The sequence below is a fragment of the Coregonus lavaretus genome (genome assembly GCF_964263955.1).
Source record: "Coregonus lavaretus genome assembly, chromosome: 9".
NCBI lineage: Eukaryota > Metazoa > Chordata > Actinopteri > Salmoniformes > Salmonidae > Coregonus > Coregonus lavaretus.
Genome location: NC_139996.1, coordinates 1,401,213 through 1,473,301, shown reverse-complemented (window position 1 = coordinate 1,473,301; position 72,089 = coordinate 1,401,213).

Genomic DNA, 72,089 nt, shown 5'->3' with positions numbered 1-72,089 from the left:
GTCCATTAGGTCTGATTTATTACGGTCTAGAACCCCCTGTCCATTAGGTCTGATTTATTACGGTCTAGAACCCCCTGTCCATTAGGTCTGATTTATTATGGTCTAGAACCCCCTGTCCATTAGGTCTGATTTATTACGGTCTAGAACCCCCTGTCCATTAGGTCTGATTTATTACGGTCTAGAACCCCCTGTCCATTAGGTCTGATTTATTATGGTCTAGAACCCCCTGTCCATTAGGTCTGATTTATTACGGTCTAGAACCCCCTGTCCATTAGGTCTGATTTATTACGGTCTAGAACCCCCTGTCCATTAGGTCTGATTTATTATGGTCTAGAACCCCCTGTCCATTAGGTCTGATTTATTATGGTCTAGAACCGCCTGTCCATTAGGTCTGATTTATTACGTTCTAGAACCCCCTGTCCATTAGGTCTGATTTATTATGGTCTAGAACCCCCTGTCCATTAGGTCTGATTTATTAAGGTCTAGAACCCCCTGTCCATTAGGTCTGATTTATTATGGTCTAGAACCCCCTGTCCATTTAGTCTGATTTATTATGGTCTAGAACCCCCTGTCCATTAGGTCTGATTTATTACGGTCTAGAACCCCCTGTCCATTTAGTCTGATTTATTATGGTCTAGAACCCCCTGTCCATTAGGTCTGATTTATTTCGGTCTAGAACCCCCTGTCCATTAGGTGTGATTTATTATGGTCTAGAACCCCCTGTCCATTAGGTCTGATTTATTATGGTCTAGAACCCCCTGTCCATTTAGTCTGATTTATTATGGTCTAGAACCCCCTGTCCATTAGGTCTGATTTATTATGGTCTAGAACCCCCTGTCCATTTAGTCTGATTTATTATGGTCTAGAACCCCCTGTCCATTTAGTCTGATTTATTATGGTCTAGAACCCCCTGTCCATTAGGTCTGATTTATTATGGTCTAGAACCCCCTGTCCATTTAGTCTGATTTATTATGGTCTAGAACCCCCTGTCCATTAGGTCTGATTTATTACGGTCTAGAACCCCCTGTCCATTAGGTCTGATTTATTACGGTCTAGAACCCCCTGTCCATTAGGTCTGATTTATTACGGTCTAGAACCCCCTGTCCATTAGGTCTGATTTATTACGGTCTAGAACCCCCTGTCCATTAGGTCTGATTTATTACGGTCTAGAACCCCCTGTCCATTAGGTCTGATTTATTATGGTCTAGAACCCCCTGTCCATTAGGTCTGATTTATTACGGTCTAGAACCCCCTGTCCATTAGGTCTGATTTATTACGGTCTAGAACCCCCTGTCCATTAGGTCTGATTTATTACGGTCTAGAACCCCCTGTCCATTAGGTCTGATTTATTATGGTCTAGAACCCCCTGTCCATTAGGTCTGATTTATTACGGTCTAGAACCCCCTGTCCATTAGGTCTGATTTATTATGGTCTAGAACCCCCTGTCCATTAGGTCTGATTTATTATGGTCTAGAACCCCCTGTCCATTAGGTCTGATTTATTATGGTCTAGAACCCCCTGTCCATTTAGTCTGATTTATTATGGTCTAGAACCCCCTGTCCATTAGGTCTGATTTATTACGGTCTAGAACCCCCTGTCCATTAGGTCTGATTTATTATGGTCTAGAACCCCCTGTCCATTAGGTCTGATTTATTATGGTCTAGAACCCCCTGTCCATTTAGTCTGATTTATTATGGTCTAGAACCCCCTGTCCATTAGGTCTGATTTATTACGGTCTAGAACCCCCTGTCCATTAGGTGTGATTTATTATGGTCTAGAACCCCCTGTCCATTAGGTCTGATTTATTATGGTCTAGAACCCCCTGTCCATTAGGTCTGATTTATTATGGTCTAGAACCCCCTGTCCATTAGGTCTGATTTATTACGGTCTAGAACCCCCTGTCCATTAGGTCTGATTTATTATGGTCTAGAACCCCCTGTCCATTAGGTCTGATTTATTACGGTCTAGAACCCCCTGTCCATTTAGTCTGATTTATTATGGTCTAGAACCCCCTGTCCATTAGGTCTGATTTATTTCGGTCTAGAACCCCCTGTCCATTAGGTCTGATTTATTACGGTCTAGAACCCCCTGTCCATTAGGTCTGATTTATTACGGTCTAGAACCCCCTGTCCATTAGGTCTGATTTATTATGGTCTAGAACCCCCTGTCCATTAGGTCTGATTTATTACGGTCTAGAACCCCCTGTCCATTAGGTCTGATTTATTATGGTCTAGAACCCCCTGTCCATTAGGTCTGATTTATTACGGTCTAGAACCCCCTGTCCATTAGGTCTGATTTATTATGGTCTAGAACCCCCTGTCCATTAGGTCTGATTTATTATGGTCTAGAACCCCCTGTCCATTAGGTCTGATTTATTATGGTCTAGAACCCCCTGTCCATTTAGTCTGATTTATTATGGTCTAGAACCCCCTGTCCATTAGGTCTGATTTATTACGGTCTAGAACCCCCTGTCCATTAGGTCTGATTTATTATGGTCTAGAACCCCCTGTCCATTAGGTCTGATTTATTATGGTCTAGAACCCCCTGTCCATTTAGTCTGATTTATTATGGTCTAGAACCCCCTGTCCATTAGGTCTGATTTATTACGGTCTAGAACCCCCTGTCCATTAGGTGTGATTTATTATGGTCTAGAACCCCCTGTCCATTAGGTCTGATTTATTATGGTCTAGAACCCCCTGTCCATTAGGTCTGATTTATTATGGTCTAGAACCCCCTGTCCATTAGGTCTGATTTATTACGGTCTAGAACCCCCTGTCCATTAGGTCTGATTTATTATGGTCTAGAACCCCCTGTCCATTAGGTCTGATTTATTACGGTCTAGAACCCCCTGTCCATTTAGTCTGATTTATTATGGTCTAGAACCCCCTGTCCATTAGGTCTGATTTATTTCGGTCTAGAACCCCCTGTCCATTAGGTCTGATTTATTACGGTCTAGAACCCCCTGTCCATTAGGTCTGATTTATTACGGTCTAGAACCCCCTGTCCATTAGGTCTGATTTATTATGGTCTAGAACCCCCTGTCCATTAGGTCTGATTTATTACGGTCTAGAACCCCCTGTCCATTAGGTCTGATTTATTATGGTCTAGAACCCCCTGTCCATTAGGTCTGATTTATTATGGTCTAGAACCCCCTGTCCATTAGGTCTGATTTATTATGGTCTAGAACCCCCTGTCCATTTAGTCTGATTTATTATGGTCTAGAACCCCCTGTCCATTAGGTCTGATTTATTACGGTCTAGAACCCCCTGTCCATTAGGTCTGATTTATTATGGTCTAGAACCCCCTGTCCATTAGGTCTGATTTATTATGGTCTAGAACCCCCTGTCCATTTAGTCTGATTTATTATGGTCTAGAACCCCCTGTCCATTAGGTCTGATTTATTACGGTCTAGAACCCCCTGTCCATTAGGTGTGATTTATTATGGTCTAGAACCCCCTTTCCATTAGGTCTGATTTATTATGGTCTAGAACCCCCTGTCCATTAGGTCTGATTTATTATGGTCTAGAACCCCCTGTCCATTAGGTCTGATTTATTACGGTCTAGAACCCCCTGTCCATTAGGTCTGATTTATTACGGTCTAGAACCCCCTGTCCATTAGGTCTGATTTATTATGGTCTAGAACCCCCTGTCCATTAGGTCTGATTTATTATGGTCTAGAACCCCCTGTCCATTTAGTCTGATTTATTATGGTCTAGAACCCCCTGTCCATTTAGTCTGATTTATTATGGTCTAGAACCCCCTGTCCATTTAGTCTGATTTATTATGGTCTAGAACCCCCTGTCCATTTAGTCTGATTTATTACGGTCTAGAACCCCCTGTCCATTAGGTCTGATTTATTATGGTCTAGAACCCCCTGTCCATTAGGTCTGATTTATTATGGTCTAGAACCCCCTGTCCATTTAGTCTGATTTATTATGGTCTAGAACCCCCTGTCCATTAGGTCTGATTTATTACGGTCTAGAACCCCCTGTCCATTAGGTCTGATTTATTACGGTCTAGAACCCCCTGTCCATTAGGTCTGATTTATTATGGTCTAGAACCCCCTGTCCATTAGGTCTGATTTATTATGGTCTAGAACCCCCTGTCCATTTAGTCTGATTTATTATGGTCTAGAACCCCCTGTCCATTTAGTCTGATTTATTATGGTCTAGAACCCCCTGTCCATTTAGTCTGATTTATTACGGTCTAGAACCCCCTGTCCATTAGGTCTGATTTATTATGGTCTAGAACCCCCTGTCCATTAGGTCTGATTTATTATGGTCTAGAACCCCCTGTCCATTTAGTCTGATTTATTATGGTCTAGAACCCCCTGTCCATTAGGTCTGATTTATTACGGTCTAGAACCCCCTGTCCATTAGGTCTGATTTATTATGGTCTAGAACCCCCTGTCCATTAGGTCTGATTTATTATGGTCTAGAACCCCCTGTCCATTAGGTCTGATTTATTATGGTCTAGAACCCCCTGTCCATTAGGTGTGATTTATTATGGTCTAGAACCCCCTGTCCATTAGGTCTGATTTATTATGGTCTAGAACCCCCTGTCCATTAGGTCTGATTTATTACGGTCTAGAACCCCCTGTCCATTAGGTCTGATTTATTATGGTCTAGAACCCCCTGTCCATTAGGTCTGATTTATTACGGTCTAGAACCCCCTGTCCATTAGGTCTGATTTATTATGGTCTAGAACCCCCTGTCCATTAGGTCTGATTTATTATGGTCTAGAACCCCCTGTCCATTAGATCTGATTTATTATGGTCTAGAACCCCCTGTCCATTAGGTCTGATTTATTATGGTATAGAACCCCCTGTCCATTAGGTCTGATTTATTATGGTCTAGAACCCCCTGTCCATTAGATCTGATTTATTATGGTCTAGAACCCCCTGTCCATTAGGTCTGATTTATTATGGTATAGAACCCCCTGTCCATTAGGTCTGATTTATTATGGTCTAGAACCCCCTGTCCATTAGATCTGATTTATTATGGTCTAGAACCCCCTGTCCATTAGGTCTGATTTATTATGGTCTAGAACCCCCTGTCCATTAGGTGTGATTTATTACGGTCTAGAACCCCCTGTCCATTAGGTCTGATTTATTATGGTCTAGAACCCCCTGTCCATTAGGTGTGATTTATTATGGTCTAGAACCCCCTGTCCATTAGGTCTGATTTATTACGGTCTAGAACCCCCTGTCCATTAGGTCTGATTTATTACGGTCTAGAACCCCCTGTCCATTAGGTGTGATTTATTACGGTCTAGAACCCCCTGTCCATTAGGTCTGATTTATTACGGTCTAGAACCCCCTGTCCATTAGGTCTGATTTATTACGGTCTAGAACCCCCTGTCCACTAGGTCTGATTTATTACGGTCTAGAACCCCCTGTCCATTAGGTCTGATTTATTACGGTCTAGAACCCCCTGTCCATTAGGTCTGATTTATTATGGTCTAGAACCCCCTGTCCATTAGGTCTGATTTATTATGGTCTAGAACCCCCTGTCCATTAGGTTTGATTTATTACGGTCTAGAACCCCCTGTCCATTAGGTCTGATTTATTACGGTCTAGAACCCCCTGTCCATTAGGTCTGATTTATTACGGTCTAGAACCCCCTGTCCATTAGGTCTGATTTATTATGGTCTACATGGCTAAACTGATCCTAGATCAGTACTCCAACTTCTCTAAGATGCTTTATGAATATGGGCCCAGACATGACAGGTTAAGCAACAGGTGACAACAGATGAACAGTCTTTTGAATAATCCATCCTCCAACTCCTTGAGTCAGTGTCTGGGGAGAAGGAGTACTATGACTCACTATTGCTCCCTGTTGCATTAAATAAATAGGTGGCTATAGTGATATATAGAAAGAGACTGAAATGCAAAGACCAATCTAAACATTAAGATACAGTAAAACAATATCTTCACATATTATGTACAGTATTCGGTATCATTAACTAAAATCATAAATTTTGCTATCATGCATAATATTTCAAATCCATTATCAAAATGTTAACATAGAAATGACAACTTTATGCACAAGTGTCCTAAAAATGAAGTACACTGCGCTCCTACCTGATGAAAGGTTGTTTGGTACCAGACGAGGGAGTGTAATTTCTCCACAGCTGGGGTGCACCGGCACAGACGGTGGAGAGTCTCACCCCCGGCGCTGTAGGTTACAGACGGTGGAGAGTTTCACCCGGCGCTGTAGAGTACAGACGGTGGAGAGTTTCACCCCCGGCGCTGTAGGGTACAGACGGTGGAGAGTTTCACCCGGTGCTGTAGGGTACAGACGGTGGAGAGTTTCACCCGGCGCTGTAGAGTACAGACGGTGGAGAGGTTCACCCGGCGCTGTAGAGTACAGACACGGCAGGGTTACATAGGACGCACTGCAGGACAGGTACAGGTCTTCACCGTGGATCAGCATTATAACTAATACCCCTCTGGACCTGAAGACTTCTAATAGGATTATCCCTGTTGTCCCTCTCATTAAACCTATATCTATATCAACCATTTCATTTCAATTGTTTTGATAGCCTAATGTACATTTTATTTAATTGGTGTATTTAATTTATTCTATCTAGATCAATTGTCAGTTTCACATATATATATGTGGTTTAATATAATATAATTGGTTTCATAATAATTTAAAGAGATTATATTGAGAGGAGGCGATTGGGTGAGGTTGTGTTTCTCTAAGCAGGGAGGTAAGCTTGGCTTCTTCTTTATATGTGTTGAGTAAAGCTTAAACCATGTACTTAGATTGTAGGTAGGTATTGTAGTTAGGTATTGTAGGTAGTTTATCTAGGTAGTTATTGTAGGTAGTTATTGTAGGTAAGTATTGTAGTGTATTCGGCTGAGCCCGGTGAAGCACGAGGCTAGCTAGCTAACCCACTACCTGGACCAATAAAGCTAGCTAGCTAGCGGGTAGCTACTGGTAATTTGGTAACTGTTAGCAACTGTGGATAGTTGTTTCCAATGTTATTTCACGCTGAAGAGTACCTGTAATTATTGAAGGTAGGTATTGTAGGTATTGTAGATAGTTTATCTAGGTAGTTATTGTAGGTAGTTATAGCCAACTTTACCAGCTAGCAGTCAACACCGCAGCCACTGCTAGCTAGCCAACCTTACCAGCTAGCAGTACTGTAGCAACCAAATACATTACAACGGAACTATTTGATTAGTGTAATGTTAGCCAGCTACATTCGTTCGCAGCGACGCCGTTTTCCATACTAACTCAACACCGCAGCCACTGCTAGCTGGCCAACTATATCAGCTAGCAGTACTGTAGCAACTAAATACATTTCAACTGAACGATTTGATTAGTGTAATGTTAGCTAGCTACATAGTTGTCTTGGTATCAAAGACAAAGGTGTAGTATAGAGAAACTATCGAGGTTAGCTAGCCAGCTACATTTTCAAACAGTCAACACCGCAGCCACTGCTAGCTAGCCAACATTACCAGCTAGCAGTACTGTATCATTTTAGTCAATGAGAATTTTGCAACGTGAGCTTCACTTTCTGAACATTCGAGATGTGTAGTCCACTTGTGTAGCTAGCATGACTGACTTTGTGCTAGCTAGCCAACGTTTAATTACTTCTGCGTTATGAAAGGAACTAAACACGGACATGAATGATCCATTGGTAGTTTGTTGTAACCAAGTATTGGTGCTAAACCGTGTGTTATTGGATGCTAACATGCTAGTTAACTATGGCGTCATAGGATACAGTGCCCTGGGCGGTTTTCACAGAAGAATACTGTACCAAGTTAGCAGGCTGAATAAACTAAGTTAGTCTATTCCTGGAAACATTTAACTACTGTAGATTACAGCAATTATAATTTCTAAAGTGGAAGTTGGAAGAGTTGTATTTGAGTGTTTCAGTGAAAGGTTAGTGAGGGAGGCCTCGTTTCCCCAGATGTTTAGTTAATTTCATTCCGATCTCCTTTGCATTAGTGTAGCCTTTTCTGTAGCCTGTCAACTATGTGTCTGTCTATCCCTGTTCTCTCCTCTCCGCACAGGCTATACAAACGCCTCACACCGCGTGGCTGCTGCCTCTCTAACCTGGTGGTCCCTGCACGCACGACCCACGTGGAGTTCTAGTTCTCCGGCAGCCTCTGGAACTGTCGTTCTGCGGCCAACAAGGCAGAGTTCATCTCAGCCTATGCTACCCTCCAGTCCCTCGACTTCTTGGCGCTGATGGAAACATGGATTACCACAGAAAACACTGCTACTCCTACTGCTCTCTCCTCGTCTGACCATGTGTTCTCGCATACCCCGAGAGCATCTGGTCAGCGGGGCGGTGGCACAGGAATCCTCATCTCTCCCAAGTGGACATTCTCTCTTTGTCCCCTGACCCATCTGTCTATCTCCTCATTTGAATTCCATGCTGTCACAGTCACTAGCCCATTCAAGCTTAACATCCTTGTCATTTATCGCCCTCCAGGTTCCCTTGGACAGTTCATCAATGAGCTTGACACCTTGATAAGTTCCTTTCCTGAGGATGGCTCACCCCTCACAGTTCTGGGTGACTTTAACCTCCCTACGTCTACCTTTGACTCATTTATCTCTGCCTCCTTCTTTCCACTTCTCTCCTCTTTTGACCTCACCCTCTCACCGTCTCCCCCTACTCACAAGGCAGGCAATACGCTTGACCTCATCTTTACTAGATGCTGTTGTTCTACTAATCTCACTGCAACTCCCCTCCAAGTCTCCGACCACTACTTTGTATCCTTTTCTCTCTCGCTCTCCTCCAACACTACTCACTCTGCCCCTACTCAGATGGTAATGCACCGTCGCGACCTTCGCTCTCTCTCTCCCACTACTCTCTCCTCTTCCATCCTTTCATCTCTTCCCTCTGCTCAATCCTTCTCCCTCCAATCTCCTGATTCTGCCTCCTCAACCCTCCTCTCCTCCTTTTCTGCATCTTTTGACTCTCTATGTCCCCTATCCTCCAGGTCGGCTCGGTCCTCCACTCCTGCTCCGTGGCTTGACGACTCATTGCGAGCTCACAGAACAGGGCTCCGGGCAGCCAAGCGGAAATGGAGGAAAACTAGACTCCCTGCGGACCTGTCATCTTTTCACTCCCTCCTCTCTACATTTTCTTCCTCTGTTTCTGCTGCTAAAGCCACTTTCTACCACTCTACATTTGAAGCCTCCGCCTCTAAGCCCTTCTCCTCCCTGCTGAATCCTCCTCCTCCTCCCCCTCCCTCCTCCCTCTCTGTGGATGACTTCATCAACCATTTTGAAAAGAAGGTTGACGACATCCGATCCTCATTTATTAAGTCAAATGACACCGCTGGTCCTGCTCACACTGCCCTACCCAATGCTTTGACTTCTTTCTCCCCTCTCTCTCCAGATGAAATCTTGCGACTTGTGATGGCCGGCCGCCCAACAACCTGCCCGCTTGACCCTATCCCCTCCTCTCTTCTCCAGACCATTTACGGAGACCTTCTCCCTTACCTCACCTCGCTCATCAACTCATCCTTGACCACTGGCTATGTCCCTTCTGTCTTCAAGAGAGCGAGAGTTGCACCCCTTCTCAAAAAACCTACACTCGATCCCTCCGATGTCAACAACTACAGACCAGTATCCCTTCTTTATTTTCTCTCCAAAACTCTTGAGTGTGCCGTCTTTAGCCAACTCTCTTGCTATCTCTCTCAGAATGACCTTCTTGATCCAAACCAGTCAGGTTTCAAGACTGGTCATTCAACTGAGACTGCTCTTCTCTGTGTCACAGAGGCTCTCCGCACTGCTAAAGCTAACTCTCTCTCCTCTGCTCTCATCCTTCTAGACCTATCTGCTGCCTTTGATACTGTGAACCATCAGATCCTCCTCTCCACCCTCTCCGAGTTGGGCATCTCCGGTGCGGCTCACTCTTGGATTGCGTCCTACCTCACAGGTCGCTCCTACCAGGTGGCGTGGCGAGAATCTGTCTCCGCACCACGTGCTCTCACCACTGGTGTCCCCCAGGGCTCAGTTCTAGGCCCTCTCCTATTCTCTCTATACACCAAGTCACTTGGCTCTGTCATATACTCACATGGTCTCTCCTATCATTGCTACGCAGACGACACACAATTAATCTTCTCCTTTCCCCCTTCTGATAACCAGGTGGCGAATCGCATCTCTGCATGTCTGGCAGACATATCAGTGTGGATGACGGATCACCACCTCAAGCTGAACCTCGGCAAGATGGAGCTGCTCTTCCTCCCGGGGAAGGACTGCCCGCTCCATGATCTCGCCATCACGGTTGACAACTCCGTTGTGTCCTCCTCCCAGAGTGCAAAGAACCTTGGCGTGACCCTGGACAACACCCTGTCGTTCTCCGCTAACATCAAAGTGGTGACCTGATCCTGTAAGTTCATGCTCTACAACATTCGCAGAGTACGACCCTACCTTACACAGAAGCGGCACAGGTCCTAATCCAGGCACTTGTCATCTCCCGTCTGGATTACTGAAACTCGCTGTTGGCTGGGCTCCCTGCCTGTGCCATTAAACCCCTACAGCTCATCCAGAACGCTGCAGCCCGTCTGGTGTTCAACCTTCCCACGTTCTCTCACGTCACCCCGCTCCTCCGCAAACTCCACTGGCTTCCAGTTGAAGCTCGCATCTGCTACAAGACCATGGTGCTTGCCTACGGAGCTGTGAGGGGAACGGCACCTCCGTACCTTCAGGCTCTGATCAGTCCCTACACCCAAACGAGGGCATTGCGTTCATCCACCTCTGGCCTGCTGGCCCCCCTACCTCTGCGGAAGCACAGTTCCCGCTCAGCCCAGTCAAAACTGTTCGCTGCTCTGGCACCCCAATGGTGGAACAAGCTCCCTCACTACGCCAGGACAGAGGAGTCACTCACCACCTTCCGGAGACACTTGAAACCCCACCTCTTTAAGGAATACCTGGGATAGGATAAAGTAATCCTTCTACCCTCCCACTACCCCCCCCAAAAAAAAAAAAAAAAAAAAAATAATATATATATATATATATATACAGTGGGGTATTTGATACACTGCCAATTTTGCATGTTTTCCTACTTACAAAGCATGTAGAGGTCTGTAATAAAAAATGTAAAAAAATTCCAGAAAATCACATTGTATGATTTTTAAATAATTTATTTGCATTTTATTGCATGACATAAGTATTTGATACATCAGAAAAGCAGAACTTAATATTTGGTACAGAAACCTTTGTTTGCAATTACAGAGATCATACATTTCCTGTAGGTCTTGACCAGGTTTGCACACACTGCAGCAGGGATTTTGGCCCACTCCTCCATACAGACCTTCTCCAGATCCTTCAGGTTTCGGGGCTGTCGCTGGGCAATACAGACTTTCAGCTCCCTCCAAATATGTTCTATTGGGTTCAGGTCTGGAGAATGGCTAGGCCACTCCAGGACCTTGAGATGCTTCTTACGGAGCCACTCCTTAGTTACCCTGGCTGTGTGTTTCGGGTCATTGTCATGCTGGAAGACCCAGCCACGACCTATCTTCAATGCTCTTACTGAGGGAAGGAGGTTGTTGGCCAAGATCTCACGATACATGGCCCCATCCATCCTCCCCTCAATACGGTGCAGTCGTCCTGTCCCCTTTGCAGAAAAGCATCCCCAAAGAATGATGTTTCCACCTCCATGCTTCACGGTTGGGATGGTGTTCTTGGGGTTGTACTCATCCTTCTTCTTCCTCCAAACACGGCGAGTGGAGTTTAGACCAAAAAGCTATATTTTTGTCTCATCAGGCCACATGACCTTCTCCCATTCCTCCTCTGGATCATCCAGATGGTCATTGGCTAACTTCAGACGGGCCTGGACATGCGCTGGCTTGAGCATGAGCAGGGATGCACCAATTTGTAAGTCGCTCTGGATAAGAGCGTCTGCTAAATGACTAAAATGTAAAAATTTAAATAAAGCTTCAACTACTGATTGAAGATTGGAGCTAAGATAAATTTAAATATAGCCGCAAGCAGCAATGGAACGGGGTGCTGGCTTATGTACAGGCTGAAAGGTGAAGAGATGTGATGATAGGGTTGGCCATTATGTTAGGTTAGGGTTGGCCATTATGTTAGGTTAGGGTTGGCCATTATGTTAGGTTAGGGTTGGCCATTATGTTAGGTTAGGGTTGGCCATTATGTTAGGTTAGGGTTGGCCATTATGTTAGGTTAGGGTTGGCCATTATGTTAGGTTAGGGTTGGCCATTATGTTAGGTTAGGGTTGGCCATTATGATAACATTGTGGCACCAGTAGGACTAGTAACACCAATGAGATGTTAGGTACAGAAAGTATTCAGACCTCTTGACTTTTTCCACATTTTGTTACGTTACAGCTTTATTCTAAAATGGATTAAATTAGTTTTTCCCCTCATCAATCTACACACAATACCCCATACTGACAAAGCAAAAAGAGGTTTTTAGAAATTTTAGCAAATGTGTTAGAAATAAAAAAACGGAAATATCACATTTACATAAGTATTCAGACCCTTTACTCAGTACTTTGTTGAAGCACCTTTGGCACCAATTACAGCCTTGAGTCTTCTTGGGTATGACGCTACAAGCTTGGCACACCTGTATTTGGGGAGTTTCTCCCATTCTGTCCATTTCAAATAAACAGCAAACCTGGTTTCAAGAAACAGATAAAGCAACACCTCACGGCACAACGCCTCTCCCCTATTTGACCTAGATAGTTTGTGTGTATGTATTTACATTTACATTTAAGTCATTTAGCAGAGCGACTTACAAATTGGTGCATAGCCAGTGGGTTAACCACTTTACAATATTTATTTATTTATTTATTTATTTTTTTTGGGGGGGGGGGGGGGGGGGGGGGTAGAAGGATTACTTCATCCTATCCCAGGTATTCCTTAAAGAGGTGGGGTTTCAAATGTCTCCGGAAGGTGGTGAGTGACTCCGCTGTCCTGGCGTAGTGAGGGAGCTTGTTCCACCATTGGGGTGCCAGAGCAGCGAACAGTTTTGACTGGGCTGAGCGGGAACTATGCTTCCGCAGAGGAAGGGGAGCCAGCAGGCCAGAGGTGGATGAACGCAATGCCCTCGTTTGGGTGTAGGGACTGATCAGAGCCTGAAGGTACGGAGGTGCCGTTCCCCTCACTGCTCCATAGGCAAGCACCATGGTCTTGTAACGGATGCGAGCTTCAACTGGAAGCCAGTGGAGTGTGCGGAGGAGGGGGGTGACGTGAGAGAACTTGGGAAGGTTGAACACCAGACAGGCTGCGGCATTCTGGATGAGTTGTAGGGGTTTAATGGCACAGGCAGGGAGCCCAGCCAACAGCGAGTTGCAGTAATCCAGACGGGAGATGACAAGTGCCTGGATTAGGACCTGTGCCGCTTCCTGTGTAAGGCAGGGTCGTACTCTCCGAATGTTGTAGAGCATGAACCTGCAGGATCGGGTCACCGCCTTGATGTTAGCGGAGAACGACAGGGTGTTGATAAGTAGGCTACGTGTGCCTTAACAAAACGTATGTAATTCTGTCCATGAGCTGTTCTTGTCTATTCATGTTCTGTATTATGTCCCCTATAGCTCAGTTTGTAGAGCATGGCGCTTGCAACGCCAGGGTTGTGGGTTCGTTTCCCACGGGGGGCCAGTTGGTAGAGCATGGTACTTGCAACACCAGGGATGTGGGTTCGTTTCCCACGGGGGGCCAGTATGAAAATGTATGCACTCACTAACTGTAAGTCGCTCTGGATAAGAGCGTCTGCTAAATGACGTAAATGTAATGTTCTGTGTGGACCCCAGGAAGAGCAGCTGCTGCTTTTGCAACAGCTAATGGGGATCCTAATAAAATACCAAAATACCAGTCAAGGGATTTAGGATAGGGTTAAAACATTAAGTTTAGGGACTCATTCCAAATAGTTAAAGTAAGGGTTAAGGTCTGGAATAGGTTAAATCCCACCCCCCAAAAAAACCAGTGTCCACGACTAGGATGAAACACACAACCTTCTGATCCAGAGTCATGGGCTTACGTCCATCCGCCACCCAACGGCAAAACCCAAACCTACTTGATGGTAAAAGAACTCACTGTTGCCCCTAGTGGCCGATTTTGAAGGCATTTCCCGACGTCCACAGGACATGGCCAGATGCCCAATTTCTACGTCCATCTTGACGGCTGGTTTCAGGAAAATAATCCTTCAGTAACAGGAAATATGAATTGTTATATGGATTATAATTAATGGATATTTTTTGTATAGAGGGAAAATCAAGTCTGACATTTTAAAGTGGAAATTACAAACTTTAGAAGCCTTTTAAAACCTAAAATACACGACAAGTTTGCATTTCCTACTGGCAGGATATACCTGCTACAACAGGATGATCAAATCAAGATACGGCGTCTGCATGTCCTAAATGGGACCATATTCACTATATAGTGCCCTACTTTTGGGCCTATAAGGCTATGCAGAGGGTTGTGGTCTAAAGTAGAGCACTATATAGGGAATAGGGTGCCATTTGGGACATATCCTATGTTTGACACTGTGTTTGTGGAAGGAACCTGTGGCTGGTTGCGATTGGCTTGTTGATCGGTGCCTGGCTGAATGTGATTGGCTTGTTCATGACATGTTTATTTATAGCACAGGTTCCTACTGGGTTGATCCTGAGAGTCACTCCAGGGAAAGAGCTAATCAACAACACTACTAACCGTTTATTATTGTGGTAATAATTGAGCATTAAATGTGAAAAGCCCTTTGGCAGTGAGCTCCCCTGAAGGAGCAGAGCCTAACGCCATGACCAGAATGTATTGCCATTTATTTCTAATAATTGGTTAAAGGAATATGTGGGTTTCCTGGCTGAGCTACTAGATGATGCCACATTCCCACATTAGCTGTTAAATAGGCAGTGATGTGAATAACGGGCAATAATTAATAATAAGAACAATTATTATAATTGATTGGATTTATTGGTAAACTGTGGTACTCTTTCATTATCAAGCACTCAAAAGCCTTGATCGGTTGGTATCAGAACGCGCAAAGATAACAAGATTGATGTCATGAACTATTTAACTTTTTTCAAAGTAAACAGCAGAAACTTCCTGTCTAGACTCTTGTTCATCTCACAAGGAAGTGAGTAGTTTGGTGGCCTGACACCTTGACTGGGGTGGCTGTGTCTGTTTCATATATAGGGCACTACTTTGTCTAAAGTATATAGGGAATAGGGTGCCATTTCAGACTCAGACTGTGTTTCCTGTTGTATAATAATAATTTTGGTTGGTGCTTTTATTTGTCCAATTTCACGTGTGACTTGGGAATGTGTTTTTTGAATATCCCAAATCCACAGCCAGTGTCTGCCTTTATCAACAGTGACCCTGGAGCAATTCGGGGTGAGTGGCTTGCTCAAGGGCACAGACAGATTTTTTCACCTTGTCGGCTCGGGGGTTTTAACTAGTGACCTTTCAGTTAGTGGCCCAACGCTTTAACAGCCGGGCAACAAACCGCCCCGTGTTGTTGTTGTGTAGCAAACCGCCCCGTGTTGTTGTTGTGTGTAGCAAACCGCCCCGTGTTGTTGTTTTGTAGCAAACCGCCCGTGTTGTTGTTGTTGTGTAGCAAACCGCCCCGTGTTGTTGTTGTGTGTAGCAAACCGCCCCGTGTTGTTGTTGTGTAGCAAACCGCCCCGTGTTGTTGTTGTGTAGCAAACCGCCCCGTGTTGTTGTTGTGTAGCAAACCGCCCGTGTTGTTGTTGTTGTGTAGCAAACCGCCCCGTGTTGTTGTTGTGTGTAGCAAACCGCCCCGTGTTGTTGTTGTGTAGCAAACTGCCCCGTGTTGTTGTTGTGTAGCAAACCGCCCGTGTTGTTGTGTGTAGCAAACTGCCCCGTGTTGTTGTTGTGTAGCAAACCGCCCTGTGTTGTTGTTGTTGTTGTGTAGCAAACCGCCCCGTGTTGTTGTTGTGTAGCAAACCGCCCAGTGTTGTTGTTGTGTAGCAAACCACCCCGTGTTGTTGTTGTTGTGTAGCAAACCGCCCTGTGTTGTTGTTGTTGTTGTGTAGCAAACCGCCCCGTGTTGTTGTTGTGTAGCAAACCGCCCCGTGTTGTTGTTGTGTAGCAAACCGCCCTGTGTTGTTGTGTGTAGCAAACCGGCCCGTGTTTTTGTGTGTAGCAAACCGCCCCGTGTTGTTGTGTGTAGCAAACTGCCCCGTGCTGTTGTTGTGTAGCAAACCGCCCCGTGTTGTTGTGTGTAGCAAACCGCCCTGTGTTGTTGTTGTGTGTAGCAAACCGCCCCGTGTTGTTGTTGTGTGTAGCAAACCGCCCGTGTTGTTGTTGTGTGTAGCAAACCGCCCCGTGTTGTTGTTGTGTAGCAAACCGCCCGTGTTGTTGTTGTGTAGCAAACCGCCCGTGTTGTTGTTGTGTGTAGCAAACTGCCCCGTGTTGTTGTTGTGTAGCAAACCGCCCCGTGTTGTTGTGTGTAGCAAACTGCCCCGTGTTGTTGTTGTGTAGCAAACCGCCCCGTGTTGTTGTTGTGTAGCAAACCGCCCCGTGTTGTTGTTGTGTAGCAAACCGCCCCGTGTTGTTGTGTGTAGCAAACTGCCCCGTGTTGTTGTTGTGTAGCAAACCGCCCCGTGTTGTTGTGTGTAGCAAACTGCCCCGTGTTGTTGTTGTGTAGCAAACCGCCCCGTGTTGTTGTTGTGTAGCAAACCACCCTGTGTTGTTGTTGTTGTGTAGCAAACCGCCCTGTGTTGTTGTGTGTAGCAAACCGCCCCGTGTTGTTGTTGTTGTGTAGCAAACCGCCCCGTGTTGTTGTTGTGTGTAGCAAACCGCCCCGTGTTGTTGTGTGTAGCAAACCGCCCGTGTTGTTGTTGTTGTGTAGCAAACCGCCCCGTGTTGTTGTTGTGTGTAGCAAACCACCCTGTGTTGTTGTTGTGTGTAGCAAACCGCCCTGTGTTGTTGTTGTGTGTAGCAAACCGCCCCGTGTTGTTGTTGTGTAGCAAACCGCCCCGTGTTGTTGTGTGTAGCAAACCGCCCCGTGTTGTTGTTGTGTAGCAAACCGCCCGTGTTGTTGTTGTTGTTGTTGTGTAGCAAACCGCCCCGTGTTGTTGTGTGTAGCAAACCGCCTCGTGTTGTTGTTGTGTAGCAAACCGCCCGTGTTGTTGTTGTTGTTCTGTAGCAAACCGCCCGTGTTGTTGTGTTTAGCAAACCGCCCCGTGTTGTTGTGTGTAGCAAACCGCCCCACGTTGTTGTTGTTGTGTAGCAAACCGCCCTGTGTTGTTGTTGTGTGTAGCAAACCGCCCCGTGTTGTTGTTGTGTGTAGCAAACCGCCCGTGTTGTTGTTGTGTGTAGCAAACCGCCCCGTGTTGTTGTTGTGTAGCAAACCGCCCGTGTTGTTGTTGTGTAGCAAACCGCCCGTGTTGTTGTTGTGTGTAGCAAACTGCCCCGTGTTGTTGTTGTGTAGCAAACCGCCCCGTGTTGTTGTTTGTAGCAAACTGCCCCGTGTTGTTGTTGTGTAGCAAACCGCCCCGTGTTGTTGTTGTGTAGCAAACCGCCCCGTGTTGTTGTTGTGTAGCAAACCGCCCCGTGTTGTTGTGTGTAGCAAACTGCCCCGTGTTGTTGTTGTGTAGCAAACCGCCCCGTGTTGTTGTGTGTAGCAAACTGCCCCGTGTTGTTGTTGTGTAGCAAACCGCCCCGTGTTGTTGTTGTGTAGCAAACCACCCTGTGTTGTTGTTGTTGTGTAGCAAACCGCCCTGTGTTGTTGTGTGTAGCAAACCGCCCCGTGTTGTTGTTGTTGTGTAGCAAACCGCCCCGTGTTGTTGTGTGTAGCAAACCGCCCCGTGTTGTTGTTGTGTAGCAAACCGCCCCGTGTTGTTGTTGTGTAGCAAACCGCCCCGTGTTGTTGTTGTGTAGCAAACCGCCCCGTGTTTTTGTGTGTAGCAAACCGCCCCGTGTTGTTGTTGTGTAGCAAACCGCCCCGTGTTGTTGTTGTGTAGCAAACCGCCCTGTGTTGTTGTTGTGTGTAGCAAACCGCCCCGTGTTGTTGTTGTGTGTAGCAAACCGCCCCGTGTTGTTGTTGTGTGTAGCAAACCGCCCTGTGTTGTTGTTGTGTGTAGCAAACTGCCCCGTGTTGTTGTGTGTAGCAAACCGCCCGTGTTGTTGTTGTTGTGTAGCAAACCGCCCCGTGTTGTTGTTGTGTGTAGCAAACCGCCCTGTGTTGTTGTTGTGTGTAGCAAACCGCCCTGTGTTGTTGTTGTGTGTAGCAAACCGCCCCGTGTTGTTGTTGTGTAGCAAACTGCCCCGTGTTGTTGTGTGTAGCAAACCGCCCCGTGTTGTTGTTGTGTAGCAAACCGCCCGTGTTGTTGTTGTTGTTGTGTAGCAAACCGCCCCGTGTTGTTGTGTGTAGCAAACCGCCCCGTGTTGTTGTGTGTAGCAAACCGCCTCGTGTTGTTGTTGTGTAGCAAACCGCCCGTGTTGTTGTTGTTGTTGTGTAGCAAACCGCCCGTGTTGTTGTGTTTAGCAAACCGCCCCGTGTTGTTGTGTGTAGCAAACCGCCCCACGTTGTTGTTGTTGTGTAGCAAACCGCCCGTGTTGTTGTTGTGTGTAGCAAACCGCCCGTGTTGTTGTTGTGTGTAGCAAACCGCCCCGTGTTGTTGTTGTGTAGCAAACCGCCCGTGTTTTTGTTGTGTAGCAAACCGCCCTGTGTTGTTGTTGTGTGTAGCAAACCGCCCCGTGTTGTTGTTGTGTGTAGCAAACCGCCCTGTGTTGTTGTTGTGTGTAGCAAACCGCCCCGTGTTTTTGTTGTGTAGCAAACCGCCCTGTGTTGTTGTTGTGTGTAGCAAACCGCCCCGTGTTGTTGTTGTGTGTAGCAAACCGCCCTGTGTTGTTGTTGTGTGTAGCAAACCGCCCCGTGTTGTTGTTGTGTGTAGCAAACCGCCCGTGTTGTTGTTGTGTAGCACACTGCATCGTGTTGTTGTTGTGTAGCAAACCGCCTGTGTTGTTGTTGTGTAGCAAACCGCCCCGTGTTGTTGTTGTGTGTAGCAAACCGTCCCGTGTTGTTGTTGTGTAGCAAACCGCCCGTGTTGTTGTGTGTAGCAAACCGCCCGTGTTGTTGTAGTGTGTAGCAAACCGCCTGTGTTGTTGTGTGTAGCAAACCGCCCCGTGTTGTTGTTGTGTGTAGCAAACCGTCCCGTGTTGTTGTTGTGTGTAGCAAACCGCCCCGTGTTGTTGTAGTGTGTAGCAAACCGTCCTGTGTTGTTGTAGTGTGTAGCTGTGTGTATGTGTGATAATAGTCTAGACAGTGAGTGACAGACAGGTCATCAGGGATACATGTAGATAGGTAGCTGGAGGTATTGGTAGAGGTCAGAGACCTGGCCGTGTGGTGCCAGGATAACAACCTCTCCCTCATCGTGACCAAGACAAAGGAGATGATTGTGGACTACAGGAAAAAAAAGAGGACTGAGCACGCCCCCATTCTCATCGAGATATTGGTGGAGGTAGTGGTGCAGTGGTCTAAGGCACTGCATCGCAGTGCTAACTGTGCCACTAGAGATCCTGGTTCGAATCCAGGCTCTGTCGCAGCCGGCCGCGACCGGGAGACTCATGGGCGGCGCACAATTGGCCCAGGGTAGGGGAGGGAATGGCCGGCAGGGATGTAGCTCAGTTGATAGAGCATGGCGTTTGCAACGCCAGGGTTGTGGGTTCGATTCCAACAGGGGGTCAGTATAAAAAAAATATGTATTCACTAACTGTAAGTCGCTCTGGATAAGAGCGTCTGCTAAATGACTAAAATGTAAATGTAAAATGAAGTCTGGAGGTTTCGCTCACCTGAGGAAGAGTACCTCATGATAAGCTGTAGACCCACTATCTACCAAGAGAGTTTTCATCTATAGAAGGATTACTGTTATACTCTTCCAGGTATTCCTTAAAAAGGTAGATAACCTGCCTAAATGACTACCGACCCGTAGCACTCACGTCTGTAGCCATGAAGTGCTTTGAAAAGGCTGGTCATGGCTCACATCAACACCATTATCCCAGAAACCCTAGACCCACTCCAATTTGCATACCGCCCCAACAGATCCACAGATGATGCAATCTCTATTGCACTCCACACTGCCCTTTCCCACCTGGACAAGAGGAACACCTATGTGAGAATGCTGTTCATTGACTACAGCTCAGCGTTCAACACCATAGTGCCCACAAAGCTCATTACTAAGCTAAGGATCCTGGGACTATAATAATAATATGCCATTTAGTAGACGCTTTTATCCAAAGCGACTTACAGTCATGTGTGCATATATTTTTACGTATGGGTGGTCCCGGGGATCGAACCCACTACCCTGGCGTTACAAGCGCCATGCTCTACCAATTGAGCTACAGAGGACTAAACACCTCCCTCTGCAACTGGATCCTGGACTTCCTGACAGGCCGACCCCAGGGGTAAGGGTAGGTAACAACACATCTGCCATGCTGATCCTCAACACGGGGCCCCTCAGGGGTGTGTGCTCAGTTCCCTCCTGTACTCCCTGTTCACCCATGACTGCATGGCCAGGCACGACTCCAACACCATCAGTAAGTTTGCTGACGACACAACAGTGGTAGGCCTGATCCGAGACCTGGCCGTGTGGTGCCAGGATAACAAGCTCTTCCTCAATGTGATCAAGACAAAGGAGATGATTGTGGACTACAGGAAAAAAAAGAGGACTGAGCACGCCCCCATTCTCATTGACGGAGCTGTAGTGGAGCAGGTTGTGAGCTTCAAGTGCCTTGGTGTCCACATCACCAACAAACTATCATGGTCCAAACTCACCAAGAGAGTTGTGAAGAGGGCGCAACAAAGCCTATTCCCCCTCAGGAGACTGAAAAGATTTGGCATGGGTCCTCAGATCCTCAAAAAGTTATTCAGCTGCACCATCGAGAGCATCCTGACTGGTTGCATCACCGCCTGGTATGGCAACTGCTCGGCCTCCGACCGCAAGGCACTACAGAGGGTAATGCGTACGGCCCAGTACATCACTGGGGCCAAGCTTCCTGCCATCCAGGACCTCTATATCAGGCGGTGTCAGAGGAAGGCCCTCAAAATTGTCAAAGACTCCAGCCACCCTAGTCATAGACTGTTCTCTCTGCTACCGCATAGCAAGCGGTACCGGAGTGCCAAGTCTAGGTCCAAAAGACTTCTCAACAGCTTCTACCCCCAAGCCATACGACTCCTGAACAGCTAATCATGGCTACCCAGACTATTTGCATTGACTATTTGCTACTCTGTTTATTATTTATGCATAGTCACTTTAACTATGCCCACATGTACATATTACCTCAATTACCTCGACTAGCCGGTGCCCCCACACATTGACTCTGCACTTGTACCCTCCTGTATATAGCCTCCCTACTGTTATTTTATCTTACTGCTGCTGTTTAGTTATTTGCTTTTATTTCTTTTTCTTAACACTTAAAAAAAAAAAAAATCTTTCAAAAATGCGTTGTTGGTTAAGGGCTTGTAAGTAAGCATTTCATTGTAATGTCTACACCTGTTGTATTCGGCGCATGTGGCAAATAAAATTTGATTTGATTTGATACACGCACTCACACACACACACGTTGTAAATTCTATTAGGAGAGACTAGGGTGCGTCCCAACCCTGGCGTTGCAAGCACCATGCTCTACCAACTGAGCTACACAGGGCTTCGGTTAGTTGGTTTACTGTCTGTCCTTGGCTTCGGTTAGTTGGAGTTTACTGTCTGTCCTTAGCTTCGGTTAGTTGGTTTACTGTCTGTCCTTGGCTTCGGTTAGTTGGAGTTTACTGTCTGTCCTTAGCTTCGGTTAGTTGGTTTACTGTCTGTCCTTGGCTTCGGTTAGTTGAAGTTTACTGTCTGTCCTTGGCTTCGGTTAGTTGGAGTTTACTGTCTGTCCTTGGCTTCGGTTAGTTGGAGTTTACTGTCTGTCCTTGGCTTCGGTTAGTTGGAGTTTACTATCTGTCCTTGGCTTCAGTTAGTTGGAGTTTACTGTCTGTCCTTGGCTTCGATTAGTTGGAGTTTACTGTCTGTCCTTGGCTTCAGTTAGTTGGAGTTTACTGTCTGTCCTTGGCTTAGGTTAGTTGGAGTTTACTGTCTGTCCTTGGCTTCGGTTAGTTGGAGTTTACTGTCTGTCCTTGGCTTCGGTTAGTTGGAGTTTACTGTCTGTCCTTGGCTTCGGTTAGTTGGAGTTTACTGTCTGTCCTTGGCTTCGGTTAGTTGGAGTTTACTGTCTGTCCTTGGCTTCGGTTAGTTGGAGTTTACTGTCTGTCCTTGGCTTCGGTTAGTTGGAGTTTACTGTCTGTCCTTGGCTTCGGTTAGTTGGAGTTTACTGTCTGTCCTTGGCTTCGGTTAGTTGGAGTTTGCTGTCTGTTCTTGGCTTTGGTTAGTTGGAGTTTTCTGTCTGTCCTTGGCTTTGGTTAGTTGGAGTTTACTGTCTGTCCTTGGCTTTGGTTAGTTGGAGTTTGCTGTCTGTCCTTGGCTTTGGTTAGTTGGAGTTTACTGTCTGTCCTTGGCTTTGGTTAGTTGGAGTTTGCTTTCTGTCCTTGGCTTTGGTTAGTTAGAGTTTACTGTCTGTCCTTGGCTTCGGTTAGTTGGAGTTTACTGTCTGTCCTTGGCTTTGGTTAGTTGGAGTTTGCTTTCTGTCCTTGGCTTTGGTTAGTTAGAGTTTACTGTCTGTCCTTGGCTTCGGTTAGTTGGAGTTTACTGTCTGTCCTTGGCTTTGGTTAGTTGGTTTACTGTCTGTCCTTGGCTTTGGTTAGTTGGAGTTTGCTGTCTGTCCTTGGCTTTGGTTAGTTGGAGTTTACTGTCTGTCCTTGGCTTCGGTTAGTTGGAGTTTACTGTCTGTCCTTGGCTTTGGTTAGTTGGAGTTTGCTGTCTGTCCTTGGCCTTACTGGATTAAGTGACACATTGTTAAACAAACATTTCAATGATTCTTCCAGTGTTCTGCACAGCACACATAAAGACACAGCAATAATAGTAGATAAGGTTATCCAAGCAATAACACTAACTCTCAAGCAGCAAAAATCAATCAGTAAATACACATTAAGCTAACAAAAGACAGAATGAATATGAAGACAGGAAACGATATGGTGGAAGGAGGATATCTCCCAGGGTGGCTAAACACAATTGACACCTCTAATACTTCTCCATGGGGGTTGTGTCTTACCCTGGAGGGAGGGAGCATGTGTGCGTGTCTGCAAGTATCTGTGCCTTTGTGTGTGTGTGTGTGTGTGTGTGTGTGTGTGTGTGTGTGTGTGATGGCTGATGTAACTCCCTAGGAGTGTGAGGTCACGTCAGCTAACTGACACTGCGAGCTTTCTACCTTGCTTCAGAGCCCTGGGATATCATACACACACACACACACACACACACACACAGGGAGGGAGCATGTGTGCGTGTCTGCAAGTATCTGTGCCTTTGTGTGTGTGTGTGTGTGTGTGTGTGTGTGTGTGTGTGTGTGTGTGTGTGTGTGTGTGATGGCTGATGTAACTCCCTAGGAGTGTGAGGTCACGTCAGCTAATATCAAATATTGATTTGATTTGACTGGTCCAGCCACTATTAAATAGCACCTGGGCCAGCACAGGTGAAACACCTTCCCACTAACGAGATGGAGAAGCCAGCACAGGTGTAACATATACTGACCAACGAGGTGACACCAATCGGTGCGCCCCACGTGCTAACGTCCAATCGGTGCGCCCCACGTGCTAACGTCCAATCGGTGCGCCCCACGTGCTAACGTCCAATCGGTGCGCCCCACGTGCTAACGTCCAACCTCGAAATATAAGTGGAAAAACCAAAGCCTGTAACAACTCCTTGACTTATTCCACACTTTGTTGTGTTACAGTCTGAATTCAAAATTGATTTAATATATTTTTTTTATCACGCATCTACACATAATACTGAATAATGACAAAGTGAATTTTAGCAAATGTATTGAAAATGAAATACAGAAATATCTAATTTACATAAGTATTCACACCCCTAAGTCAATACTTTGTAGAAGCATATTTGGCGGCAATTACAGCTGTGAGTCTTTCTGGGTAAGTCTCTAAGAGCTTTGCACACCTGGATTGTGCAACATTTGCCCATTTTTGTTTTTTAAATTCTTCAAGCTCTGTCAAGTTGGTTGTTGATCATTGCTAGACAGCCATTGTCATGTCATGCCATAGATTTTCATGCCGATTTAAGTCAAAACTGTAACTCGGCCACTAAGGAACATTCACCGTCTTCTTGGTAAGCAACTCCAGTGTATATTTGGCCTTGTGTTTTAGGTTATTGTCCTGCTGAAAGGTGAATTCCTCTCCCAGTGACTGTTGGAAAGTAGACAAGCAGGTTTTCCTCTAGGATTTTGCCTGTGCTTATCTCCATTCCATTTCTTTTTATCCTAAAAAACTCCCTAGTCCTTGCCGATGACAAGCATACCCATAACATGATGCAGCCACCACCATGCTTGAAAATACAGTGGGGAAAAAAAGTATTTAGTCAGCCACCAATTGTGCAAGTTCTCCCACTTAAAAAGATGAGAGAGGCCTGTAATTTTCATCATAGGTACACGTCAACTATGACAGACAAATTGAGAAAAAAAACCCCAGAAAATCATATTGTAGGATTTTTAATGAATTTATTTGCAAATTATGGTGGAAAATAAGTATTTGGTCACCTACAAACAAGCAAGATTTCTGGCTCTCACAGACCTGTAACTTCTTCTTTAAGAGGCTCCTCTGTCCTCCACTCGTTACCTGTATTAATGTCACCTGTTTGAACTTGTTATCAGTATAAAAGACACCTGTCCACAACCTCAAACAGTCACACTCCAAACTCCACTATGGCCAAGACCAAAGAGCTGTCAAAGGACACCAGAAACAAAACTGTAGACCTGCACCAGGCTGGGAAGACTGAATCTGCAATAGGTAAGCAGCTTGGTTTGAAGAAATCAACTGTGGGAGCAATTATTAGGAAATGGAAGACATACAGGACCACTGATAATCTCCCTCGATCTGGGGCTCCACGCAAGATCTCACCCCGTGGGGTCAAAATGATCACAAGAACGGTGAGCAAAAATCCCAGAACCACACGGGGGGACCTAGTGAATGACCTGCAGAGAGCTGGGACCAAAGTAACAAAGCCTACCATCAGTAACACACTACGCCGCCAGGGACTCAAATCCTGCAGTGCAAGACGTGTCCCCCTGCTTAAGCCAGTACATGTCCAGGCCCGTCTGAAGTTTGCTAGAGTGCATTTGGATGATCCAGAAGAGGATTGGGAGAATGTCATATGGTCAGATGAAACCAAAATAGAACTTTTTGGTAAAAATTTAACTCGTCGTGTTTGGAGGACAAAGAATGCTGAGTTGCATCCAAAGAACACCATACCTACTGTGAAGCATGGGGGTGGAAACATCATGCTTTGGGGGCGTTTTTCTGCAAAGGACCAGGACGACTGATCCGTGTAAAGAAAATAATGAATGGGGCCATGTATCGTGAGATTTTGAGTGAAAACCTCCTTCCATCAGCAAGGGCATTGAAGATGAAACGTGGCTGGGTCTTTCAGCATGACAATGATCCCAAACACACCACCCGGGCAACGAAGGAGTGGCTTCGTAAGAAGCATTTCAAGGTCCTGGAGTGGCCTAGCCAGTCTCCAGATCTCAACCCCATAGAAAATCTTTGGAGGGAGTTGAAAGTCCGTGTTGCCCAGCGACAGCCCCAAAACATCACTGCTCTAGAGGAGATCTGCATGGAGGAATGGGCCAAAATACCAGCAACAGTGTGTGAAAACCTTGTGAAGACTTACAGAAAACGTTTGACCTGTGTCATTGCCAACAAAGGGTATATAACAAAGTATTGAGAAACTTTTGTTATTGACCAAATACTTATTTTCCACCATAATTTGCAAATAAATTCATTAAAAATCCTACAATGTGATTTTCTGGATTTTTTTCTTCTCATTTTGTCTGTCATAGTTGACGTGTACCAATGATGAAAATTACAGGCCTCTCTCATCTTTTTATGTGGGAGAACTTGCACAATTGGTGGCTGACTAAATACTTTTTTTCCCCACTGTATGCAGAGTGGTACTCAGTGATGTGATGTGTTGGATTGGTCCCAAACATAACGCTTTGTATTCAGGACATAAAGTTAATTTCTTTGCCACATTTTTTGCAGTTTTACTTTAGTGCATTATTATTGCAAACAGGATGCATGTTTTGGAATATGTATATTCTGTACAGGATTCCTTCTATTAACTACAATGTTGTTGATCTATCCTCAGTTTTCTCCTATCACAGCCATTAAACTACAGAGATGGGATAGTCATTCAAAAATCATGTTAACTACTATTATTTAACACGGAATGAGTCTTTGCAACTTATGCAATTTGTTAAACAAATTTTTACTACTGAACTTAATTAGGCTTGCCATAACAAAGGGGTTGAATACTTATTGATACGAGACATTTCGGCTTTTAATTTTGTATTAATTTATATTATCAAAATTCCACTTTGACATTATGGGGTATTGTGTGTCACAAATCTCAATGTAATCAATTATTTTACATTCGGGCTGTAACACCACAAAATGTGGAAAAAGTAAAGGGATGTCACGAATACCGCCGAGGCTGCTCCTCCTCCTTGTTCGGGCAGATCAGTACCGTGACAGAACAACACACCAATTACTATGGAGTCAGCAGGAGCAGCGGGGGGAACCGAGTTGCTGGAGGATCGGGTCAGCTACCAGGACGCCAGGATCCAGCAACTCGGATCCGCCATGCAAGAAGTAATGAACACCCTGCGCCGATGGGAGAGAGGAGGCTTGCCCACACCTCCTCCTACCGTACCACCACCATCGGTCAGCTCCACCATACCAGCTCCGGAGTCCAGTGGTATTCGGCTCTCGCTCCCGAGGGCATATGATGGCACCGCAGCCGGGTGTCAGGGGTTCCTCCTTCAAGTGGAACTCTACCTGGCAACCATACACCCGGCGCCCTCGGGATACGAGAGCGTTTCCGCCCTCATCTCCTGTCTCTCCGGCAAGGCGTTGGAGTGGGCCAATGCCGAATGGAGGGGAATAGACGCCGCCACCATCAGCTACGCGGAGTTCTCCCGCCGCTTCAGGGCTGTTTTCGATCATCCCCCTGAGGGTAAAGCGGCGGGGGAGCGTCTGTTCCACCTTCGACAGGGGAAGAGGAGCGCACAGGAGTTCGCCCTGGACTTACGGACTCTAGCGCCGGATGCAGGGTGGAATGAGAGGGCCCTCATCGACCACTATCGGTGTAGCCTGCGTGAGGACGTTCGACGAGAGTTGGCCTGCAGGGACACCAATCTAACCTACGACCAGTTGGTGGACATGTCAATCCGTCTGGATACCCTGCTGGCCACCCGCGGACGTCCAGAGTTGGGGCCGTCCATTCCATTCCCCAGCACCTCCGATCCGAGCCCTATGGTGCTCAGGGGTGCTGGCGCTAGAGAGAGGAGGAGAGAGATTCCGAGGGAGGCCGTCCCCTGCACCAACTGTGGTCGTAGAGGACACACTGCGGCTAGGTGCTGGGGAGGGTCTCCAGGGGTTCGAGGCAACAGGTCGCGCACTGGGGAGTCATTCCAGGTGAGTAGGCGCCCCACTCACCCAGAGCTCTCTGTTGTTCACTTTTGTATACCTGTAGTATTTCCTCAGGTTGCATCTCAGTCCCAGCATAAGGCGCTAGTCGATTCAGGCGCAGCTGGGAATTTCATTGATCGTCATTTTTGTGTGAGGATTCCCCTCCTGCCTGTTTATGCACCCTTCCCTATCCATGCCCTAGATAGCCGTCTGTTGGGATCTGGGTTGATTAGGGAGGTCACAGCGCCACTTAAGATGAGGACGCAGGGGGGTCATGAAGAGATTATTCAGTTGTATCTGATCGACTCTCCTGCATATCCCGTGGTACTGGGGCTTCCTTGGTTAATCGCCCATGACCCCACCATTTTGTGGCAACAGAGGGCTCTCAAGGAGTGGTCCAACCAGTGTGTCGGGCGATGTTTAGGTGTTTCCGTAGGGGCGACCACGGTGGAGAGTCCGAACCAGGTGCCCGCAATGCACATTCCCCCCGAGTATGAGGATTTGGCACTCGTGTTCAGCAAGACTAGGGCGACGCGATTGCCACCTCATAGACGGGGAGATTGTGCGATAGACCTCCTGGAGGGTGCGGCACTTCCGCGGAGCCATGTGTATCCCTTGTCTCAAGAGGAGACGGCGGCTATGGAGACATACATAGCCTTGTCTCTGAGACAGGGATACATACGGCCCTCCACTTCCCCTGTGTCCTCAAGTTTCTTTTTTGTGAAGAAAAAGGATGGAGGGTTGCGCCCGTGTATTGATTACCGTAATCTCAATCAGATCATTGTTAAATACAGTTATCCTCTTCCTCTGATTGCGAGTATGACGGAATCATTACGCGGAGCGCGTTTCTTCACAAAACTGGATCTTGTAATGAATACTCGGACAGAGGGGTAAGATCCAATCGCAGAATAGCGATGCTTTATTAGAGTACAGACAAGGGAATAGCTTAATCGTAGTCGGGCGGGCTGTGGTCAAAACCGGGCCAGGCAGAGACAGGCAGAGGTACCAAGGGAGTGGGCGTAGTCGTAGTCGAGGGCACAGGCACAGGGTCAGAGTACGGTAATCACTGGGATAAACAAGCAGAGGATTAAGCAATTTGGGGAGTCAAACAACAAGGCACAGGTCGGATACACAGGTAATCAAAAACAACAAACTCTCTCTCTCTCTCGGAACAAAACGCTTAGCAAGTCACAATGGAACAATACCTCGCACCGACTGAGCCTCTGAGCACACCTTATATCCTACACTAATTACTGACAGGTGTGCTCAGAACTCAGGTGAACCAGATCGAGTCTGATGACTCCCCCTCTCTGTAGATCGGGGAAGTGTCAGACTCTGTCTAGACCCAGCCAACCCCCGATCCCTTACAGATCTCAGGAGCGCTTACAACTTGGTGCGCATTAGGGAGGGAGATGAATGGAAGACAGCATTTAGTACCACCTCGGGTCATTATGAGTATCTCATCATGCCATACGGGTTAATGAATGCTCCTTCAGTCTTCCAATCCTTTGTGGACGAGATCTTCCGGGACTTGCATGGGCAGGGTGTGGTCGTGTACATTGACGACATTCTAGTGTACTCTTCTACACGAGCCGACATGTAGCCCTGGTACGCCGAGTGTTGGGTAGGCTGTTGGAGCATGACTTGTATGTCAAGGCAGAGAAATGTCTGTTTTTCCAGGAGTCCATCTCCTTCTTGGGTCATCGGTTGTCCGCGTCAGGGGTGGAGATGGAGATTGACCGTGTGTCAGCCGTGCGTAATTGGCAGACTCCAACCACTGTTAAAGAGGTGCAATGGTTTTTGGGTTTTGCCAATTACTACCGGAGGTTTATCCGGGGTTTTGGACAGGTGGCAGCTCCCATCACTTCCCTGCTGAAGGGGGGCCCGGTGCATTTGCAGTGGTCGGCTGAGGCGGGCAGGGCGTTTGATAAACTGAAGAACCTGTTCACCTCGGCTCCGGTGCTGGCGCATCCGGACCCCGCTTTAGCGTTCCAAGTGGAGGTGGACGCGTCAGAGGCCGGTATTGGGGCAGTATTGTCTCAACGCTCAGGCACGCCTCCTAAACTCCGGCCCTGCGCTTTTTATTCTAAAAAGCTCAGCCCAACGGAACGAAATTAAGACGTAGGGGACAGGGAGCTGCTAGCCGTAGTTCAGGCCCTAAAGGTGTGGAGGCATTGGCTTGAGGGGGCTCAACACCCTTTTCTCATTCTGACTGACCATCGTAACCTGGAGTACATACGGGCAGCTAGGACACTGAACCCTCGTCAGGCTAGGTGGAACATGTTTCTGACCAGGTTTGTTTTTAAGCTTACTTACATCCCTGGGTCCCAGAACGGTAAGGCAGACGCCCTGTCCCGGTGGTATGACACAGAGGAGAGGTCCATTGAGCCCACTCCCATACTGCCAGAGTCTTGTCTGGTGGCACCGGTGGTGTGGGAGATCGATGCGGAAATTGAGCGGGCGTTACGCACCGACCCTACTCCTCCGGAGTGTCCAGTGGGGCGGACGTACGTGCCGTTCGAGATCCGCGATCGTCTCATATATTGGGCTCACACGTCACCCTCCTCTGGACATCCAGGTATTGGCCGGACAGTGCACTGCCTTAGTGTTAAGTACTGGTGGCCAACATTGGCTAGGGACGTGAGGGTTTATGTCTCCTCCTGCTCAGTGTGCGCTCAGTGTAAGGCGCCTAGACACCTGCCCAGGGGGAAGTTACAGCCCCTGCCCGTTCCACAACGGCCGTGGTCTCACCTCTCGGTAGACTTTGTCACTGACCTACCCCCCTCCCAGGGGAATACCACTATTCTGGTCATTGTGGATCGGTTCTCTAAGGCCTGTCGTCTCATCCCAATGCCGGGTCTCCCTACTGCCCTACAGACCGCTGAGGCTTTGTTTACCCACGTCTTCCGGCACTACGGGGTTCCCGAGGATATAGTGTCCGATCGAGGTCCCCAATTCACCTCTAGAGTCTGGAGGGCGTTCATGGAACGTTTGGGGGTCTCGGTTAGCCTTACCTCGAGTTTTCACCCTGAGAGTAATGGGCAGGTGGAGAGAGTGAACCAGGATGTGGGCAGGTTTCTGAGATCGTATTGCCAGGACCGGCAGGAGGAGTGGTCGGGTTATATCCCTTGGGCAGAGATTGCCCAGAACTCTCTTCGCCACTCCTCTACTAACCTGACCCCTTTCCAGTGTGTGTTAGGGTATCAGCCGGTTCTGGCACCATGGCATCAGAGCCAGATCGAGGCTCCTGCGGTGGATGAGTGGTTTCGGCGCTCGGAGGAGATGTGGAACGCTGCACACGTCCATCTGCAGCGGGCTATCCGTAGACAGAAGGCGAGTGCCGATCTCCACCGCAGTGAGGGTCCAGTGTACGCACCTGGAGATCGAGTCTGGCTCTCGACTCGAAACCTGCCCCTTCGCCTGCCCTGCCAGAAGCTGGGTCGGCGGTTTGTGGGGCCATTTAAAGTCCTGAGGAGATTGTACGAGGTATGCTACAAGTTACAACTGCCTAATGATTATCACATTAACCCCTCGTTCCATGTGTCTCTCCTCAGGCCGGTGGTAGCTGGTCCACTCCAGGACAGTGAGATAAGAGAGACTCCTCCGCCCCCACTGGACATCGAGGGGGCTCCGGCGTACTCAGTCCGGTCCATCGTGGATTCGAGACGTCGGATGGGGGGTCTACAATATCTCGTGGAGTGGGAGGGGTACGGTCCGGAGGAACGGTGCTGGGTGCCTAGGAGGGACATCTTAGATCCCTCCCTCCTGACGGAGTTCCACCGTAACCATCCCACGCGCCCTGCTCCGCGTCCTCCAGGCCGTCCCCGAGGCTGGAGCCGCGCGTCAAGGGGGGGGTACTGTCACGAATACCGCCGAGGCTGCTCCTCCTCCTTGTTCGGGCAGGCTTCGGCGTTTGTCGTCCCCGGAGTACTAGCTGCCACCGTTTGATGTTTTCGATGTTTGTTTGGTCATGTCTAGTTTAGTGCACTTGTTTCGTATTCTGTCCTGATTATGTCACCTATAAGTTTCCCTGTGTTATGTTTTGTAGTTGTGTGTTATTGTCCGCCTGTCGTTTTGTTGTGAGGTTCGGTACTTTTGTTTATGAGTGTTTTACGCAATTCGCGTATCAGTTCACCTCCGTTGTTTCGAGGCCATTTATTTTTGTATATTGTTCAATTACTTCAGTAAAGTCGTTTTGACTTATCCGCTGTGTCCTGCGCCTGACTTCACCACCACATCCACATCAGTACCGTGACAAGGGATTTGAATACTTTCTGAAGGCACTGTTCATTATTTCCATTTAATTTAATCTTTGTAACATGTAATCTTTTGGTTCAAACGTAATGCATAGTAAGCATCATCAACAAAGGGAACAGCTGAACGTTTGAACATCTTGGCCATGTACTGTTATAATCTCCACCCGGCAGCCAGAATAGGACTGGCCACACCTCAGAGCCTGGTTCCTCTCTAGGTTTCTTCCTAGGTTCCTGCCTTTCTAGGGAGTTTTTCCTTGCCACTTTGCTCCTACATCTGCATCGCTTGCTGTTTGGGGTTTTAGGCTGGGTTTCTGTATAGCACTTTGTGACATCTGCTGATGAAAAAGGGCTTTATAAATAACATTTGATTGATTGATTGATTGATTGATGTCAGAAGCTAGCAGATTCATTACTTACCGACAATAGCTGCAAATTCCAATAAAACTAAATCATGTTTTTGAAGTTCACTTTCCTTGGTTTGTCTAACACTATCATGAATCAAGCAAAGAGGATTTGTGGGTCAGAGTGCAGTATTTATTTAGTTTCATAGCACAAACGTTTGTTAGCATGTTTCTTACACTGGCTTTAGCCATGGAGGGAGCAGGCCTGCCAAGGCAACTGCAGGGTGGTTGCCTAGCAACACGTGCCAAGGAGGGAGACAACATCTTCATATCACAACAAATTCCCATGATTTCTGAATCTGTTTCAGACCGAACAGCTAGCGCGACAGCTAAAATGGCTTTGAAAAAATAAGATTTCAGCTAATAGGGAGAAGTATCTACCAAAATAATTACATTATGACATGACCTGGAATGATACAAAGATTTCAAATGCTTCCCCGGTCTGGACGCCCTGGAACGATACACAGAAGATTTCTAATGCTCACTGGCTGCGTCCTCCTTCTCAGAATCGCTTCCTGTGATCTTAATAACTCAACTGGCTAGTTTGCCTGTCTGTAAAGAGAAGGGTGGGCTGTACGTTGATCCTGCTGCTCTGATTGGATAGAGCAAAGCTGTCTCCATTCACTCACTTCAAATTTCACCTGATCACTTCTCATCGCACTTCTTTCAGTTTTCACACGCAACAACTGTAGTTTAGACACTGACCACAACCACACAACTACTGACCACCACCACAACTACTAACCACAACTACTGACCACAACCACACAACTACTGACCACCACCACAACTACTGACCACAACAACTGAACACAACTACTAAACCAAAACTACTAAACCACAACTACTAAACCACAACTACTAAACCACAACTACTAAACCACAACTACTGACCACAACTACTAAACCACAACTACTAAACCACAACTACTAAACCAAAACTACTGACCACAACTACTGACCACAACTACTAAACCACAACTACTGACCACAACTACTAAACCACAACTACTAAACCACAACTACTAAACCACAACTACTAAACCACAACTACTGACCACAACGTTGATCCTGCTGCTCTGATTGGATAGAGCAAAGCTGTCTCCATTCACTCACTTCAAATTTCACCTGATCACTTCTCATCGCACTTCTTTCAGTTTTCACACGCAACAACTGTAGTTTAGACACTGACCACAACCACACAACTACTGACCACCACCACAACTACTAACCACAACTACTGACCACAACCACACAACTACTGACCACCACCACAACTACTGACCACAACAACTGAACACAACTACTAAACCAAAACTACTAAACCACAACTACTAAACCACAACTACTAAACCACAACTACTAAACCACAACTACTGACCACAACTACTAAACCACAACTACTAAACCACAACTACTAAACCAAAACTACTGACCACAACTACTGACCACAACTACTAAACCACAACTACTGACCACAACTACTAAACCACAACTACTAAACCACAACTACTAAACCACAACTACTAAACCACAACTACTGACCACAACTACTAAACCACAACTACTGACCACAACTACTAAACCAAAACTACTGACCACAACTACTAAACCACAACTACTGACCACAACTACTAAACCACAACTACTAAACCACAACTACTAAACCAAAACTACTGACCACAACTACTAAACCACAACTACTGACCACAACTACTAAACCACAACTACTGACCACAACTACTAAACCACAACTACTGATCACAACTACTGACCACAACTACTGATCACAACTACTGATCACCACTACTGACCACAACTACTGATCACAAATACTGATCACCACTACAAAACTACTGGCCACAGCTGACCACAACTACTGACCACAACTACTGACCTCAACTACTGACCACAACTACTGACCTCAACTACTGACAACAACTACTGACCACAACTACTGACCTCAACTACTGACCTCAACTACTGACCACAACTACTGACCTCAACTACTGATCACCACTACTGATCACCACTACAAAACTACTGGCCACAGCTGAAAACAACTACTGACCACAACTACTGACCTCAACTACTGACCTCAACTACTGACCTCAACTACTGTCCACAACTACTGACCACAACTTCTGACCACAACTTCTGACCACAACTACTTACAACATCTACTGACCTCAACTACTGACAACAACTACTGACCACAACTACTGACCTCAACTACTGTCCACAACTACTGACCTCAACTACTGACCACAACTATTTACAACATCTACTGACCTCAACTACTGACAACAACTTCTGACCACAACTACTGTCCACAACTACTGACCTCAACTACTGACCACAACTATTTACAACATCTACTGACCTCAACTACTGACAACAACTTCTGACCACAACTACTTACAACATCTACTGACCTCAACTACTGACCTCAACTACTGACCTCAACTACTGACCACAACTACTGACCTCAACTACTGACCACAACTACTGACCTCAACTACTGACCACAACTATTTACCACAGTCACAACTACTGACCACAGACAGAACTACTGACCACAGCCACACAACTACTGACTACAACTACTGACCACAACTATTGATTACAACTAGTGACCACAACTACTGACCACAACTACTGATCTCAACTACTGATCTCAACTACACAACTACTGACCACAGCCACACAACTACTGACCTCAACTATTGACCTCAACGAATCACTACAACTACTGACCACAACTACTGACCACAACTACTGACCAGGTCCATACTGTAGGGCCCAAAGAACACAACCACACACCTACACAACAACTGACTACAACACTGACCACAACTACTGACTACAACACTGGCCATAACTACTGACTACAACACTGACCACAACAACTGACTACAACACTGACCACAACTACTGACTACAACACTGACCACAACTATTGACTACAACACTGGCCACAACGACTGACTACAACACTGGCCATAACTACTGACTACAACACTGGCCATAACTACTGACTAGAACACTGGCCATAACTATTGACTACAACACTGGCCATGATCAATCAATCAATCAATTTTATTTTATATAGCCCTTCTTACATCAGCTAATATCTCGAAGTGCTGTACAGAAACCCAGCCTAAAACCCCAAACAGCTAGTAATGCAGGTGTAGAAGCACGGTGGCTAGGAAAAACTCCCTAGAAAGGCAAAACCTAGGAAGAAACCTAGAGAGGAACCAGGCTATGAGGGGTGGCCAGTCCTCTTCTGGCTGTGCCGGGTGGAGATTATAACAGAACCATGCCAAGATGTTCAAAAATGTTCATAAGTGACAAGCATGGTCAAATAATAATCAGGAATAAATCTCAGTTGGCTTTTCATAGCCGATCATTAGAGTTTAAAACAGCAGGTCTGGGACAGGTAGGGGTTCCATAACCGCAGGCAGAACAGTTTAAACTGGAATAGCAGCAAGGCCAGGCGGACTGGGGATAGCAAGGAGTCACCACGGCCGGTAGTCCCGACGTATGGTCCTAGGGCTCAGGTCTCTCAGTTGGCTTTTCATAGCCGATCATTTAGAGTTGAAAACAGCAGGTCTGGGACAGGTAGGGGTTTCGTAGCCGCAGGCAGAACAGTTGAAACTGGAATAGCAGCAAGGCCAGGCGGACTGGGGGCAGCAGGGTGTCATCATGCCCGGTAGTCCTGACGTATGGTCCTAGGGCTCAGGTTCTCAGAGAGAAAGAGAGAACGAGAGAATTAGAGAGAGCATACTTAAATTCACACAGGACACTGGATAAGACAGGAGAAGTACTCCAGGTATAACCAACTAACCCCAGCCCCCCGACACATAAACTACTGCAGCATAAATACTGGAGGCTGAGACAGGAGCGGTCCGGAGACACTGTGGCCCCATCCGAAGAAACCCCCGGACAGGGCCAAACAGGAAGGATATAACCCCACCCACTCCGCCAAAGCACAGCCCCCGCACCACTAGAGGGATATCCCCAACCACCAACTTACAATCCTGAGACAAGGCCGAGTATAGCCCACAGAGGTCTCCACCACAGCACAAACCAAGGGGGGGGGGGCGCCAACCCAGACAGGAAGATCACGTCAGTAACTCAACCCACTCAAGTGACGCACCCCTCCCAGGGACGGCATGAAAGAGCACCAGCAGGCCAGTGACTCAGCCCCTGCAACAGGGTTAGAGGCAGAGAACCCCAGTGGAGAGGGGAACCGGCCCGGCAGAGACAGCAAGGGCTGTTCGTTGCTCCAGCCTTTCCGTTCACCTTCACACTCCTGGGCCAGACTACACTCAATCATATGACCTACTGAAGAGATAAGTCTTCAGTAAAGACTTAAAGGTTGAGACCGAGTCTGCGTCTCTCACATGGGTAGGCAGACTGTTCCATAAAAATGGAGATCTATAGGAGAAAGCCCTGCCTCCCGCTGTTTGCTTAGAAATTCTAGGGACAATTAGGAGGCCTGCGTCTTGTGACCGTAGCGTACGTATTGGTATGTACGGCAGGACCAACTCGGAAAGATAGGTAGGAGCAAGCCCATGTAACGCTTTATAGGTTAACAGTAAAACCTTGAAATCAGCCCTTGCCTTAACAGGAAGCCAGTGTAGGGAAGCTAGCACTGGAGTAATATGATCAAATTTCTTGGTTCTAGTCAGGATTCTAGCAGCCGTATTTAGCACTAACTGAAGTTTATTTAGTGCTTTATCCGGGTAGCCGGAAAATAGAGCATTGCAGTAGTCTAATCTAGAAGTAACAAATGCATGGATTAATTTTTCTGCATCATTTTTGGACAGAAAATTTCTGATTTTTGCAATGTTACGTAGATGGAAAAAAGCTGTCCTTGAAACAGTCTTGATATGTTCGTCAAAAGAGAGATCAGGGTCAAGAGTAACGCCTAGGTCCTTCACAGTTTTATTTGAGACGACTTTACAACCATCAAGATGAATTGTCAGATTTAACAGAAGATCTCTTTGTTTCTTGGGACCTAGAACAAGCATCTCTGTTTTGTCCGAGTTTAAAAGTAAAAAGTTTTCAGCCATCCACTTCCTTATGTCTGAAACACAGGCTTCTAGCGAGGGCAATTTTGGGGCTTCACCATGCTTCATTGAAATGTACAGCTGTGTGTCATCCGCATAGCAGTGAAAGTTAACATTATGTTTTCGAATAACATCCCCAAGAGGTAAAATATATAGTGAAAACAATAGTGGTCCTAAAACGGAACCTTGAGGAACACCGAAATGTACAGTTGATTTGTCGGAGGACAGACCATTCACAGAGACAAACTGATATCTTTCCGACAGGTAGGATCTAAACCAGGCCAGAACTTGTCCGTGTAGACCAATTTGGGTTTCCAGTCTCTCCAAAAGAATGTGGTGATCGATGGTGTCAAAGGCAGCACTAAGGTCTAGTAGCACGAGGACAGATGCAGAGCCTCGGTCTGACGCCATTAAAAGGTCATTTACCACCTTCACAAGTGCAGTCTCAGTGCTATGATGGGGTCTAAAACCAGACTGAAGCATTTCGTATACATTGTTTGTCTTCAGAAAGGCAGTGAGTTGCTGCGCAACAGCTTTTTCTAAAATTTTTGAGAGGAATGGAAGATTCGATATAGGCCGATAGTTTTTTATATTTTCCGGGTCAAGGTTTGGCTTTTTCAAGAGAGGCTTTATCACTGCCACTTTTAGTGAGTTTGGTACACATCCGGTGGATAGAGAGCTGTTTATTATGTTCAACATAGGAGGGCCAAGCACAGGAAGCAGCTCCTTCAGCAGTTTAGTAGGAATAGGATCCAGTATGCAGCTTGAAGGTTTAGAGGCCATGATTATTTTCATCATTGTGTCAAGAGATATAGTATTAAAACACTTAAGTGTCTCTCCCGATCCCAGGCCCTCGCAGAGCTGTGCAGATCCAGGACAGCTAAGCCCTGGAGGAATACGCAGATTCAAAGAGGAGTCCGTAATTTGCTTTCTAATGGTCATGATCTTTTCCTCAAAGAAGTTCATGAATTTATCACTGCTGAAGTGAAAACCATCCTCTCTTGGGGAATGCTGCTTTTTAGTTAGCTTTGCAACAGTATCAAAAAGAAATTTTGGATTGTTCTTATTTTCCTCGATTAATTTGGAAAAGTAGGATGATCGAGCAGCAGTGAGGGCTCTTCGGTACTGCACGGTACTGTCTTTCCAAGCTAGTCGGAAGACTTCCAGTTTGGTGTGGCGCCATTTCCGTTCCAATTTCCTGGAAGCTTGCTTCAAAGCTCGGGTATTTTCTGTATACCAGGGAGCTAGTTTCTTATGACAAATGTTTTTCGTTTTTAGGGGTGCAACTGCATCTAGGGTATTGCGCAAGGTTAAATTTAGTTCCTCAGTTAAGTGGTTAACTGATTTTTGTCCTCTGACGTCCTTGGGTAGGCAGAAGGAGTCTGGAAGGGCATCAATGAATTTTTGTGTTGTCTGAGAATTTATAGCACGACTTTTGATGCTCCTTGGTTGGGGTCTGAGCAGATTATTTGTTGCGATTGCAAACGTAATAAAATGGTGGTCCGATAGTCCAGGATTTTGTGGAAAAACATTAAGATCTACAACATTTATTCCATGGGACAAAACTAGGTCCAGAGTATGACTGTGGCAGTGAGTAGGTCCAGAGACATGTTGGACAAAACCCACTGAGTCGATAATGGCTCCGAAGGACTTTTGGAGTGGGTCTGTGGACTTCTCCATGTGAATATTAAAATCACCAAAAATTAGAATATGATCTGCTATGACTACAAGGTCTGATAGGAATTCAGGAAACTCAGAGAGGAACGCTGTATATGGCCCAGGAGGCCTGTAAACAGTAGCTATAAAAAGTGATTGAGTAGGCTGCATAGATTTCATGACTAGAAGCTCGAAAGATGAAAACGTCATTTTTTTTTTTGTAAATTGAAATTTGCTATCGTAAATGTTAGCAACACCTCCGCCTTTGCGGGATGCACGGGGAATATGGTCACTAGTGTAACCAGGAGGTGAGGCCTCATTTAACACAGCAAATTCATCAGGCTTAAGCCATGTTTCAGTCAGGCCAATCACATCAAGATTATGATCAGTGATTAGTTCATTGACTATGACTGCCTTTGAAGTGAGGGATCTAACATTAAGTAACCCTATTTTGAGATGTGAGGTATCACGATCTCTTTCAATAATGGCAGGAATGGAGGAGGTCTTTATCCTAATAAGATTGCTAGGGTGAACACCACCATGTTTAGTTTTGCCCAACCTAGGTCGAGGCACAGACACAGTCTCAATGGGTATGGCTGAGCTGACTACACTGACTATGCTATTGGCAGACTCCACTAAGCTGGCAGGTTGGCTAACAGCCTGCTGCCTGGCCTGCACCCTATTTCACTGTGGGGCTAAAGGAGTTAGAGCCCTATCTATGTTGGTAGATAAGAGGAGAGCACCCCTCCAGCTAGGATGGAGTCCGTCACTCCTCAGCAGGTCAGGCTTGATCCTGTTTGTGGGTGAGTCCCAGAAAGAGGGCCAATTATCCACAAATGTTATCTTTTGGGAGGGGCAGAAAACAGTTTTCAACCAGCGATTAAGTGCTGAGACTCTGCTGTAGAGCTCGTCACTTCCCCTAACTGGGAGGGGGCCAGAGACAATTACTCGATGCCGACACATCTTTCTAGCTGATTTACACGCTGAAGCTATGTTGCACTTGGTGACCTCTGACTGTTTCATCCTAACATCGTTAGTTAGGATGAAACTATTGACTACAACTATAACTATTGACTACAACACTGGCCATAACTACTGACTACAACACTGGCCATAACTATTGACTACAACACTGGCCATAACTATTGACTACAACACTGGCCATAACTATTGACTACAACACTGGCCATAACTACTGAACACAACACTGGCCATAACTACTGACTACAACACTGGCCATAACTACTGACTACAACACTGGCCATAACTACTGACTACAACACTGGCCATAACTACTGACTACAACACTGGCCATAACTATTGACTACAACACTGGCCATAACTATTGACTACAACACTGGCCATAACTATTGACTACAACACTGGCCATAACTACTGAACACAACACTGGCCATAACTACTGACTACAACACTGGCCATAACTACTGACTACAACACTGGCCATAACTACTGACTACAACACTGGCCATAACTACTGACTACAACACTGGCCATAACTACTGACTACAACACTGGCCATAACTATTGACTACAACACTGGCCATAACTACTGAACACAACACTGGCCATAACTACTGACTACAACACTGGCCATAACTACTGACTACAACACTGGCCATAACTACTGAACACAACACTGGCCATAACTATTGACTACAACACTGGCCATAACTATTGACTACAACACTGGCCATAACTACTGACTACAACACTGGTGTCACGATCGTCTAGGAGCGAAGGAGACCAATACGCAGCGTGTTGAGCGAACATGATGACTTTATAAATAAAGCAACCACGAAAACAACAAATGACGATAGTGAAGTCCACGATTACAATGACCCTCAAGGAACATGGAACACTGGAACAAAAACCCACAAACACAAGGTGAAAACACACAGTTTAAATATGGCTCCCAATCAGAGATAACGAGCCAACAGCTGACACTCGTTACCTCCGATTGGGAGTCATTGAAAACAAACAAGGAAACACAACCACATAGACTACCCAACCAAACAGAACACAACGAAACGAACACACCCTAAACCCAACCTAACCAAAACAAAACCCCAACAAAACGAATACACCCTGGCTCAACTACAAGTCCCGGAGCCAGAGTGTGACAGTACCCCCCCCTAAAGGCGCGGACTGCGACCGCGCCTCAACTAGGGCTAACCAAGGGAGGGCTGGGTGGGCATACCTCTTCGGCGGTGGTTCAGGCTCTGGTCGTGATCCCCACCCCACCATAGTCACTACCCGCTTTCGTAGCCTCCTCCAACTGACCACCCTCCAAATTAACCCCACCGGATTAAGGGGCAGCACCGGACTAAGAGGCAGCACCGGACTAAGGGGCAGCACCGGACTAAGGGGCAGCACCGAGCTAAGGGGCAGCACCGGACTGAAAGGCGGATCCTGGCTGGCTGGCTCTGGCGGATCCTGGCTGGCGGGCGGATCCCGGCTGGACGGCTCTGGCGGATCCCGGCTGGACGGCTCTGGCGGATCCCGGCTGGACGGCTCTGGCGGATCCCGGCTGGACGGCTCTGGCGGATCCCGGCTGGACGGTTCTGGCGGATCCCGGCTGGACGGCTCTGGCGGATCCCGGCTGGACGGCTCTGGCGGATCCCGGCTGGACGGCTCTGGCGGATCCCGGCTGGACGGCTCTGGCGGATCCCGGCTGGACGGCTCTGGCGGATCCCGGCTGGACGGCTCTGGCTGATCCCGGCTGGACGGCTCTGGCGGATCCCGGCTGGACGGCTCTGGCGGATCCCGGCTGGACGGCTCTGGCGGATCCCGGCTGGACGGCTCATGGCTGGCTGACGGATCTGGCTGCTCATGGCTGGCTGACGGCTCTGGCTGCTCATGGCTGGCTGACGGATCTGGCTGCTCATGGCTGGCTGACGGATCTGGCTGCTCATGGCTGGCTGACGGATCTGGCTGCTCATGGCTGGCTGACGGATCTGGCTGCTCATGGCTGGCTGACGGATCTGGCTGCTCATGGCTGGCTGACGGATCTGGCTGCTCATGGCTGGCTGACGGATCTGGCTGCTCATGGCTGGCTGACGGATCTGGCTGCTCATGGCTGGCTGACGGATCTGGCTGCTCATGGCTGGCCGACGGATCTGGCTGCTCATGGCTGGCCGACGGATCTGGCTGCTCATGGCTGGCCGACGGATCTGGCTGCTCATGGCTGGCCGACGGATCTGGCTGCTCATGGCTGGCCGACGGATCTGGCTGCTCATGGCTGGCCGACGGATCTGGCTGCTCATGGCTGGCCGACGGATCTGGCTGCTCATGGCTGGCCGACGGATCTGGCTGCTCATGGCTGGCCGACGGATCTGGCTGCTCATGGCTGGCCGACGGATCTGGCTGCTCATGGCTGGCCGACGGATCTGGCTGCTCATGGCTGGCTGACGGATCTGGCTGCTCATGGCTGGCGGAAGGCTCTGGCTGATCCTGTCTGGCGGAAGGCTCTGGCTGATCCTGTCTGGCGGAAGGCTCTGGCTGATCCTGTCTGGCGGAAGGCTCTGGCTGATCCTGTCTGGCGGAAGGCTCTGGCTGATCCTGTCTGGCGGAAGGCTCTGGCTGATCCTGTCTGGCGGAAGGCTCTGGCTGCTCCTGTCTGGCGGAAGGCTCTAGCGGCTCCTTTCTGGCGGACGGCTCTGAAGGCTCATGGCAGACGGGCGGCTTTGCAGGCTCAGTACAGACGGGCAGTTCATGCAGCGCTTGGCAGACTGACAGTTCAGACGGCGTTGGGCAGACGGGCAGTTCAGGCGCCGTTGGGCAGACGGCAGACTCTGGCCGGCCGAGACGCACTAAAGGCCTGGTGCGTGGTGCCGGAACTGGTGGTCCCGGGCTGAGGACACGCATCTCAGGGCTAGTGAGGGGAGCAGCAACAGGACGCACATAAGGCCTAGTGCGTGGTGCCGGAACCGGTGGTCCCGGGCTGAGGACACGCATCTCAGGGCTAGTGCGGGGAGCAGGAACAGGGCATGCTGGACCCTGGGGACGCACATAAGGCCTAGTGCGTGGTGCCGGAACTGGTGGTCCCGGGCTGAGGACACGCATCTCAGGGCTAGTGCGGGGAGCAGCAACAGGACGCACAGGACTCTGGGGACACACAGGAGGCTTGGTGCGTGGTGTAGGCACTGGTGGTACTGGGCTGGAGCGGGGAGGTGGCGCCGGAAATACCGGACCGTGCAGGCGTACTGGCTCCCTTGAGCACTGAGCCTGCCCAACCTTACCTGGTTGTCTGCTCCCCGTCGCCCGACCAGTACGGGAAGGAGGAATAACCCGCACCGGGCTATGTAGGCGAACCGGGGACACCATGCGTAAGGCTGGTGCCATGTAAGCCGGCCCGAGGAGACGCACTGGTGACCGGATGCGTGGGGCCGGCTTCATGACATCCGGCTCAACGCTCAATCTAGCCCGGCCGATACGTGGAGCTGGAATGTACCGAACCGGGCTATGCACGCGTACAGGAGACACCATGCGCTCTTCTGCGTAACACGGTGTCTGCCCGTACTCTCGCTCTCCACGGTAAGTACAGGGAGTAAGCGCAGGTCTCCTACCTGACTTCGCCACACTCCCTTTAAGCCCCCCCCCAAGAAATTTTTGGGTAGTACTCTCGGGCTTCCAGCCTTGCCTCCGTGCTGCCTCCTCATATCGCCTCCTCTCGGCTTTAGCTGCCTCCAGCTCTTCACGAGGGCGGCGATATTCTCCCGGTTGTGCCCAAGGACCCTTTCCATCCAGTATCTCCTCCCATGTCCATGAATCCTTTATAGGCGTCCATGAATCCTGTGTATGTGGGTCCTGTTGCCGCTTGACACGCCGCTTGGTCCTAGATTGGTGGGTTTTTCTGTCACGATCGTCTAGGAGCGAAGGAGACCAATACGCAGCGTGTTGAGCGAACATGATGACTTTATAAATAAAGCAACCACGAAAACAACAAATGACGATAGTGAAGTCCACGATTACAATGACCCTCAAGGAACATGGAACACTGGAACAAAAACCCACAAACACAAGGTGAAAACACACAGTTTAAATATGGCTCCCAATCAGAGATAACGAGCCGACAGCTGACACTCGTTACCTCCGATTGGGAGTCATTGAAAACAAACAAGGAAACACAACCACATAGACTACCCAACCAAACAGAACACAACGAAACGAACACACCCTAAACCCAACCTAACCAAAACAAAACCCCAACAAAACGAATACACCCTGGCTCAACTACAAGTCCCGGAGCCAGAGTGTGACAACTGGCCATAACTACTGACTAGAACACTGGCTGTCAGGGTGTGCTGTAGGTGAAATGGTGGAATCAAACGCAGGACTCAGAACGATATTCCAAATACTTGTATTCCTGCCCAAACATAGGCAAAACGGACAACTTGGCCCGAAGGCGAAAATTACGCACTACGGCGAAAAGGCACAGCGCACAAACAGGTGCGACAAAATATACCCGCGCACAAACAGGTGCGACAAAAGTAACCGCGCACAAACAGGTGCGATAAATACTCCAGCGCAGTGGAGAGAAGCTCAACCGAGCAATACACACTACTGACGGAAAATAATTACACACAACACTAGACAAACACAACGAGAAACTTATAGGACACTAATCACGCCAAACAGAAACAGGTGTGGAAAACAAACAGACACAAGCAAACGAACATGAAACATACATCGGTGGCAGCTAGAATTCCGGAGACGACGAACGCCGAAACCTGCCCGAACAAGGGAGAGAGGCAGCCTCGGCCGAAACCGTGACGGTACCCCCCCCTTGACGCGCGGCTCCAGACGTGCGCCGACTCCGGCCTCGGGGACGACCAGGAGGACGCGGAGCAGGGCGCGTCGGATACCCCCGATGGAATTCCGTCAGGAGCGACGGGTCCAAAATGTCTCTCCTCGGCACCCAGCACCGCTCCTCCGGACCGTACCCCTCCCACTCCACTAGATACTGGAGACCCCCCATCCGACGTCTCGAATCCAAAATGGACCTCACGGAGTACGCCGGTACCCCCTCGATGTCCAATGGGGGCGGAGGGGTCTCCAAGATCTCATTTTCTTGGAGTGGGCCCGCTACCACCGGCCTGAGAAGGGACACATGGAACGAGGGGTTAATACACTTATACTCCACAGGTAGCTGTAATCTATAACATACCTCGTTCAACCTTCTCAGGACTTTAAACGGCCCCACAAACCGCCGACCCAGTTTCCGGCAGGGCAGGCGGAGGGGCAGGTTTCTGCTAGAGAGCCAGACTCGATCACCAGGTGCGTACACCGGTCCCTCACTGCGGTGGAGATCAGCGCTCGCCTTCTGACGTCGGAGGGCCCGCTGCAGGTGGACGTGTGCAGCGTTCCACGTCTCCTCCGAGCGCCGCGCCCACTCATCCACCGCAGGAGCCTCGATCTGGCTCTGCTGCCAGGGTGCCAGAACCGGCTGGTAACCCAACACACACTGAAATGGAGTTAGGTTAGTGGAGGAATGGCGTAGGGAATTCTGGGCCATCTCAGCCCAGGGAACGTACCTTGACCACTCCTCCGGCCGGCCATGGCAGTATGTTCTGAGAAACCTACCCACATCCTGGTTTACGCGTTCCACCTGCCCGTTACTCTCCGGGTGGTAACCCGAGGTGAGACTCACCGAGACCCCCAACCGCTCCATAAACGCTCTCCAGACTCTGGAGGTGAATTGGGGACCCCGATCAGCCACAATGTCCTCGGGTACCCCGTAGTGCCGGAACACATGGGTAAACAGTGCTTCGGCAGTTTGTAGGGCAGTAGGAAGACCCGGCATGGGGAGCAAACGACAGGCCTTAGAGAACCGGTCCACAACAACCAGGATGGTAGTATTCCCTTGGGAGAGGGGAAGGTCTGTTATAAAGTCCACAGAGAGGTGGGACCATGGTCGTTGTGGAACGGGCAGGGGTAGCAACTTACCCCTAGGTAGATGTCTAGGCGCCTTACACTGGGCGCACACCGAGCAGGAGGAAACATAAACCCTCACATCCCTTGCCAACGTGGGCCACCAGTACTTGGCACTAAGACAGTGCACTGTCCGGCCAATACCCGGATGTCCAGAGGAGGGTGACGTGTGAGCCCAATAGATCAATCGATCCCGAACCTCGAGCGGAACGTACTTCCGACCCTCCGGGCACTGTGGTGGACTAGGGTCGGTGCGTAACGCCCGCTCGAGTTCAGCATCGACCTCCCACACTACCGGTGCCACCAGACACGACTCAGGCAGTATGGGAGTGGGCTCCACGGACCTCTCCTCCGTGTCATACCGCCGAGACAGCGCATCTGCCTTGCCATTCTGTGACCCAGGGATGTACGTGATCTTAAAAGTAAACCTGGTCAAGAACATACTCCATCTTGCCTGGCGAGGGTTCAGCCTCCTCGCCGCCCGGATGTACTCCAGGTTACGGTGGTCCGTCAAAATGAGGAAAGGGTGTTGAGCCCCCTCAAGCCAGTGCCTCCACACCTTTAGAGCCTGTACCACGGCTAACAGCTCCCTGTCCCCTACGTCATAGTTCCGCTCCGCCGGACTGAGCTTCTTAGAATAAAAAGCACAGGGGCGGAGTTTAGGTGGCGCGCCAGACCGTTGTGAAAGCACGGCTCCTAAACCGGCCTCCGACGCGTCCACCTCTACCTGGAACGGCAAAGAGGGATCCGGATGCGCCAGCACCGGGGCCGAGGTAAACAGGTCCTTCAGCCTCCCAAACGCCCTGTCCGCCTCGGCCGACCACTGCAAACGCACCGGACCCCCCTTCAACAGAGACGTGATGGGAGCTGCCACCTGTCCAAAACCCCGGATAAACCTCCTGTAGTAATTTGCAAACCCCAAAAACTGCTGCACCTCCTTCACAGTGGTTGGTGTTTGCCAATTACGCACGGCCGACACCCGGTCTACCTCCATCTTCACCCCTGACGCAGACAACTGATAACCCAAGAAGGAGACCGACTCCTGGAAAAACAGACACTTCTCTGCCTTCACATACAGGTCGTGCTCCACCAGCCTCCGCAACACTCTACGCACCAGGGCCACATGCTCGACACGGGTAGGTGAGTACACGAGAATGTCATCAATGTACACCACCACCCCCTGCCCCTGCATGTCCCTGAAGATCTCATCCACGAATGATTGGAAAACTGACGGAGCGTTCATCAACCCGTATGGCATGACCAGATACTCGTAATGGCCCGAGGTGGTACTAAAGGCTGTTTTCCATTCATCACCCTCCCTGATGCGCACCAAGTTGTACGCGCTCCTGAGATCTAATTTCGTGAAGAAACGCGCCCCATGCAACGACTCAGTCATGGTCGCAATCAGCGGGAGTGGATAACTATACTTCACCGTAATCTGATTGAGACCACGGTAAATCGATGCACGGGCGCAAACCACCATCTTTTTTCTTCACAAAAAAGAAACTCGAGGACGCAGGGGAAGTGGAAGGCCGTATGTATCCTTGTCTCAGAGATTCGTCTATGTAAATTTCCATAGCTTTCTTCTCCTCCTGAGACAGAGGATACACATGGCTCCGTGGGAGCGCAGCTCCTGCCTGGAGATCTATCGCACAATCCCCCTGCCTATGGGGTGGCAACCGCGTCGCCCTCGCCTTACTAAACGCAATAGCCAAATCCCCATACTCAGGTGGAACGTGCAATGCGGGCACCTGGTTTGGACTCTCCACCGAGGTAGCCCCTACGGAAACGCCCGAACATCTACCCACACACTGAGCAGACCACTCCATCAGAGCCCTCTCCTGCCACGAAATAACTGGGTTATGGGTACTCAACCAGGGCATGCCCAGCACCACCGGATACGCAGGAGAGTCAATCAGGAACAGCTGAATTAACTCCTGATGACTCCCCTGCGCACACATCCTAAGTGGCGCCGTGACCTCCCTGATTAAGCCCGTACCCAACGGACGACTATCTAGGGCGTGAACGGGGAAAGGAACATCAACAGGAATGAGGGGAATCCCTAACGCTAAACAAAACTTCTTATCAATAAAATTCCCAGCCGCGCCTGAATCTACCAGCGCCTTATGCTGGGAATGAGGTGCTACCTGTGGAAAACTTACAGGCATACAAAAATGGGCAACAGTGAGCTCTGGGTGAGTGGGGCGCCTACTCACCTGGAGGGAATCCCCAGTGCGGGACCTGTCGTCATCTCCCCTAGGAGGCCATCCCAAGCACCTAGCCGCGGTGTGTCCTCCCCGACCACAGTTGGTGCAGTGGATGGACCCCCTAGCCTGCCAACTCCTCCTCTCTCTAGCGCCAGCGCCCCCGAGCTCCATAGGACACGGCTCGGAGGCGCTGGAGGGTGGAATGGACGGACCCTCCGCAGGACGTCCGCGGGTAGCCAGTAGGTTATCCAGCCTGATGGACATGTCGACCAGCTGGTCGAAAGTGAGGCTGGTGTCCCTACAAGCCAGCTCCCGACGGACGTCCTCCCGTAGGCTACATCGGTATAGATCGATGAGGGCCCGATCATTCCACCCTGCATATGCCGCTAGAGTACGGAATTCGAGCGCGAATTCCTGGGCACTTCTCCTCCCCTGCCGGAGGAAGACCAGACGCTCCCCCGCCGCTCTCCCCTCCGGGGGATGGTCAAACACCGCCCTGAAGCGGCGGGAGAACTCGTTGTAAGTAATCGTCGTGGCGTCGATCTTCCTCCACTCCGCGTTGGCCCACTCCAACGCTTTGCCAGCCAGGCAGGAGATTAGGGCGGACACGCTCTCATGCCCTGAAGGTGCCGGGTGCACGGTGGCCAGGTATAGCTCCACCTGGAGTAGAAATCCCTGACACCCAGCTGCGGTTCCGTCGTAGGCCCTCGGGAGAGATAGTCGGACTCCTCGAGGTTCCGGCGCCGGAATGGGCAGGCTGGCCGATGGTGCTGGCAGGGAGGGAGGCGGTGGAGGCGTACCCCAGCCTCGGAGGGTGGAAATCACCTCCTGCAGGGCGGTCCCCATCTGCAGGATCTGCTCGTGTTGGTCCCGAACCTGGGCCTCCAGTCTCGTCTGAGCTGCTTCGGCTCCTGCTGATTCCATAGTTGGTGTGTAATTCTGTCAGGGTGTGCTGTAGGTGAAATGGTGGAATCAAACGCAGGACTCAGAACGATATTCCAAATACTTGTATTCCTGCCCAAACATAGGCAAAACGGACAACTTGGCCCGAAGGCGAAAATTACGCGCTATGGCGAAAAGGCACAGCGCACAAACAGGTGCGACAAAATATACCCGCGCACAAACAGGTGCGACAAAAGTAACCGCGCACAAACAGGTGCGATAAATACTCCAGCGCAGTGGAGAGAAGCTCAACCGAGCAATACACACTACTGACGGAAAATAATTACACACAACACTAGACAAACACAACGACAAACTTATAGGACACTAATCACGCCAAACAGAAACAGGTGTGGAAAACAAACAGACACAAGCAAACGAACATGAAACATACATCGGTGGCAGCTAGAATTCCGGAGACGACGAACGCCGAAACCTGCCCGAACAAGGGAGAGAGGCAGCCTCGGCCGAAACCGTGACAGTACCCCCCCCTTGACGCGCGGCTCCAGACGTGCGTCAAGCCGTGACACTGGCAATAACTACTGACTACAACACTGGCCATAACCATTGACTACAACACTGGCCATAACTATTGACTACAACACTGGCCATAACTATTGACTACAACACTGGCCATAACTACTGAACAAAACAACAGCTCTGGTCAAGCTCTGGTCCTGGGCATAGCTAATTAGCTCTGGTTTGCACTAGCTGTGGTCTAGCTGTGGTCTGCACAATAAATTATAACTACTTAAATGTGCATAAATTAGCATATAATATACACCAACAAAAATTGTAACTCGTGAACCCTTCAAGCTAGAGACACCAAACCAACTTTCACATATTCAAGCTATCCTAGCCTATCAATCAATCAATCAATCAATCAATCAATCAATCAATCAATCAGTCAATCTTTTCATCTACCTACTTTTTCAACTATAACCAGTCACCACCATTACTACTGTAGACACTATCACTACTATAACCATAACCAATCACTACCACTACTATAACTATAACCAGTCACTACAACTACTATAACTATAACCAGTCACTACCACTACTATAACTATAACCAGTCACTACCACTACTATAACTATAACCAGTCACTACCACTACTATAACTATAACCAGTCACTACCACTACTATAGCTATAACCAGTCACTACCACTACTATAACTATAACCAGTCACTACCACTACTATAACTATAACCAGTCACTACCACTACTATAACTATAACCAGTCACTACCACTACTATAACTATAACCAGTCACTACCACTACTATAACCATAACCAATCACTACCACTACTATAACTATAACCAGTCACTACCACTACTATAACTATAACCAGTCACTACCACTACTATAACTATAACCAGTCACTACCACTACTATAACTATAACCAGTCACTACCACTACTATAGCTATAACCAGTCACTACCACTACTATAACTATAACCAGTCACTACCACTACTATAACTATAACCAGTCACTACCACTACTATAACTATAACCAGTCACTACCACTACTATAACTATAACCAGTCACTACCACTACTATAACTATAACCAGTCACTACCATTACTACTGCAGACACTACCACTACTATAACTATAACCAGTCACTACCACTACTATAACTACAACCAGTCACTACCACTACTATAACTATAACCAGTCACTACCACTACTATAACTATAACCAGTCACTACCATTACTATAACTATAACCAGTCACTACCACTACTATAACTATAACTATAACCAGTCACTACCACTACTATAACTATAACCAATCACTACCATTACTATTGCAGACACTACCACTACTATAACTATAACCAGTCACTACCACTACTATAACTATAACCAGTCACTACCACTACTATAACTATAACCAGTCACTACCACTACTATAACTATAACCAGTCACTACCACTACTATAACTATAACCAGTCACTACCACTACTATAACTATAACCAGTCACTACCATTACTATAACTATAACCAGTCACTACCACTACTATAACTATAACTATAACCAGTAACTACCACTACTATAACTATAACCAATCAATACCATTACTATTGCAGACACTACCACTACTATAACTATAACTATAACCAGTCACTACCACTACTATAACTATAACCAGTCACTACCACTACTATAACTATAACCAGTCACTACCACTACTATAAATATAACCAGTCACTACCACTACTATAACTATAACCAGTCACTACCACTACTATAACTATAACCAGTCACTACCACTACTATAACTATAACCAGTCACTACCATTAATACTGCAGACACTACCACTTCTATAACTATAACCAGTCACTACCACTACTATAACTATAACCAGTCACTACCACTACTATAACTATAACCAGTCACTACCACTACTATAAATATAACCAGTCACTACCACTACTATAACTATAACCAGTCACTACCACTACTATAACTATAACCAGTCACTACCACTACTATAACTATAACCAGTCACTACCATTAATACTGCAGACACTACCACTTCTATAACTATAACCAGTCACTACCACTACTATAACTATAACCAGTCACTACCACTACTATAACTATAACCAGTCACTACCATTACTATAACTATAACCAGTCACTACCACTACTATAACTATAACTATAACCAGTAACTACCACTACTATAACTATAACCAATCAATACCATTACTATTGCAGACACTACCACTACTATAACTATAACTATAACCAGTCACTACCACTACTATAACTATAACCAGTCACTACCACTACTATAACTATAACCAGTCACTACCACTACTATAACTATAACCAGTCACTACCACTACTATAACTATAACCAGTCACTACCACTACTATAAATATAACCAGTCACTACCACTACTATAACTATAACCAGTCACTACCACTACTATAACTATAACCAGTCACTACCACTACTATAACTATAACCAGTCACTACCATTAATACTGCAGACACTACCACTTCTATAACTATAACCAGTCACTACCACTACTATAACTATAACCAGTCACTACCACTACTATAACTATAACCAGTCACTACCACTACTATAACTATAACCAGTCACTACCATTACTATAATTATAACCAGTCACTACCACTGCTATAACTATAACTATAACCAGTCACTACCACTACTATAACTATAACCAGTCACTACCACTACTATAACTATAACCAGTCACTACCACTACTATAACTATAACCAGTCACTACCACTACTATAACTATAACCAGTCACTACCACTACTATAACTATAACCAGTCACTACCACTACTATAACTATAACCAGTCACTACCACTACTATAACTATAACCAGTCACTACCACTACTATAACTATAACCAGTCACTACCATTAATACTGCAGACACTACCACTTCTATAACTATAACCAGTCACTACCACTACTATAACTATAACCAGTCACTACCACTACTATAACTATAACCAGTCACTACCATTACTATAACTATAACCAGTCACTACCACTACTATAAATATAACCAGTCACTACCATTACTATAACCAGTCACTACCACTACTATAACTATAACTATAACCAGTAACTACCACTACTATAACTATAACCAATCAATACCATTACTATTGCAGACACTACCACTACTATAACTATAACTATAACCAGTCACTACCACTACTATAACTATAACCAGTCACTACCACTACTATAACTATAACCAGTCACTACCACTACTATAACTATAACCAGTCACTACCACTACTATAACTATAACCAGTCACTACCACTACTATAAATATAACCAGTCACTACCACTACTATAACTATAACCAGTCACTACCACTACTATAACTATAACCAGTCACTACCACTACTATAACTATAACCAGTCACTACCATTAATACTGCAGACACTACCACTTCTATAACTATAACCAGTCACTACCACTACTATAACTATAACCAGTCACTACCACTACTATAACTATAACCAGTCACTACCACTACTATAACTATAACCAGTCACTACCATTACTATAATTATAACCAGTCACTACCACTGCTATAACTATAACTATAACCAGTCACTACCACTACTATAACTATAACCAATCACTACCATTACTATTGCAGACACTACCACTACTATAACTATAACCAGTCACTACCACTACTATAACTATAACCAGTCACTACCACTACTATAACTATAACCAGTCACTACCACTACTATAACTATAACCAGTCACTACCACTACTATAACTATAACCAGTCACTACCACTACTATAACTATAACCAGTCACTACCACTACTATAACTATAACCAGTCACTACCATTACTATAACTATAACCAGTCACTACCACTACTATAACTATAACTATAACCAGTCACTACCACTACTATAACTATAACCAATCACTACCATTACTATTGCAGACACTACCACTACTATAACTATAACCAGTCACTACCACTACTATAACTATAACCAGTCACTACCACTACTATAACTATAACCAGTCACTACCACTACTATAACTATAAACAGTCACTACCACTACTATAAATATAACCAGTCACTACCACTACTATAACTATAACCAGTCACTACCACTACTATAACTATAACCAGTCACTACCACTACTATAACTATAACCAGTCACTACCATTACTATAACTATAACCAGTCACTACCACTACTATAACTATAACTATAACCAGTCACTACCACTACTATAACTATAACCAATCACTACCATTACTATTGCAGACACTACCACTACTATAACTATAACCAGTCACTACCACTACTATAACTATAACCAGTCACTACCACTACTATAACTATAACCAGTCACTACCACTACTATAACTATAACCAGTCACTACCACTACTATAACTATAACCAGTCACTACCACTACTATAACTATAAACAGTCACTACCACTACTATAACTATAACCAGTCACTACCACTACTATAACTATAACCAGTCACTACCACTACTATAACTATAACCAGTCACTACCACTACTATAAATATAACCAGTCACTACCACTACTATAACTATAACCAGACACTACCACTACTATAACTATAACCAGTCACTACCACTACTATAACTATAACCAGTCACTACCACTACTATAACTATAACCAGTCACTACCACTTCTATAACTATAACCAGTCACTACCATTACTATAACTATAACCAGTCACTACCACTACTACTGTAGACACTACCACTACTATAACTATAACCAGTCACTACCACTACTATAACTATAACCAGTCACTACCACTACTATAACTATAACCAGTCACTACCACTACTATAACTATAACCAGTCACTACCATTACTATAACTATAACCAGTCACTACCACTACTATAACTATAACTATAACCAGTCACTACCACTACTATAACTATAAATATAACCAGTCACTACCACTACTATAACTATAACCAGTCACTACCACTACTATAACTATAACCAGTCACTACCACTACTATAACCAGTCACTACCACTACTATAACTATAACCAGTCACTACCACTACTATAACTATAACCAGTCACTACCACTACTATATCTATAACCAGTCACTACCATTAATACTGCAGACACTACCACTTCTATAACTATAACCAGTCACTACCACTACTATAACTATAACCAGTCACTACCACTACTATAACTATAACCAGACACTACCACTACTATAACTATAACCAGTCACTACCATTACTATAACTATAACCAGTCACTACCATTACTACTGCAGACACTACCACTACTATAACTATAACCAGTCACTACCACTACTATAACTATAACCAGTCACTACCACTACTATAACTATAACCAGTCACTACCACTACTACTGCAGACACTACCACTACTATAACTATAACCAGTCACTACCACTACTATAACTATAACCAGTCACTACCATTACTACTGCAGACACTACCACTACTATAATGAATTTCAAAATCATACATACTTTAAACCAAGCTAGCAAGCACACCACATTTTCTTCAGGAAATGTGCTTTTCAGTGATCACTGTTCGCCTACTGTCACGTCCATTCTCTCTCCCCCTCTCTGGCACTCCAGGTCGCCAGTTGACTGTTCATTACGCACACCTGCCACCATGGTTACGCGCACCTGCACGGTATCATGAGACTCACCTGGACTCCATCACCTTCCTGATGACCTCCCCTATATCAGTCACTCCCTTTGGTTCCTTTCGTAGGAGGTATTGATCCTGTTCCTGTGGTTCATGTCTGTACGCTACTCGTGTTTCTGGTTTTGGTCCATGTCTCATTTATTAATACATTCACTCCCTGTACTTGCTTCTCGTTACACCTAAAGAGTTTATTTATTATATATAACTACTCCTAGCTACCAGAAGGTCTACATACAAACCTATTCTACATAGTTCTTCAACTACCACAAAAATACTTTTAAAGTGCTGTCATCACTAGATACACCACATTTCTCTCCCAAAATAACAGTCTAAAACGTTATAATCATTACATCATCATTCAACTAAAATCAAACTTCATTCACACTGAACGTTTTACAAAAGTAAATGGTGCATCTGTTTATGTAAAACCCGCAGCATGATTGACTCAGAGTTTATTTTCTGTCCACATGATTCTACCTTTTATTCCAGTCTCCTGACAGAACATCTCTTTGTCTTTCTTCTATCAGTATTCACACAACAACAACTGGCATTTTGACATTTTGGGGATCTAACTTCCCACAATCCAAAGTAATAATGTTGACATAGTAGTCTAGCAAATTAATCAGACCAATTATTTTACTACATTTAACTTTGACTATATTGTGTTTAAATGCTTTGCTTTACACAGCAAAGTAAAACTTTACCACAAAAATGCTTTTAGTGAGCTTTAGGAAGCATCACAACTTTACTTGTCAAGGTACCATCTAGTTCTCTTTAGTGAGCCATGATTGGTCTCTCGTCAGTCTGCATTCAGAGCTTAGTGATCCATGATTCGTCTCTCGTCAGTCTGCATTCAGAGCTTAGTGATCCATGATTCGTCTCTCGTCAGTCTGCATTCAGAGCTCTTCTGATTAACTTCCTGCTGACTTCCTTCTCAGAGCACAAAGACATCATCTATGTACCTCTTCCATGATTGGGGTGATGAGGATGATTTCAGACAGCAGGGGATGAAACGAGGCACGCCAACCGGCGCCCCCAAGGCACATCACGTTCTAGTTAGTTGTTAATACATTCTATGTCCTACATAGTGCACTACTTTTGACCAGGGCTCATAAGGCAACAGTAGTGCACTATGTAGGGAATAGGGTGCCATTTGGGATGCAGATGAGCTCCATCTGAACGACCCAGGGGGGTAATTATGGTATTATTGTCAAGGCTTTGATTGACAGCGCTGCATTCCCTCTAGGGTGCTGCCACCTCATGTCTGTTTACACACACACACACACACACACACACACACACACACACACACACACACACACACACACACTGAACACACACGCACGCACACACGCGCGCACGCACGCACACACACACACACACACACACACACACACACACTGAACACACACACTGAACACACACACACACACACTGAACACACACACACACACACACACACACACACACACACACACACACACACCCTCCAGCCTCCCCTCTGCCAAGCTGTACCAATACCCCATAGCATAACTCTACCCTTCAACCACCATCAGAGGGGGATACACTTGAATAGAATTAATTTAGATTGATGCTCTGAACTGATGGAAGAAATGATCCATCAATAAATATTATTAACAGTTTTTTACAATCACTTTGGCACTAATTTCAGAACCTTGACATCAAAACTCAAAACGGTCATCACTTGTAACACAGGCTGTCCAATGTTCAAAACATTGCATTGTGCATTCATATCTTTAAAGAAATCTTGCACTTGCACAATCATTGGTTCAAAAAACAAATGTATTGTGAAATACCAATGAAACGTTAACCCACACACAAGCAACCGATAGTTTCACTGTGTCATTGTTCGTACGATCATTAAATATTGTAGTACAAAATAGGTGATACATGTTTCATTATGGTACTACATGTAAATACATCCCTGTAAAAGTACTGCAGTAGTAGAGAGAATACTACAGACACAGTGGAATCATTTAACTAAATCTGAAATATATTGATGAAAAACAATACAGTACTGTAAAACATCAAATGCAGTGTTCCTCAACTTGCTTGCTTGTACTGTAAAAAGCAAAACATAGGAGTGATTACTGTACTTCTACATTTTCATCAACTCTGTCTTGTGGTTTTGGCCACAGGTTTTCATCTACATCACAATGGATGTTTTCATTAGCCAAACATCTTGGAAAAAACCTTTGGCCATGGCGAATCCAGGCCTGACACTGGTCTGCCGTGATGTCATTGCATGCGTCATCCATGGCCTGGAGAAGAGTGACTTGTTCATGAGGGCGCCTATCATAAACCTTCCATCTCCATGTGGAGAAAAATTCCTCAATCGGGTTAAGGAAAGGAGAGTATGGGGGTAAATACAGGGTGGTAAATTGTGCATGGGCCTGAAACCATGCTTGTACCATATGAGCATGGTGGAACCTGACATTATCCCACACACTGACATAGGTCACACCATCGGCTCTACAGACCTGATCGAGCTCATCAAGGAAGGTTACAAGGGGACCATAGAAACGGTGTCTGATAAAGAATGATGATGAAATATTACATCCATAGATAATGTAGTCTAATTGGTTCATGCTCCACGCTAATTGGTGACAATGAATCTCGTTATCTTGAAACCTTCATGATCTAAACATGGAATATTGTTTGTCTGTTTCCATACAACTATGCATTAAGAGTAATGCAACAGTTACTTATCATTTTGAGCAGTTGTATCAATTGATAGTTGGATAATTGTAATGAAATGAATAGACACTCATCTGAAATGTAATGTGTGAATTGCCTTTTGAAATAGTAGTACTTTGATGTTAAGATGTGTCATATTAAAACAGGTGATTTTTGTTAAATGAACAAATGATCTTAGTTTTATGTGTATTGTATCCAAGCAATTGAAAAAAGTGTTAGAGTTTTGAAAAATGTGCATTTTGATCATTGGTTGTGAGTTTTGTGTCTAGAGTTTTGAAAAATGACGTCAAGGTTCTGAAATTAGTGCCAAAGTGATTGTAAAAAACTGTATTGTAACCAGTCGGTGATCCACAAAATACCCTAATGTAAGTCTGTGTACCTACAACAGCAGAATCTAACATCATGAATATTACTGTAGGCTGTCTATTCTATTGTTCTATATTCTAGAATGCCACTCACACTGGCTGTGTTCTATTGTTCTATATTCTAGAATGCCACTCACACTGGCTGTGTTCTATTGTTCTATATTCTAGAATGCCACTCACACTGGCTGTGTTCTATTGTTCTATATTCTAGAATGCCACTCACACTGGCTGTGTTCTATTGTTCTATATTCTAGAATGCCACTCACACTGGCTGTGTTCTATTGTTCTATATTCTAGAATGCCACTCACACTGGCTGTGTTCTATTGTTCTATATTCTAGCATGCCACTCACACTGGCTGTGTTCTATATTCTAGAATGCCACTCACACTGGCTGTGTTCTATTGTTCTATATTCTAGAATGCCACTCACACTGGCTGTGTTCTATTGTTCTATATTCTAGAATGCCACTCACACTGGCTGTGTTCTATTGTTCTATATTCTAGAATGCCACTCACACTGGCTGTGTTCTATTGTTCTATATTCTAGCATGACACTCACACTTGCTGTGTTCTATTGTTCTATATTCTAGAATGCCACTCACACTGGCTGTGTTCTATTGTTCTATATTCTAGAATGCCACTCACACTGGCTGTGTTCTATTGTTCTATATTCTAGAATGCCACTCACACTGGCTGTGTTCTATTGTTCTATATTCTAGAATGCCACTCACACTGGCTGTGTTCTATTGTTCTATATTCTAGAATGCCACTCACACTGGCTGTGTTCTATTGTTCTATATTCTAGCATGCCACTCACACTGGCTGTGTTCTATTGTTCTATATTCTAGAATGCCACTCACACTGGCTGTGTTCTATTGTTCTATATTCTAGAATGCCACTCACACTGGCTGTGTTCTATTGTTCTATATTCTAGCATGCCACTCACACTGGCTGTGTTCTATATTCTAGAATGCCACTCACACTGGCTGTGTTCTATTGTTCTATATTCTAGAATGCCACTCACACTGGCTGTGTTCTATTGTTCTATATTCTAGAATGCCACTCACACTGGCTGTGTTCTATTGTTCTATATTCTAGAATGCCACTCACACTGGCTGTGTTCTATTGTTCTATATTCTAGCATGACACTCACACTTGCTGTGTTCTATTGTTCTATATTCTAGAATGCCACTCACACTGGCTGTGTTCTATTGTTCTATATTCTAGAATGCCACTCACACTGGCTGTGTTCTATTGTTCTATATTCTAGAATGCCACTCACACTGGCTGTGTTCTATTGTTCTATATTCTAGAATGCCACTCACACTGGCTGTGTTCTATTGTTCTATATTCTAGAATGCCACTCACACTGGCTGTGTTCTATTGTTCTATATTCTAGCATGCCACTCACACTGGCTGTGTTCTATTGTTCTATATTCTAGAATGCCACTCACACTGGCTGTGTTCTATTGTTCTATATTCTAGAATGCCACTCACACTGGCTGTGTTCTATTGTTCTATATTCTAGAATGCCACTCACACTGGCTGTGTTCTATTGTTCTATATTCTAGAATGCCACTCACACTGGCTGTGTTCTATTGTTCTATATTCTAGCATGCCACTCACACTGGCTGTGTTCTATATTCTAGAATGCCACTCACACTGGCTGTGTTCTATTGTTCTATATTCTAGAATGCCACTCACACTGGCTGTGTTCTATTGTTCTATATTCTAGAATGCCACTCACACTGGCTGTGTTCTATTGTTCTATATTCTAGAATGCCACTCACACTGGCTGTGTTCTATTGTTCTATATTCTAGCATGCCACTCACACTGGCTGTGTTCTATATTCTAGAATGCCACTCACACTGGCTGTGTTCTATTGTTCTATATTCTAGAATGCCACTCACACTGGCTGTGTTCTATTGTTCTATATTCTAGAATGCCACTCACACTGGCTGTGTTCTATTGTTCTATATTCTAGAATGCCACTCACACTGGCTGTGTTCTATTGTTCTATATTCTAGCATGCCACTCACACTGGCTGTGTTCTATATTCTAGAATGCCACTCACACTGGCTGTGTTCTATTGTTCTATATTCTAGAATGCCACTCACACTGGCTGTGTTCTATTGTTCTATATTCTTATATTCTAGAATGCCACTCACACTGGCTGTGTTCTATTGTTCTATATTCTAGAATGCCACTCACACTGGCTGTGTTCTATTGTTCTATATTCTAGAATGCCACTCACACTGGCTGTGTTCTATTGTTCTATATTCTAGCATGCCACTCACACTGGCTGTGTTCTATATTCTAGAATGCCACTCACACTGGCTGTGTTCTATTGTTCTATATTCTAGAATGCCACTCACACTGGCTGTGTTCTATTGTTCTATATTCTAGAATGCCACTCACACTGGCTGTGTTCTATTGTTCTATATTCTAGAATGCCACTCACACTGGCTGTGTTCTATTGTTCTATATTCTAGAATGCCACTCACACTGGCTGTGTTCTATATTCTAGAATGCCACTCACACTGGCTGTGTTCTATTGTTCTATATTCTAGAATGCCACTCACACTGGCTGTGTTCTATTGTTCTATATTCTAGAATGCCACTCACACTGGCTGTGTTCTATTGTTCTATATTCTAGAATGCCACTCACACTGGCTGTGTTCTATTGTTCTATATTCTAGAATGCCACTCACACTGGCTGTGTTCTATTGTTCTATATTCTAGCATGCCACTCACACTGGCTGTGTTCTATATTCTAGAATGCCACTCACACTGGCTGTGTTCTATTGTTCTATATTCTAGAATGCCACTCACACTGGCTGTGTTCTATTGTTCTATATTCTAGAATGCCACTCACACTGGCTGTGTTCTATTGTTCTATATTCTAGAATGCCACTCACACTGGCTGTGTTCTATTGTTCTATATTCTAGAATGCCACTCACACTGGCTGTGTTCTATTGTTCTATATTCTAGAATGCCACTCACACTGGCTGTGTTCTATTGTTCTATATTCTAGAATGCCACTCACACTGGCTGTGTTCTATTGTTCTATATTCTAGAATGCCACTCACACTGGCTGTGTTCTATTGTTCTATATTCTAGAATGCCACTCACACTGGCTGTGTTCTATTGTTCTATATTCTAGAATGCCACTCACACTGGCTGTGTTCTATTGTTCTATATTCTAGCATGCCACTCACACTGGCTGTGTTCTATATTCTAGAATGCCACTCACACTGGCTGTGTTCTATTGTTCTATATTCTAGAATGCCACTCACACTGGCTGTGTTCTATTGTTCTATATTCTAGAATGCCACTCACACTGGCTGTGTTCTATTGTTCTATATTCTAGAATGCCACTCACACTGGCTGTGTTCTATTGTTCTATATTCTAGCATGCCACTCACACTGGCTGTGTTCTATATTCTAGAATGCCACTCACACTGGCTGTGTTCTATTGTTCTATATTCTAGAATGCCACTCACACTGGCTGTGTTCTATTGTTCTATATTCTAGAATGCCACTCACACTGGCTGTGTTCTATTGTTCTATATTCTAGAATGCCACTCACACTGGCTGTGTTCTATTGTTCTATATTCTAGCATGCCACTCACACTGGCTGTGTTCTATATTCTAGAATGCCACTCACACTGGCTGTGTTCTATTGTTCTATATTCTAGAATGCCACTCACACTGGCTGTGTTCTATTGTTCTATATTCTAGAATGCCACTCACACTGGCTGTGTTCTATTGTTCTATATTCTAGAATGCCACTCACACTGGCTGTGTTCTATTGTTCTATATTCTAGAATGCCACTCACACTGGCTGTGTTCTATTGTTCTATATTCTAGCATGCCACTCACACTGGCTGTGTTCTATATTCTAGAATGCCACTCACACTGGCTGTGTTCTATTGTTCTATATTCTAGAATGCCACTCACACTGGCTGTGTTCTATTGTTCTATATTCTAGAATGCCACTCACACTGGCTGTGTTCTATTGTTCTATATTCTAGAATGCCACTCACACTGGCTGTGTTCTATTGTTCTATATTCTAGCATGCCACTCACACTGGCTGTGTTCTATATTCTAGAATGCCACTCACACTGGCTGTGTTCTATTGTTCTATATTCTAGAATGCCACTCACACTGGCTGTGTTCTATTGTTCTATATTCTAGAATGCCACTCACACTGGCTGTGTTCTATTGTTCTATATTCTAGAATGCCACTCACACTGGCTGTGTTCTATTGTTCTATATTCTAGCATGCCACTCACACTGGCTGTGTTCTATATTCTAGAATGCCACTCACACTGGCTGTGTTCTATTGTTCTATATTCTAGAATGCCACTCACACTGGCTGTGTTCTATTGTTCTATATTCTAGAATGCCACTCACACTGGCTGTGTTCTATTGTTCTATATTCTAGAATGCCACTCACACTGGCTGTGTTCTATTGTTCTATATTCTAGAATGCCACTCACACTGGCTGTGTTCTATTGTTCTATATTCTAGCATGCCACTCACACTGGCTGTGTTCTATATTCTAGAATGCCACTCACACTGGCTGTGTTCTATTGTTCTATATTCTAGAATGCCACTCACACTGGCTGTGTTCTATTGTTCTATATTCTAGAATGCCACTCACACTGGCTGTGTTCTATTGTTCTATATTCTAGAATGCCACTCACACTGGCTGTGTTCTATTGTTCTATATTCTAGAATGCCACTCACACTGGCTGTGTTCTATTGTTCTATATTCTAGAATGCCACTCACACTGGCTGTGTTCTATTGTTCTATATTCTAGAATGCCACTCACACTGGCTGTGTTCTATTGTTCTATATTCTAGAATGCCACTCACACTGGCTGTGTTCTATTGTTCTATATTCTAGAATGCCACTCACACTGGCTGTGTTCTATTGTTCTATATTCTAGAATGCCACTCACACTGGCTGTGTTCTATTGTTCTATATTCTAGCATGCCACTCACACTGGCTGTGTTCTATATTCTAGAATGCCACTCACACTGGCTGTGTTCTATTGTTCTATATTCTAGAATGCCACTCACACTGGCTGTGTTCTATTGTTCTATATTCTAGAATGCCACTCACACTGGCTGTGTTCTATTGTTCTATATTCTAGAATGCCACTCACACTGGCTGTGTTCTATTGTTCTATATTCTAGCATGCCACTCACACTGGCTGTGTTCTATATTCTAGAATGCCACTCACACTGGCTGTGTTCTATTGTTCTATATTCTAGAATGCCACTCACACTGGCTGTGTTCTATTGTTCTATATTCTAGAATGCCACTCACACTGGCTGTGTTCTATTGTTCTATATTCTAGAATGCCACTCACACTGGCTGTGTTCTATTGTTCTATATTCTAGCATGCCACTCACACTGGCTGTGTTCTATATTCTAGAATGCCACTCACACTGGCTGTGTTCTATTGTTCTATATTCTAGAATGCCACTCACACTGGCTGTGTTCTATTGTTCTATATTCTAGAATGCCACTCACACTGGCTGTGTTCTATTGTTCTATATTCTAGAATGCCACTCACACTGGCTGTGTTCTATTGTTCTATATTCTAGAATGCCACTCACACTGGCTGTGTTCTATTGTTCTATATTCTAGAATGCCACTCACACTGGCTGTGTTCTATTGTTCTATATTCTAGAATGCCACTCACACTGGCTGTGTTCTATTGTTCTATATTCTAGAATGCCACTCACACTGGCTGTGTTCTATTGTTCTATATTCTAGAATGCCACTCACACTGGCTGTGTTCTATTGTTCTATATTCTAGAATGCCACTCACACTGGCTGTGTTCTATTGTTCTATATTCTAGCATGCCACTCACACTGGCTGTGTTCTATATTCTAGAATGCCACTCACACTGGCTGTGTTCTATTGTTCTATATTCTAGAATGCCACTCACACTGGCTGTGTTCTATTGTTCTATATTCTAGAATGCCACTCACACTGGCTGTGTTCTATTGTTCTATATTCTAGAATGCCACTCACACTGGCTGTGTTCTATTGTTCTATATTCTAGCATGCCACTCACACTGGCTGTGTTCTATATTCTAGAATGCCACTCACACTGGCTGTGTTCTATTGTTCTATATTCTAGAATGCCACTCACACTGGCTGTGTTCTATTGTTCTATATTCTAGAATGCCACTCACACTGGCTGTGTTCTATTGTTCTATATTCTAGAATGCCACTCACACTGGCTGTGTTCTATTGTTCTATATTCTAGCATGCCACTCACACTGGCTGTGTTCTATATTCTAGAATGCCACTCACACTGGCTGTGTTCTATTGTTCTATATTCTAGAATGCCACTCACACTGGCTGTGTTCTATTGTTCTATATTCTAGAATGCCACTCACACTGGCTGTGTTCTATTGTTCTATATTCTAGAATGCCACTCACACTGGCTGTGTTCTATTGTTCTATATTCTAGAATGCCACTCACACTGGCTGTGTTCTATTGTTCTATATTCTAGAATGCCACTCACACTGGCTGTGTTCTATTGTTCTATATTCTAGAATGCCACTCACACTGGCTGTGTTCTATTGTTCTATATTCTAGCATGCCACTCACACTGGCTGTGTTCTATATTCTAGAATGCCACTCACACTGGCTGTGTTCTATTGTTCTATATTCTAGAATGCCACTCACACTGGCTGTGTTCTATTGTTCTATATTCTAGAATGCCACTCACACTGGCTGTGTTCTATTGTTCTATATTCTAGAATGCCACTCACACTGGCTGTGTTCTATTGTTCTATATTCTAGCATGCCACTCACACTGGCTGTGTTCTATATTCTAGAATGCCACTCACACTGGCTGTGTTCTATTGTTCTATATTCTAGAATGCCACTCACACTGGCTGTGTTCTATTGTTCTATATTCTAGAATGCCACTCACACTGGCTGTGTTCTATTGTTCTATATTCTAGAATGCCACTCACACTGGCTGTGTTCTATTGTTCTATATTCTAGCATGCCACTCACACTGGCTGTGTTCTATATTCTAGAATGCCACTCACACTGGCTGTGTTCTATTGTTCTATATTCTAGAATGCCACTCACACTGGCTGTGTTCTATTGTTCTATATTCTAGAATGCCACTCACACTGGCTGTGTTCTATTGTTCTATATTCTAGAATGCCACTCACACTGGCTGTGTTCTATTGTTCTATATTCTAGAATGCCACTCACACTGGCTGTGTTCTATTGTTCTATATTCTAGAATGCCACTCACACTGGCTGTGTTCTATTGTTCTATATTCTAGAATGCCACTCACACTGGCTGTGTTCTATTGTTCTATATTCTAGAATGCCACTCACACTGGCTGTGTTCTATTGTTCTATATTCTAGCATGCCACTCACACTGGCTGTGAGAACAAGAGACAGCTCACATCATAAATAGTTGTGTAAATATTAGTCATATGTTATATTAATTTAGGGGTGGGAGACCGCTTGGTAACACTTTATTTTAAGGGTCCATAATAAACCATATAGAAGGCGTTTACAAACTGTTCACTCACCATTTATTCAGCATTACTCCCACGTTGGTAAATGTTGGTTCGCTAGTTAATTAGCTAGTTATTCACACGTATACTCCCACGTTGGTAAAGGTTGGTTAGCTAGTTAATTAGCTAGTTATTCACATGTCCTTAAACATCCTGTGTTGTGTGCTTGTTCTTTTACCAGGTACAGTTGGAATGTCTACCAATGGCATGCCCACCTTTTTGTGAGAAATTACAGTACTGTTTTAAATGACGTGCAGCTTATAAAGGCTTCATAAAGCCTTCATAAACACTACATAAATGTGTTACTAATCATCTATAACCGTATGTCATGTTTCATAACTGTGTGACATAACCACCAATGTCACATATGACATAAACCTGTGCTTTATAAAGGCTGGATTAAGCACTGCTTAATTTAATATGATGAATAAAGCTTAAATTGAGGTTTCACAAAGCATTTATAACCCTCTCATGCATCTTGGTAGAGCATTGCAAACCAGGATATTGGGTTCAATTCCCAGGACAACCCATATGTACAAATATATTCACGCATGACTAAGTCGCTTTGGATAAAGTGTCTGCTAAATTTAATATATTATATTTCACTAAAACATTTATAAGATGGCCCAACCTCTCTCCCTCTTGGGTGCATAGTCAATATTGGACCTGACCTCAACTTCCCCCAGAATGCTGCTGGGCTGCAGGATGACCATGCTCTAAAGGGCAATCATGCAGAGCAAGAAATGTTGGCAGGGCCTTTTAAAATCTGTTTATACACTGAACAAAAATATAAACCCAACATGTAATGTGTTGGTCCCATGTTTCATCAGCTGAAATAAAAGATCCCAGAAATGTTCCATATGCACAAAAAGCTTATTTCTCAAATGTTGTGCCCAAATGTGTTTACGTCCCTGTTAGTGAGCATTTCTCATTTGCCAAGATAATCCATCCACCTGACAGGTGTGGCATATCAAGAAGCTGATTAAACAGCATGATCATTACACAGGTGCACCTTGTGCTGGGGACACTAAAAGGCCACTATAAAATGTGCAGTTTTGTCACACAACTCAATGCCACAGATGTCTCAAGTTGAGGGAGCATGCAATTGGCATGCTGACTGCAGGAATGTCCACCACTGCTCTTGCCAGAGAATGTAATGTTCATTTCTCTACCATAAGCCGCCTCCAACATCATTTTATAGAATTTGGCAGTATGTCCAACCAGCCTCACAACCGCAGACCATGTGTATGGCGTTGTGTGTTCAGGCGGTTTGCTGATGTCAATGTTGTAAACAGAGTGACCCATGGTGGCGGTGGGGTTATGGTATGGGCAGGCATAAGCTACGGACAACAAACACAATTGCATTTTATCAATGGCAATTTGAATGCAGCGATACCGTGACGAGATCCTGAGGCCCATTGTCATGCCATTCATCCGCCGCCATCACTTCATGTTTCAGCATGATAATGCACGGCCCCATGTCTCAAGGATCTGTACACAGTTCCTGGAAGCTGAAAATGTCCCAGTTCTTCCATGGCCTGCATACTCACCAGACATGTCACACATTGAGCATGTTTGGGATGCTCTGGATTGACGTGTTCGACAGATTGTTCCAGTTCCCACCAATATCCAGCAACTTCGCACAGCCATTGAAGAGGAGTGGGACAACATTCCATAGGCCACAATCAACAGCCTGATCAACTCTATGCGAAGGAGATGTGTCGCACTGCATGAGGCAAATGGTGGTCACACTAGATACTGACTGGTTTTCTGATCTGTGGTCTGTGAAATCCATAGATTGGGGCCTAATGAATTGATTTCAATTGACTGATTTCCTAATGAACTTTAACTCAGTGGTATCTTTTAAATTGTTGCGTATTTTTTATATTTTTATATTTTTTGTCTTCTTCAGTATTTTTCCCCAATTCAGTTTTCTTGCTTTTGTTTTTTCCCCAATTTTCTTTTTGGTTTACCCCATTTTTTCCACACTTTTTTAATAGAACAACAAAAAAATGATTTTATGTGTTCACAACAATGCTTAAACAACATCAGGGGTTGACATTTGAGGTCTGGGAAAAATCTAAAAAACTTCGATTTTAGAGTCAAGTTGCCCTTTAATTCAGTGAGCACGCCCTGACTGGTTATATTGTGTGTTAAAGACCTGACTGGGTCCAGCACCACACGATGCGGCTCGTTATATTGTTGTGTTAAAGACCTGACTGGACCCAGCACCACACGGTATGACTGGTTATATTGTTGTGTTAAAGACCTGACTGGACCCAGCACCACACGGTATGACTGGTTATATTGTTGTGTTAAAGACCTGACTGGACCCAGAACCACACGGTATGACTGGTTATATTGTTGTGTTAAAGACCTGACTGGACCCAGAACCACACGGTATGACTGGTTATATTGTTGTGTTAAAGACCTGACTGGACCCATAACCACACAGTATGACTGGTTATATTGTTGTGTTAAAGACCTGACTGGACCCAGAACCACACGGTATGACTGGTTATATTGTTGTGTTAAAGACCTGACTGGACCCAGCACCACACGGTATGACTGGTTATATTGTTGTGTTAAAGACCTGACTGGACCCAGAACCACACGGTATGACTCTTTATATTGTTGTGTTAAAGACCTGACTGGACCCAGAACCACACAGTATGACTGGTTATATTGTTGTTTTAAAGACCTGACTGGACCCAGAACCACACGGTACGGCTCATTTCTGTTGTGTGTGTGTTTGTGTACTGAGGAACATGCAACTAGAAGAAAGACACTTTCAATTTATTTAGGTATGGGGGGGCTTTATAAAGGTAAGGTAAGGGTTGGGGGCTTTATAAAGGTAAGGTAAGGGTTGGGGGCTTTTATAAAGGTAAGGGTTGGGGGCTTTATAAGGGTAAGGTAAGGGTTGGGGGCTTTATAAAGGTAAGGTAAGGGTTGGGGGCTTTATAAAGGTAAGGGTTGGGGGCTTTATAAAGGCAAGCTAAGGTAAGGGTTGGGGGCTTTATAAAGGTAAGGTAAGGGTTGGGGGCTTTATAAAGGTAAGGTAAGGGTTGGGGGCTTTATAAAGGTAAGGTAAGGGTTGGGGGCTTTATAAAGGTAAGGTAAGGGTTGGGGGCTTTATAAAGGTAAGATAAGGGTTGGGGGCTTTATAAAGGTAAGGTAAGGGTTGGGGGCATTATAAAGGTAAGGTAAGGGTTGGGGGCTTTATAAAGGTAAGGTAAGGGTTGGGGGCTTTATAAAGGTAAGGTAAGGGTTGGGGGCATTATAAAGGTAAGGTAAGGGTTGGGGGCATTATAAAGGTAAGGTAAGGGTTGGGGGCATTATAAAGGTAAGGTAAGGGTTGGGGGCTTTATAAAGGTAAGGTAAGGGTTGGGGGCTTTATAAAGGTAAGGTAAGGGTTGGGGGCTTTATAAAGGTAAGGTAAGGGTTGGGGGCATTATAAAGGTAAGGTAAGGGTTGGGGGCATTATAAAGGTAAGGTAAGGGTTGGGGGCTTTATAAAGGTAAGGTAAGGGTTGGGGGCATTATAAAGGTAAGGTAAGGGTTGGGGGCTTTATAAAGGTAAGGTAAGGGTTGGGGGCATTATAAAGGTAAGGTAAGGGTTGGGGGCTTTATAAAGGTAAGGTAAGGGTTGGGGGCATTATAAAGGTAAGGTAAGGGTTGGGGCTTTATAAAGGTAAGGTAAGGGTTGGGGGCTTTATAAAGGTAAGGTAAGGGTTGGGGGCTTTATAAAGGTAAGGTAAGGGTTGGGGGCTTTATAAAGGTAAGGTAAGGGTTGGGGGCTTTATAAAGGTAAGGTAAGGGTTGGGGGCTTTATAACGGTAAGGTAAGGGTTGGGGGCTTTATAAAGGTAAGGTAAGGGTTGGGGGCATTATAAAGGTAAGGTAAGGGTTGGGGGCTTTATAAAGGTAAGGTAAGGGTTGGGGGCTTTATAAAGGTAAGGTAAGGGTTGGGGGCTTTATAAAGGTAAGGTAAGGGTTGGGGGCTTTATAAAGGTAAGGTAAGGGTTGGGGGCTTTATAAAGGTAAGGTAAGGGTTGGGGGCTTTATAAAGGTAAGGTAAGGGCTGGGGGCTTTATAAAGGTAAGGTAAGGGTTGGGGGCTTTATAAAGGTAAGGTAAGGGTTGGGGGCATTATAAAGGTAAGGTAAGGGTTGGGGGCTTTATAAAGGTAAGGTACGGGTTGGGGGCTTTATAAAGGTAAGGTAAGGGTTGGGGGCTTTATAAAGGTAAGGTAAGGGTTGGGGGCTTTATAAAGGTAAGGTAAGGGTTGGGGGCTTTATAAAGGTAAGGTAAGGGTTGGGGGCATTATAAAGGTAAGGTAAGGGTTGGGGGCTTTATAAAGGTAAGGTAAGGGTTGGGGGCTTTATAAAGGTAAGGTAAGGGTTGGGGGCTTTATAAAGGTAAGGTAAGGGTTGGGGGCTTTATAAAGGTAAGGTAAGGGTTGGGGGCTTTATAAAGGTAAGGTAAGGGTTGGGGGCTTTATAAAGGTAAGGTAAGGGTTGGGGGCTTTATAAAGGGTTGATGTAACGTCGTCCCCAGGCTATTGCACACACAGCACATATCAAATCAAATCAAATCACATCACATTTTATTGGCCACATGCGCCGAATACAACAGCTGCAGACATTACAGTGAAATGCTTACTGACAGCCCTTAACCAACAATGCATTTATTTGTAATAAAAAAGTAAAATAAAACAACAACAAAAAAGTGTTGAGAACAAAGAGCAGAAGTGAAATAAAATAACAGTAGGGAGGCTATATATACAGGGGGGTACCGGTGCAGAGTCAATGTGCGGGGGCACCGGCTAGTTGAGGTAGTTGAAGTAATATGTACATGTGGGTAGAGTTAAAGTGACTATGCATAAATAATTAACAGAGTAGCAGCAGCGTAAAAAGATGGGGGGGGGGGCAGTGCAAATAGTCCGGGTAGCCATGATTAGCTGTTCAGGAGTCTTATGGCTTGGGGGTAGAAGCTGTTGAGAAGTCTTTTGGATCTAGACTTGGCACTCCGGTACCGCTTGCCGTGCGGTAGCAGAGAGAACAGTCTATGACTAGGGTGGCTGGAGTCTTTGACAATTTTGAGGGCCTTCCTCTGACACCGCCTGGTATAGAGGTCCTGGATGGCAGGAAGCTTGTCCCCAGTGATGTACTGGGCCGTACGCACTACCCTCTGTAGTGCCTTGCGGTCGGAGGCCAAGCAGTTGCCATACCAGGCGGTGATGCAACCAGTCAGGATGCTCTCGATGGTGCAGCTGTAGAAGTTTTGGAGGATCTGAGGACCCATGCCAAATCTTTTCAGTCTCCTGAGAGGGAATAGGCTTTGTTGTGCCCTCTTCACGACTGTCTTGGTGTGTTTGGACCATGATAGTTCGTTGGTGATGTGGACACCAAGGAACTTGAAGCTCTCAACCTGTTCCACTACAGCCCCGTCGATGAGAATGGGGGCGTGCTCAGTCCTCTTTTTTTTCCTGTAGTCCACAATCATCTCCTTTGTCTTGGTCATGAGGTTGTTATCCTGGCACCACATGGCCAGGTCTCTGACCTCCTCCCTATAGGCTGTCTCATCGTTGTCGGTGATCAGGCCTACCACTGTTGTGTCGTCGGCAAACTTAATGATGGTGTTGGAGTCGTGCCTGGCCATGCAGTCATGGGTGAACAGGGAGTACACGAGGGGACTGAGCACGCATCCCTGTGGAGCCCCCGTGTTGAGGATCAGTGTGGCAGATGTGTTGCTACCTACCCTTACCACCTGGGGGCGGCCCGTCAGGAAGTCCAGGATCCAGTTGCAGAGGGAGGTGTTTAGTAGAATAATAGTAGAGAGAATGATTTATTTCAGCTTTATTTATTTCACATTAGTATTTGGTAGCATTGTCTTTCAATTGTTTAACTTGGGTCAAACATTTCGGTTAGCTTCCACAACCTTCCCACAATAAGTTGGGTGAATTTTGTCCTTAAGCCATTTTGACACCACATTGTCCATTTGGAAGACCCATATGCGACCAAGCTTTAACTTCCTGACTGATGTCTTGAGATGTTGCTTCAACATATCCACATAATTTTCCTTCCTCATGATGCCATCTATTTTGTGAAGTTGTTATGATGAGTTTCTCGGGTATTCAAGTAATCAAGGATGTAAGAATATAGTTA